General features: G+C 38.2%; 1 protein-coding gene across 2 annotated transcripts; it reads left to right on the top strand.

Moving 5' to 3' along the window:
* Positions 1-41,198: 41,198 nt before the first annotated feature.
* Positions 41,199-70,978, top strand: Upp2 (uridine phosphorylase 2). 2 transcript variants are annotated; one of them, XM_090342801.1, is made up of 7 exons: positions 41,199-41,411; positions 45,056-45,173; positions 51,933-52,091; positions 54,818-54,932; positions 58,078-58,287; positions 59,983-60,129; positions 69,820-70,978. In XM_090342801.1, the coding sequence occupies exons 1-7, from the start codon at positions 41,350-41,352 to the stop codon at positions 69,969-69,971; spliced, it is 963 nt and encodes a 320-aa protein (XP_090198927.1). In that variant the 5' UTR covers positions 41,199-41,349; the 3' UTR covers positions 69,972-70,978. The 2 variants fall into 2 exon arrangements, with proteins under 2 accessions (XP_090198927.1, XP_090198928.1); XM_090342802.1 differs by lacking the exon at positions 51,933-52,091.
* Positions 70,979-72,089: the final 1,111 nt, after the last annotated feature.

Here is a 72,089-nt window from a genome sequence, read left to right as displayed (position 1 = left end):
AAATGTGATTTGTCTTTATGTAGTGTTATCTATGTGTCAATTCACCTGGTCATCTGCTAAATTAGGATTCTGAGCCCCATACTACTGAATTCTGAGTGCCATTCTACTTCAGTAGGGCCTCATCTTAACAATTAATTATACCTGCAATTGCCCTATTTTCAAATCAGGTCACATACTGAGGTATTGTGGGTTAGGACTTTGATACTTTAAATATTGATAGTAGTTGTGGGGAATACAATTGAATCTGTAACAGAGGAGGAGAAACTGTTACGCAAAGGATGATACCAAATATGACAAACAACATCTTAGATAAGTAGTGATGGCATAGGGCTTAAAAAATTTTTTTTGCCAGTCCCAGGGCTTGAACTCAGAGCTTGAGCACAGTCCTTGAGCTTCTCAAGGCTAGAGCTCTACCACTTGAGCCACAACATCACTTCTCACTTTTTCTATGTATGTGGTACTGAGGAATCGAACCTAGGTCTTTGTGCATGCTAGGCAAGCACTCTACCATTAGGCTAAATTCCCAGTCCAGCTTATTTTTTCTTTTTTGCTAGACCTGGGGCTTGAACTCAGAGTCTGGGCACTGTTCTAGCATTCTACCACTTGAGCCATAGCACCACTTCTGACTTTTTCTGTTTATGTGGCACCCAGGGATCAAACCCAGGGCTTCATGTGTGCTACGCAAGTACTCTACTACTAAGCCACATTCCCAGACTGGCATCAGGCTTTTAAATAAAGGAAGGTATCTAAAAGTGAACCCACAGCACATAATGCTTTATCTTCCCACCTCAGCTTGAATTAGAATATCATTAGTCATCTAAGAAAAAAGGCTTTATATTCTGTCACAAAGCTGCAGAACCATCTTATTCTCAGGTTTTCAAGTCTGAAGCCACCCAAAACACAAAACTTCACATTTGTATTAACTATAGCACTTGTGCTTATTTTGTTCAGGTGTCTTCTCTTTCTTGGGCTTTCTACCAATCAAATTTTCAAAATGGTCGCACTACATGTGGAAACACACAAAAAAATTCCATTAGTGGGATGAGAGTCTTACTTGTTAAGAAGGATTGTGTCTTTAGAATAAGTGGATACATATACTGTTGATTTTAGAGAGCTGGATTGATAGTCCCATTTTGATTGTGCCAGTAATAAAGGCAACCACTATGGAGATTCTTTGCAATGTGTACTTGCCAGCATTTTTGTAATATTTTTACAGGGAAGAAACTGGAATGAAATATATTTTTTATTATGCAGCAGCAGTAGACAGACAGCTAATATTTTTCCAGTTCAGTTATTCATATCTCAGCACTACTGTGGAAAGGAGTCATTTCATTCTTTTTCATGTCAGAGAAAGGAAAGAGTTTGAGCTACTGTTCACCCTTGCACTAAAACAGCCCGTGGCTAATGCCCATTTACAAAATCACATCAGGAGAGAGTTTTTTTATTCTCTTTGCTTCCTGACCTCCCAGAAGACACACTGTCAAAGTGTGTTGAGGGAAGGAGAGAGGGGTGTGTGTGTCCAATGGTTGGAATAAAGATTTAACTTTATCCTTAGGGAATAGGATGTGAAGACTAGTGAGATGAGTAGAGCATACCACATGTTTCATTGGGTGTTCATAATTTTCTCCAGGGAGAAAACACTTTCTCTATGGAGAGCTGCAGGAACATCCAGTGCACTGAGGAGATTTAATCCACTTTGGCTGCTTGCACTCAGAAACTTTCTGTTCCCAATTAAGTCAATTATCTGGATAATCTTCATAATTCACAGTAGAAGGTCTGATCTGTCAGGAGTAGCTTTAGCAAAAATATTTGGGTGTGAGGTTTAAGTCAATGGCGCTCTTTCTGGATTTGATCCTGGGATGGGCATTGGGTATATACAGGGATCAGGTGCCCATTAATAATGGCCTATAACAAAGGGACAGTCATATGAGGGCTAGAAAGGGCTTTCCACCAGAAGTCAGGAGAGATGGTGTTTCTGCTCAACCTCTGCATTAGCAATGCTGTGTGTCACTCAGTGTTTCCCCTAACAATGACTTACTTAGCATGTTTTAAGCAAAGCAGAGAAGGTACAAGGTTTTCTTCAATATTGAAGTAAATGCTGCATATCAGTATTGCTGTAAACATTATTTCATTTATTCTTCATAACCAGACTTTCATGAAAACAAGGCATGAAGAAGTTAAATAAGTAGCCTCCCTCCACCACACACCAAAGTCACACAGCTAGTAATGTCCAAAAGTCAGAAAAATCTCTGAGCTCTTCCTGACAATAACTTTAGTAACAGTCACTAGTAATTGAGTAGAAAGTTTGGTGCACTCAGGCTTAGCATATATAGATTCTTGCTATCAAAGTCATGAACTAGTAGCATGGACATTGCTTAACATTTTTGGGAAATCTATGAACCTATGAATTAGAATTCGCATTCTTCTACTTCTTATGTGCATGTGTGTGCACGCATGCATGCACTCGCTCCCCCCATATTAGGACTTGAACTTAGAGCCTGGGCACTGTCTCTTAGCTTAGTTTTATCACTTAAGTCTAATTACTCTGTCACTTGAGACATACCTCCTCTTCCAGGGTTTTGGTAATTAGAGAGTCCTTCATTTGTATTAATTAGTATGTGTCTAGGATTTTCCTAGCAGAAGAGTGCAATAGTTGAAAAGCTATGTGCATATGGACATGTAGGAAGAGGCTGAGTAAAATAAACTCCAGGATAGGGAAACAAGAGATTTATCTTTGTATTGCCTTGTTCAACCACTATGGAAAGCAGTATGGCAGTTCCTCAAAAGACTAAACATAGAGCTCCCCTATGACCCAGCAATTCCACTACTTGGCATTTTACCCAATCATCCAGAAACAAGGACATACTAAATCCACCAGCACAACAATGTTCATTGCAGCACTATTTACCATAGCAAATATATGGAACCAACCTAGATGTCCCTCAGTTGATGAGTGGATCAACAAGATATGGTATTTGTACACAATGGAATTCTATGCTGCTGTCAGAAAGAATGACATTGCCCCATTTGTTAGGAAATGGAAAGACTTAGAAAAGATGATATTAAGTGAAGTAAACCAGACTCAAAGGAACTTAGGCTCAATGGTTTCCCTCATTTGTCATAATCAATAGAAACCTTGGGCTCTACTAGCAGAGATCTGCAATAGAGCAAAATCTTGATATATAAGGCCATATAGTATGAAGCTAATTGAAAGGATATAGAAACAAAAGCCATATAATAAATGATTGTTGTCCTTAATGTACTATGTTATCTCTCATCTCTTTTGCTGTCCCTTGGTTATCTCATATTGTTACAGTATCTCACTTTGTTACCTGATATATCGGATATATTTGTATTTGGTTATTTGAAATTGGATAGGGAAGGGGGGAAAACAAGATGAGGGGAGGGGGTGGGGGAGAGGGAAATGGGGACCAAGTCATGTGAAAGGGTATCAATGTATGGGAATTAATGCACCTTCCATCTGGCAAATATCATGTAAACCTTCTATTAATTACAATAAAAAATATATGAAAAAAAGAGATTTATCTTTGTGATGGTGGTTGTTTTTAATGTTCTATGTGAAAATATTTCTTTTTTCTTTTCTTCTTTTTTTTCTTTCCCTTATGGTTTATTTTTCATTGTTGCTGTATCTGACTTTGGTACCTGGTGCATTGAACATACATTTAATTGTTTATTTGAATCAGGGAATGGAAGGAGAAAAACACGATGATAAGTCAAAGGACAAAGGGTGAACCAGTTAACACTATGTTGGAAATGAACTCTACAACTTGGCAGGGGGTGGGGAAGGGAAAGTGGGAGAAAAACACGGGAAGGAGTAACAATGTTTAATAAGTAATGAGCTCACTATCATATGAAGGCAACTGTAACCTCTCTATACATCCCTCTGATAATTTAAAAAAAGAGAGATAGGAATCTCATGAACTTTCCTGCTTAGGCTGTCTTCAAATCATATCCACTGATATCAGTTTCCTGAGTAGCTAGGATAATAGGCATGAGCCACTAGTTCCCAGCATGGAATATTTGTAATTGGATTACAACATAATTAATATGCCTATAAAAGCCAACCAAGGGCTAGTCGAATCAGAACCTTGCAAGCCTTTTTCTTCTCATCTCTAGTAAGTTCTGAGGGTTACATGTTAGGGGTATTGTGCATTCATTTCATCTCTTATTTCTTACTCAAAGGTATAATCCTGGCTTTTAACTCCTCTTTTAAATGGAAGCCTCCAGTAGCTAGAAGTAGAGAAGTAGTTAAATGACTTATGTGGGCTGTCCAATGTAAATGGATTAATACATGTGCAGAATAAAATCACTTGTGTCCTTTTGCAGGCAGGAGAGTTTGCTGTTCTAACTCTCCCACTGGTTTCTTTCTTACTTAATGACTCCATAAAAAACTTTATATGGAAAGATAATTGGATTTCTAACTTTATTTGTTCAAAACCCACTTAATGTTATAATGGTTCTAGTTATATTGTTTCCATCAATTCATCAAAGATAAAGTGCCAATTTCTGGATTAATATCTATATTTCTATACTTAGACCTAGCATTCGTAAGACAGAAAGAAAAAAATCCAGAAATAGAAATCCATTAATATTCACAGATACAAATATACCTTGCTATTCTAGGCTTCAACGTACTTGAGAAGTTTAGGTTTTCCACATCTGATTGCTATTTTTGTGAGAGTTTAGGTTTTTCACATTCGAATGCTATTTTTGTGTTCACATGTGAATGCCATCTTGCCTTTTGTTGTGCTTTGTATTCAATCACTCTGGTCCTTTCAGCAAATGGGTCAGGATGAAGATATAGCTTACTGTACTCATGATACAATTTTACAAAATCTAGAATAAATAAAACATATTCTTTTATCAAACAGTATTCCTTGATTTCTCCCATTGAGGGATGCAACAGAATCCTGTTTCCTTAATATGCTATAGACCCCAGCCCTTCGCAGGGCATTTTTAGTGTTCATGATATTGGTTATATTATACTTTGCTATTTTTATCCATGAAGATCTCTGGTGGAGAAGACTTTGTCTGCTGATCTGAAAATATGGCTTCCAATATGACAAACATGACTATACACATGGCCAAAGGTCAGTCATGAATTGTTCTAGAGACATAACTTTCTTATTTTCAAACAACTTGCGTTGCTTAGGTTAGTGGAACTAATATTTATTAACTTCATAATGTTGTTCAAATCACCTCCCAGGGCTTCAATTTTCTTACCTGTTAAAGTGGTGATAATTGCTGATTAGTCTAACGGGGTGGCTATGAGTATTAACTGAAATAATACATTTCAAATGATGAAGAGCCACAGGTGGTTCTCATTACCCAAGGATAATTGCTATTTTACAAACTTAAAGGGAACTCACTTAAAACAAGAAGCCCAATTTTGAGCTGTATGTGTGGTCCAGTACTCAGGAGGCTGAGGCAGGAGGCACTGAAGCTTGAGGTCAGCAGAAGCTACATAATGGCAAGACCTTGCCTTAAAACAATAAATAAATAAGTAAATAAGTAAATAAAATTAACCAACTGAAAAAAAACCCTCAGGAAAACTTCATAATAAATGTCATTTAAAATACGTTGTTGTGTTTTTATTATGATGAAAACTATAACATAGTGTTTATGTTGTATTTCCAAGAAGCTCAGAATCATTTACTAACATCTAGAATTAGAAAATTGATCAAGTATTGACTTTACTTAATTTTGCTGATGAAATTCTATGGCCTACATTACTTCACTCGATCTTTGCTGCAAACATTGAGTTGGGTCATTGTTGGCAAAAATATTAAAAGCTTCACTCATGTTCCCATGGTTTTAAAAAATATGTTTTGATATTAAAATCACTCCTTTTGAAGCTCAAATAATATCCTTGCCCCAGTGGGCTGAAAGTCTGCATCCATTGCAGGGTATGCAATTTCACATGGTTACAATCAATTTGCATTTGACTGGGATTTACTAGTGCTCTCATGAGAGTATCCAACAAAGATCTTGTACAAGGGTAGTCACCAGCACACTTGGAAAGATTGGGAAATGGGAACTAATTACAAAAGTGGACAGTTAATTAATACATTTTTTTCCTGCCCTGAGAATTTTTCTTCCCCACTGAAAAATAATCATGAAGCTGTTAAGAGATGAAGTTAATACTTACTCCACTTGCATTAAAGCTGTGTACAGTCTAATTCCCAAGAAATTGACTTGGAACCAAATTCTCAAGAATCAGATCATATTTCATGGAAGGGAAATACTATTTTAAGGCATTCTTTGATGTTTTCAACCGAAATACAATACCTATCTAATCCCTGATTTAATCTTTTTTAAAATCTGGATTTCCAGTAATTACATTTTTTTAGAGTGAGGTACTGCTACATTTCTTCAGTGAGGTGCAGTCCGATGCTACCTTACACTGCTGCCCCCCCCTCTCTCTCTGTATATATATACATATATATATACATATATATATATTGCCAGGTTAAAGACCATTTTGAAGTAGGCTCATGTGGGCCAGGCATGGAAACAGATTCCTCTCTTTTTTCATATATTTTTTATTGTAATTAATAGAAGAGTTACATGATATTTGCCAAATGGAAGGTGCATTAATTCACATACATTGATACCCTTTCACATGTTTTGGTCCCCATTTCCCTCCCCCCCACCCCCACCCCTCATCTTGTTTTCCCCCCTTCCCTATCCAATGTCAAATAACCAAATACAAATATATCCAATATATCAGATAACAAAGTGAGATACTATAACAATATGAGATAGCCAAGGGACAGCAAAAGAGATGGGAGATAACATAGTACATTAAGGACAACAATCATTCATTATATGGCTTTTGTTTCTATATCCTAGAGATCCTTTCATTTAGCGTCATACTATATGGCCTTATGTATCAAGGTTTTGCTCTATTGCAAATCTCTGCTAGGAGAGCCCAAGGTTTCTACTGATTATGGCAAATGAGGGAAACCATTGAGCCTAAGTTCCTTTGAGTCTGGCTTCTTCACTTAATTAAAGCAGATTCCTCTCTTACAGGTAGAGTTACTCCTGCTCGTGAATTACCCCTCCCTTTTCTATTGTGCTGACTGAGTAGACCTATGCAGCTCTTTGAATTTTGTGCAGGTGGGAAAGGCTAGCAATGAAAGACATAGAAAGATGAGGAAAGAGCAACTGTTCTTTTCCTGAACACCTCCCATAACACATAACATCCCCTGACAGTCTGGAATGGGAAGCGTCTGCTCTTTGTCATGATTACAAAAGCTACCCTTTCCTAGTCTTGAAGCAACCTCCACTTTCCTGTCTTCTGGGATTAGCAACAAAGAAGGGCTGAGATCAAACAGGATTTCATGGTGTTTTTGTTAGGTTTTCTAAATCAGCGGCTGTGGGCAGAAATATGGATACACAGCAGGGATTTTCAGGAGGTCCTTAAATGAGGTTTATCATGTCAACACTGACCAACTTGCTTCCAGGTATAGTAGCCAATCCTTGGTATGTATTTTTTTTTCTCAAGGAAGCGAGTGGGTTGAAGATAGACACACAGACACACAGACATGCAGACAGAGACAGAGAGAAACAGAGATTCATAGATACAGACACAGACACAGATAGACCAGAGAGTTAGTTGTTCTGACCTAAGAGGAAGGAAGAAAGACGCCATACTGTGTATAGAGAGAAGACCTTTGGGAGAGATGAGTGATTTCCACAAATCCTTTCAAAACAAAGCATCTGTGCCACCTTTTTTTCTGCCTACTCTACACCCATAATGCTCCCAAACACCCTCCAGAAAGAGAGTCACCAAATGTTGACAGTCTCAAAGTCTCATTTCACCACATCTTAAGGCAGTCCTAAATGGTTGTAGCTTCTCATTTCACAACAGGAGGAGAAATCCCCTTGGGAAAATCCCCTTTGAAGGCATAAGCTCTAATGTTTAAAATCTATTTCCATGCTACACATTTCTCTTCTCTCACTGGGGCAGCTGGTTTCTGTCTAAATAAATCACAGGACTGAGGAGCATTCAGTGAAAGATCTTAGGGGTGTCCTTTCAACACCACACAAAAACCCTCTCAAGGGAGCTGGCCTGAAAAAGCCTCCTATATGCTGTAAATCTCCTTGGTACAAAACTGTGTAGCTGGGACCTTGTTAGAGATGGTCAGAGTCTCAGGCTATCTGTGTCAACCTAGGTGGATGGGTAGAAAGAGAGAAGTAAGATTGTAATTGAAGTTATGTAGAGTTCTCCTGCATTCAGTCAGTTGCACCTTAGCCTCTTACAGTTTCACAAAACATTCCTGAGGAACAGCCAGAAATTTCACAAAACGAATGTGAGAAAATTCATGTTGCTTTGTATCTGAGAAAATGATGTTTCCATGGGAAAGACCAGTTAGAGGGAGATCATTCAGGAGTCTATTACACACTTGCTTAGGAGCACACATAGAATATTAGTATCATGACATTCAGGTGAGAAGATAAAATACCAGATATGCTTTAGAAAGAGTAATCCTCTAGGGGGCACTATACCACATTAAGAGTCAGCATAGCCTCTGGAATATGATTTATTAGCATGGATGCTGTCTTTGTTCATATTCCACTGGGAACTCAGCGTTGTCTTTGGCAATGTGCACCTCATTGTATCTAACAGAGACAGAATGAAGATCAAATGAGGTAATCTAGTTAAACACATGACCTACTAAAAGTTACTAGAGCACAGGCATTATCTTCTGCTTCCTGTCTACCATTAGGCAAGCTGTTCTCCATCACCACACCCTCGCCACAATGATGGACTGAATCCCATGCTATCATGAGCCAGTTCTTTAGCTGGTGATGCCAGGAATTTTGTGTCAATAACAAAAAGCTAACATAGAAAATCCACACAAAAGAAGTGTCATTATTGCTGTATCTATATGAAAATATGGTTCAGAGCCTTTGGCACTGGCTCACAGGATGATTTTTGAAAGGGTTACTAGGTCTTTCTGATAGGATCTGAGAAGAAAACGGATTGTAATAGAGATAGGAAATATAATATTGGTGACATTTTGGATGCCAATGAAGATCCTACTGGAAATTGGACCAGAAACCATTCAATTACATGGTGACATAGGACTTGCCTACATTTTTTCCATACCTGAGACTGTATCTGAGCCAGAGCTGATGGACTAATTAATCCGGCAGAAGAAATTTCTTTTTGCTTAAAAATATCCTTAAGTAGTTGTACCAAGGGGTTTCAGTTCAGCAAGTCAGTTTGTGAGTACAGGGCATCTTGACCCATGTCACCCTTTTTATCATTCTTTGCCACCTCTCCCAAAATTGCTCATCTCCTTGGTTAACTTAGTTCCATCTATGCATCAAATACTATGACTGTGTTTACACACCCCTGCTCTCTATATTCATCTTTCACTTTTTGCTCTTTGGCCTTATCCCCAACAACATATGTTTTGGCTACCTGGTAATTATTTTGTGAAACTGTAAATTAGTTGTTCAAAGAAGTTATATCATGGGAATCCCCCTCCTGTCTATACCATACTCTAGTTAATATGTTTATGTATATATGGTGGAAGAAATTTTAAGGCAGCCCAATGTCACTCTCTGGCATATTGCTAACTACTTTTTTTTATTGTAATTAGTAAAAGGGTTATTGCTAACTACTTTTAGCCAGGTTTATAGAGAGAATTAGGAGCAAAAAGCAGGACAGAAAGATTTGAAAAGTTTGCTTGGCCAAAAAAGCGTGTGAGAAATTGAGATCAAGAAAAATATAGCCGACGAAAAAAATCAGAGCCAGTAACAGGGCCTCAAATGCTCTGCACAAGAATGATGGGAAAGATAGTTTGAGAGCATCTCCAAAAAGCAGCAGGAAGATCCCACTCATTATACCTCAAGGGTGTAAACATTTAAATACATTTGAAAACCTTTGTTTTAAGACCAGCTCAGATGCCCAACTTGCACCTACCTACCCATCTAGAAAATGACTCTGTTACCCCCCACATACTACATTCAGCTATCCAGGTACTAGAATGTGATATAACCATGGCCCAAAAGTATCTGAATATTTTTAAAACTGGAAGTACATCTCTTAGTGTTGTTCACATAATGTTGGCTTTGAAGATATGTGATATCTTCATGGAGATTGCCATCTAGATTTCAAAGGAAAATCTGGAAGACTAGGTAAAATCTGGAAGACTGGTCAGATTATTTGTAGGCAGCTCTTGTGAGAGGGTTATTTGTGATGCTGTGAGAGTGAAGCCAAAGCTGTGAGGGAGATCTTAGAACATAGACCACCTACTAAGGAAAGCTGCAGTCTGTGAAGAGCACAAGAGAGAGGCCAGAAGAGCTTCAGCCAGCAAGGTTGTAGGTGTGGAGCTAGTTGTATGCCACCAGTTCCCTGGTTACTGGACACAGAGATATAGGATTTAATGTTTGCCTTGCTGAATTTTGGTTTTATACTGTCCTTCCTCTCCATACCCCACATCTCCATTTTGGAATGGAAATGTTTATGTTATATAGAATGTATATTACTTATATTTTATTTTTACAGGGGATCACAGCTAGGAGCAATACTGGAACATTTGAGACTTTGGGGAAAGGCATTAGTAGCACATTTTCTGTTTGTCACACCATCATTACATTCTGTTAGATGAAATTGTGGCCTAGTCTGTTTTTATTTTAAGATAAAGTATAGTTTAAAAAGATGTATCTGTAATCAGTAGAAACCTTGGGCAGAGATTTGCAATAGAGCAAAACCTAGATACATAAGGCCATATAGTAAGAGCTAAATGAAAGGACCTCTAGGATATAGAAACAAAAGCCATATAATGAGTGGTTGTTGTCCTTAATGTACTATGTTATCTCTCATCTCTTTTGCTGTCCCTTGGTTATCTCATATTGTTATAGTATCTCACTTTGTTATCTGATATATTGGATATATTTGTATTTGGTTATTTGAAATTGGATAGGGAAGGGGGGAAAACAAGATGAAGGGTGGGAGTGGGGAGGAGGGAAATGGGGACCAAGACATGAGAACGGGTATCAATGTATGTGAATTAATGCACCTTCTATCTGGTGAATATAATGTAACCCTTCTATTATTAACAATAAAAATTATATGAAAAAAATAAAAAGATGTATCTGGGTGTTAAGGTCGACAAGGGGTGAAATTGTAATAGCTAATCTTGATTGCCAACTCGACTGGGTTGAGAAATTCCTAAGAGACTAGTAAAACACACATACACAATTGTGCACGTGTGTGTGTGTGTGTGTGTGTGTGTGTGTGTGTGTGTGTGTGTATGCGCGCACACACACATGCGGTCATATTGGAGGAGTTTTAAGAGAGAATTAACTAAGGAAGAATAAAACTAGCTTAAGGTGATAGCACATTCCCATAAGATGGGGGTTATAATGAGATAAAAGTGGGGGAAAGACATTAAAATAGGCATTCTCCTTCTCTCTGCTTCCTGACTACTATGGCTGAACCACACTTCTACACAATGTTCTCTTTGTCATGATCGATTTAGACAAAATAGATCTTTCCCCACTGAAATGAAAGAAGTACACTAGAATCAAGAGATAACCCCCAAATGGGAGAATACTTTGCCAGATATTGAACAGATAGAGTATTAATCTAGAAAATGTGATGTGCTCAAAAAAAACAAACAAAAAGTGTACAAATACATTTTTCTTTGTTGCTATTTTGTTTTGTTTTTCCTTTGCCAGTCCTGAGGCTTGAACTGAGGACCCGAGCAATATCCTTGGGCTTTCTCAAGGCTAGTGCTTTACCTTTGGAGCCACTGTTGGCTTTTTCTGTGTATAGGGTACCAAAGAATGGAACCCAGGGCTTCATGCATGCCAGGCAGGCACTGTACCACTAGGCCACACTTGAGGCCCTATCTCCTTTTCTTTCTTTCTTTTTTGTTTTCTTTTCTTTTTGTCTCATTTGTCTTTGGAAGGATAAGTTGGGGACACAGAAATGGTGAGACAAAGGGTGAACAAATGCAGCAGTGCTACTTGATACTATATTGAAAATGAACTGTACAACTTGTGGGTGGAGATGGGAGAGAGCAAGGGTAGTGGTGACACAATTTAAAAAGAAATGTACTCTACATTATTGGGAGGGGACAGGAGGAGGGAGACGGGGACAAAAACATGAAAAGGAGTATCAATGTGTGAGAAGTAATGCAACTACTACAATAACAATAAAGGTACATAAACAGTACAAATAATCCAATTAATAAATGGACAATGAACGGAACAGGAAATTTTCAGAAACCCGTTTGTACAATTAATTTATTCTGGTAAAAATTAAAAGAGAAAAGAAGTTGTCAAAAAATCTTGGCAATTGATATTATCCATGATTTAAAATAGAATATTCTTTATCATTGAAGTAGTGTGACAAGACTCTGAACTGAATAACTGGTCATTCAGAGAAAGAAAAATAAGTTGGATTGAGGTGGACTTGCAAAAATTGGTTAGATTTAATCAGTAGTGGGTGGGGCAAAAATACTTCAGAGAAAATACACACAGTGTCACTGTGTCACTCACTATTCATAGGCCCTTTGACTATCAGCTTGCCTAGAAGAGGTGTCTGGGGAGCATAGTAGGAAAGTGGATTGGATTAGATAAAGGGTTAAAATCTGAAAATGGCACTTATGCAAACTTGACTCTCTAGAGAAGCCAGAAAGGAACAGCAGATCAATCTCTGAGCAGGAGAGGATGTAGTAAACATGGAGCTTCAGAAGAACAAAGAGTTCAGCTACAGTAACAGAGGTAAAGCTTTACCTCTGTTGTCATTCCTGTATATGATCTTTCATTATTTGATTTAGCTAACATTCTTTCCTGCTCGTTAAGCCCAAATACTGATTGAACATGAAATGAAGGCCTGGTTTGGACGGGGGAGACAATAACTAAAGTCTTCTAACACACAGGAGTCTACAAGGATGCTTCTGCATTTCACTGTAATATTCCATGAGTCACAATCTTGATGCAGCTCCATATGTCTGCATCTGGTCTTCTCCCTCTGATCATTCTTTTTTAATGGAATTTTTAAATTAGACATGAGAAAGGGTATCAATGTATGTGAATTAATGCACCTTCTATCTGGCAAATATAATGTAACCCTTTTATTAATTACTTCACAAACACTGTTATCCCTTCTCATGTTTTTGTCCCAATTACCCTCCCCCACACCTCCCCTCATCTTGTTTTCCCCCCTTCTCTTTCCTATTTCAAATAAACAAACACATATATAATATACCCTCTGGTCATTCTTATCCTCTTTGTAAACATACATTTTATTCTCTATAACATCATAATAATACTTTGCAAATATTCAATTTACCTATTTTCTTGCCTCTCTTAAGCCATATTCTTTATACTTTACACCGCTGAGACTTTCTACCTCTAAACTTTGAAATTTCTTATCCTGTGAGAAAATGGTGGGCTTAAAAATCAGGCTGGAAAGACATGAGAAAGGTTTCAATGTATGTGAAGTAATGCACCTTCTATCCGGTGAACATGATGTAACCCTTCTATTAACTACAATAAAAATATATGAAAAAAATATTAGGCTGGAGTTAGCCTTAATGCACATGTGCAATAAGGCAGAGGCAGAAGGAAAGCAAGTTCAAGGTCAGCTTGGGCTCTATCATGAGACCTTTTCATGAAAGAACAAGCAAATCAAACTTGGAGGAGAGGAGGATTTTCTAAATCCACTTTAGAGGGACTAACATGAATGAATCAAATGATAGATTTCTCTCTGGAGTGCAGAGATGTGGCCCATTCTATATAATATGACTAAGTCCCAAAGTTGAACTTAATAATGGTAAAGGAAACCTGTGGGACTGTACATAAAATGAGAGGCAGACACAGAAGGAATCTTATTCTCTTATCTCCCATGGTTACCTCAAGATCAAACCTAAAGAGAAATGGTAAGCTTTAGGAACAGTCAGGTAATGTGAAGATTTTGCTGCACTCTAAACCTGGGACATCAGACTGCAGCCATGACCCTTCCTGCCCTCATCAGCTGTGGTATAATTTCACCAAAGTAACCCTAGCAGTGCTGTGTAGTAGAAAAGGATGAGCTTCCCAATGCTATCTTTTTTAAAAAAAATGTTTTTGGTGTTCCAGTAGATGTGACTCAAGTGTAGATGAGACTGAGAGAACTCAATGTAGATGAGAGCTCTGTTTCTTAGGAAAGGGGCTTGATGTTACAAATGAAAGGAAGCCCTAGACTCGGGGGAGAGCTAAAGAATCAAGCAAATATAATGAGTGATTGTTGTCCTTAATGGACTGTGTAATCTCTCATCTGTTTTGCTGTCCCATGTTTATCTCATATTGTTACAGTTTTTCACCTTGTTATCTGATATATATATATATATATATATGTATTTGGTTATTTGAAATCGGATAGGGAAGGGGGGAAAACAAGATGAGGGGTGGGGGTGGGGGGAGGGAAATGGGGACCAAGACATGAGAAAGGGTGTCAATGTATGTGAAGTAATGTACTTTCTATCTGGTGAATATAATGTAACCCTTCTACTAATTACAATAAAAATATATGGAAAACAAATGTTAGCATTCTATCACATGAGCCACAGGTCCACTTTTGGCATCTGTCTATCTATCTATCTATCTATCTATCTATCTATCTATCTATCTATTTATCAGTCATCTATCTATCTATCTATGGAAAAAAAAGAATCAGGCAAATGGACATTGGCTGTGTGAGCTAAGGAGAGCCATCAGTCACTGTCCAATCTGAAAGAGGCAGATCAAATGTCACCAACTGCTGATTGCAGCAGTGAGGATCAGCAGAGCCAGCTGTGACCACGGTCATAGCTGTGGAGATGAGAAGAGACAAAGATGTCTACAGTGTGGGACCTGTTTTCTCTCAAAGTCACATGGTCATATAAGCTTCATTTTCCCCAATGTCCCAGCTGCCATGTTAACCAGGGAAGGAAAAGAAATGAAATTCTACAAACTCACTAATCCATCATACCCAATGGAATGTCAAAATTATTTCTTTAAACTAAGCACTGGACTTTTTATTTTTTTATTACTTGGTGGGTGGGGACAAGAAGAAGAGCAATTTAAATATGAGTCAAATAAAGAATCTATATTTTCCCTTCAATGTAAAATTGTAGGGTTTTTTTGTTTTTTTGTTCTTTTTTTTTTTTGCCGGTCCTGGGCTTGAGCTCAGGGCCTGAGCACTGTCCTTGGACTTTCTCAAGGCTAGAGCTCTACCACTTGAGCCTCAGCACCACTTCAGGCTTTTTTTTCTATGTATGTGGTACCGAGGAATCGAACCCGGGTCTTCATGCATGCTAGACAAGCACTTTAACCACTAGGCCAAACTCCCGGCCCCATAAAATTGTAGTTTAATTAGTCTTTTTTTGTCCAGTCCTGGGGCTTGAACTCTGGGCCTGGGCACTGTCCCTGAGATTCTTTTTTGCTCACAGTTAGTGCTCTACCACTTCAGCCACAGCTTCACTTCCAGTGTTTTGAGATGAGTCTTTCAGACTTTCCTGCCCAGTCTGGCTTTGAACCCTGATCTTCATATCTTAGTTTCTTGAATAGCTAGAATAACACTGTGGTTGGCTTAGTATAATTAATTGTTTAATCTCACTTTAATAGTGTCTACTTATTCATACTTTCTCTAATAACCTCATATGAATATGATCCATCACGACTTCCCAGCCAACTTCCCAATTGCTCTTTAAATCTTCTACAATGTCACTTGTCATTGTTAAGTACCTGACTTTCTCACTATTTGTTAGGTCAAGAACTCCCTTGTCAGATAATCTGCTTGCCATAAACTCCTATTTTCTTTTTTGCCAAATTGTAAGAAGTGAGATTAGACCTTAGTGTTAAAAAATAAGAGACAGAGTTATATACGGGGGAATTTTTATGAAAGTGTCTAAGCTGGATATATTAATAGAATAATTAGCTATTTGATAATTCACCTATGCTATGTCCAAAGTCATGAATAAAAGTGAGCTGGAATTAATTGTATTGGTTTATAAGCCTAGAGATTCAGGAGGATAATAATGGGAGGAACCAAGTTCATGATCAATCCAGACAAATATTTAGTGAGACTCTGCCTCAACCAATTAAAAAGTTGGTTCAGAGGGATGCTTCTATTATTACAGGAAAGTGTAAATAGGAGGATAGTGATGCAGGACCAATCTGAGTAAGAAAAAAAATTCTATAAGACTGTAGTAAAATGAATAAAGTAAGCTAGGTGCCAGTTTCCCAGATACCTAAGAAGCAGGATCTAAAGATCAAGGTTCAAAGCCAGCCTGGGTAGCAAAATCTATTAGACTTCATCTCCAAATAACTAGCAGAATGCTGGCTGGAAGCATTGCTTACATGGTAGAGTGTCAGCTATGAGAAAGCAAGCAGAGTAAGAATATGAGGCTCCCAAGCCAAAGCCCTAGTCACAGAAAAAGAGAGAAAGAAAGAAAGAAAAAAGAAAGAAAGGAAGAAAGAAAGAAAGAAAGAAAGAAAGAAAGAAAGAAAGAAAGAAAAAAGAAAAGGGATGAGACATAGTTAAGTGGCAGTGCACTTGGCTAGCAAGTATGTGGTCCTGTGTTCAGATCTCAGTACTGTCATATAAAATGTTGTTATAAAATACATTGTTACAGTATTTTACCTTGTTATCTGATATATTGTATGTATATTTGGTTGTTTGAAATTGGATAGGGAAGGGAGGAAAACAAGATGAGGGGCGTGGGTTTGGGGAGGGAAATGGGGACCAAGACATGAGAAAGGGTATCAATGCATGTGAAGTAATGCACCTTCTATCTGGTGAATATAATGTAACCCTTCTATTAAATTCAATAAAAATATATGAAAAAATACATATCATATAAATGTATATTGCAAAAAGTATATTGTATAAAATATTCAGTTATAACATTTTCCTTGCCTATAAGTCTCTCTAATAGGCTTGTAATTAACTGTTTTCACCATCAGAATGAGCTGGAGGCTTGTGCAAGTTTGATCTTCTTTTCCCATATCAGAGAATCAGGAGTGAATCAATTCTTTTGTTCAAACCTTTATTTATATGTTGTTGCTACATAGATATTATAGTTAATAAAATGACATATATTATAAACACATATGATTTTGAAAGAATTCAGATATATAAAATGATAGCAACTAAAATCAGTGTTTGTGTTTGAAGATAATTCCAAGTATTTTGAAGATACATTAGTAATTTGTAGCCTTTCTGAGCTGCAATTATGAAAAACAGTTATCATTGAGTGTGCGTGTGTGTGTGTGTGTGTGTGTGTGTGTGTGTGAGAGAGAGAGAGAGAGAGAGAGAGAGAGAGAGAGAGAGAGAGAGAGAGAGAGAGAGAGAGAGAGAGAGAGAGAGCACTCTGGGGCTTGATCTCAGGGCTCACTGTTCCTGAGCTTTTCCTTGCTCAAAGCTAGTACTCTACCACTTGAACCACAGTTTTGTAGTACTTAATTGGCGATAAGGGTCTCACTGACATTCCTGCTTCTCTGGCTTCAGACAACTAATTCTCAGATCTCAGCCTCTTGAGTTGATAGAATTACAGCTGTATGCCACCAATGCACAGCCAGAGATTTTTTTTTTCTGTGACAGTTTTTGCTAATACTCTAAGTTGGTCTATAATGCATATCTCATGCTGTACTTATTCCAAGTTATATTAGACCCCAAAGCAGCTTAGGGTGTCCTGTGATGTGCTTCCTACCTCATAAATATTCTCAGCAGGATAATGCTATATGCTTCATGCAGCAGGAGTGTTGAGGTTCATTTAAGTAGAACCAATTGTAAGGTTCATCGCAGATGATCTACACTTTTGCATGAGAAATAGAGATGATTAGTTTATCTAATCATTTACCATAACATGAATCTAAACCTTCTTTTCTCAAGCTTGTATATCAGTGTACAAGGAGCATGCTGCTATGGGAATGTTGTTGTAGACATCCATTTTAAATTCAAGAATTATTTTCTTCTCTGAAATATCATATGTTTTGTCCCCAAGGCCCCAGAGACCAGTGGAAAAGGGCACAGAACTCCTCTCACTTCATTTTCAAGGCCTTTATTAGCAGGTTCTTGCAGACTGTTGATATTATTGTTGTTATTATTATTATTATTATTAATTTTGATTGTTATAAAGGTGATGTCCAGAACGGTTAGTTTCCTAAATCAGGTAATGTGTCCATTTCTTTTTGGATAATGTCACCCCTTTCTTTGCACTAAAAAAAATCAAGTGACAAATTTTTGGTTAAGAATGAAAATGGAGCTGGTGACAGTGGCTCCTGCCACCTGTGATACAATTGGACATTATTCAACCATAAAGAAGAATAAAATTATATTATTTGCAAGGACATGGATGGAACTGGAGATGACGATGTTAAGTGCAGTAAATCTGGTTGTTAAGGACAATGATTATGTGACTTATTTTATATATGGATACTATACTGAAAAAATGAACATATATTCAAGTAACTATTGGTTCATGATCATATATGCACACACATATTATATATATATATATATATATATATAGTTTGTAATTTTGTAACTTTGTGGAGATGAGGAGAATGTTAGAGGGGTAACCGTGCCACAATCCTTTGCATCTGTGAATGTGGACTGAAAGCTGTTGAGTAAAAGATATTGGGAATAGGGAAGGTAAGAGTAAAGGAAAGGATGATCTGATTAAAATATTACACATGTATGTGTAAAATAGCATGGTGAGACATTAAGAAATGAATGACAGGAATACAAAACAGGCCCTCTCTGGTGGAGGTATAGTAGGAGGGGAGGAGTGAATAGAGAGTGTTAAAGAGGGTGAATGTGGTTAAAATGCTTTACATACATGTGTGGAAATAGAAATTGAAGCTTGCTGACATTGATTTGGAAAGAAGGAAAGTGAGTATGGGAAGCAGGAGAGAGAGGCAAGTCTTATTAAATGGACATGTCAAAATGAAGCCTTCTTGTACAATTACTCGATGCTATAAATATAAATTAAAAGCAAAGCTTGAGAGATGGGTAGTTTACTTCAGAGATGAGCACCACTTATGGTAGGGTCTAAGACAGATGGAGAGAGATCTGGGAGTTTGTTATCAGTCAGTGGCATTCCTAAAGCTACAGCACCTTGGGGGGGTGGGCGGGGTTAAAAATTTCCCATTCATGACACAGTCTTCATTTAATCTCATCATTTTTTCCAGGCATAATTTAAGCCAGGAAACAGGCCTTCTTTTCTCATCGTTTGTAAACTTCTTCATCTGTTTATGTCCCAGCATTTATTAGCAGGAGGGGATTGTTCTTTTAGTCTTTCTTTTGAAGGAGTGATTCATTAGTGAGCAGTTTTTTCTTCTATTGTGAACAACAGGTGCATGGAAATCATATTTGAGAAGAACAGGCTGTAGCAATCAGACTAACATTCTCTGTGGGCAGGAGGAATGCCAGGCAGTTAATTGACTCATGCATTTGGGATTTTAAAGACCATTCTAAAGACCTTAGTTTGTAGCAGAACAGTGTGTTAGTTTTCATTTGGGATTCTAAGATGAGCAGGGGAATATTACTTGGGGAAATGAATTTTGCAAATGTTCTACATTAGTTTCTTATGATTACACATTAAAATTTAGATTCAATATTTGTTTAAAGGCCTAAATCCTGTTGACAGTTTTTACTTGAGTAAAATGACTTGTATGTGATTTTTATTCACCGAACAAACAGGCCCCATTGTAATTGGAAATAAAAATCCCCTTGGCTCTAAGCTTTGTTCTTTACTCTGGTGATTCATTTTTTACTTTTATTAGTTAATCTCTTTGGTTTCTGAAGTTTTATTTTCCTTCCCACCAAAAATATTAAGAATCACAGTCAACAATACAAATTGAAGGGTTTTGTGCTTGGTTTCCATTACAGGAATTTAGCATAGAATTTAGTGAAGGAAATTTGAGGTTTTCTATGTGGATACTCTGACATACTCACCTCTGGAGACAGTAAACAGAGCACTGTGTCCTTTCTGCAGTGTACGGAACAACATTTTTCTAAGGGCATCAACAAAGAGTGCAAGTGAAGACAGAATAAACCATTTGACTCCAACGTATTTACAATCATTGTTTGGCTTTGTTTTTTTGTCATGTTGTTCTCCTTCTCAAATAAGGCAGGAGATAAAAAACTGCACAACTTGCTGAGGTGGACAAAGAGGGCAAGAAATTGATTCTTCAAGGAATTTTTTAAGGATATAAAATGTGACTGTGGGCTTCAAAAGAAGATAGAAATTGCAAGTGGATAATACAAATGATGTTGAATTAAGATTCACTAAAGAGAAAGCTAGGGAGATGGGTATAAAATATTCTTCATTTTATTGTGGCCTGATCTATTGAATTTGAATTTGTTTCCTCCATGGAATTAATAAACCAAGAGAGGATTTTTTGTACATTTTCTGATTAAATTAACAGTGCTATGTTGAATGTTTGTTGAAGAATAGCTACTCTTTTGTATTTGAAATACTGGAGGGCATAGCTAAGATGAATGAACAAATTTTCTTGGAAAGAAACAACAAAGCTATACTAAACTTTGCTAACCCCAAGGATACTTTACATTTAACTTAGTAGGCACAAAATCTTCACAGCCAGGTACTACTATTTCTATTTCTTAGAAGTAAGATGGAGTAGGGGCAATGCCCAGTGAGTCTGGCACATATATCCTCTTAGGATTAATTCTGTGCATTCCTCTCTAATTTCTCCACTGAGGCTATTTCAGCAAGTTGCAGAAATGTAGGTTAGGAGAAAGATTGCCAGAATTAGCAAAAGAAAGAAAGAAAGCAAGAAAGCAAGAAAGCAAGAAAGAAAGGAAGAAAGGACACCCTGTAATTTTAAAAAATGGACACCTTATATACATCTCAAATATTATGTAAGGTCTATTTATTTGAAACTCATGTATTATTTATCTAAAATTAAGACAATTCAGATTTTATTTAGAAGAGAGGTGACTAAAGAAAATATCAAGGAATAAATTGGAAGTCAGCCATTCCTGGTTTTCCAATAATGAGCCAATGACTCTTTCTCCAGTGAGAAGTGATCTTGTGTTACTTTTTCTTCTCTTTTTGCCCCATGGAATCATATTAGAAAATGTGATAATAGAGATTTCAAGGTGCAGGCAGACCAGGAGGACATAGACTTGCAACCTTTCAATGAACAGTGTTGAGAGTTACTTTGACCTATAACGGACTGGTTTAAAAAAGTAAATTATGTCCTTAATGGCTGGTGCACTGGACACGCATAGAACCTCTAATTATGTAGGCATTAAATGACTGAATTAACAGAACAGACTGTGGAATCCTATTAGTTATCATGCCACGAACCAAATCTTGTATTAGACTTGACTTACTGCCTCTCAGAGTTACTGTTCTCAATAATTGGCCACCATGGTATAGTTCACAAGTGTTATTATTATTATCAGCAATGCTGAAGCTTGAACCCAGGCCTCATGCAAGCAAGGCGAACATTCTACCAACTGAGCAACTTGCCTGCTGTTCCTCATCATTGCTCTCAGCCTCACGTGGAGTGTGCACTCAGAAGTATGCTCTGTAAGCTCCCAGTACTAAGTACTGTAGGTTGTGGGATCCATTATATCTTTGAGCACTCAATTGTACTGAAAAATCATCAATAAATAATATGTATAGGAATGGGTGTAACTATGTTCTAATAAAATTTTAACTTATTAAAAATGGCAGGAGAGGACAAGGGGAAGGGTGACATTGTCCAAAAAAATATATTCTTTATCTAACTTATGTAACAGTAACCCATCTATAACCTTCATAATAACAGTAAAAAATTTAAAAACTGGAAAGTGTTTCTATGCTTCCACTGTGACAGACAGCAAAATCTTAGTAAATGTGAGTATCTGTATAAATCTGATGCTGTCCAATTCTTCCTTTTCATGAACTACTAAAACAGAATTTTTTGTGGGCTGCTGGCAACTCACCCCTGTAATCTTGGGTACTCAGGAGACTGAGATTTGAAAATGTTAACTTGAAACCAAATGGTACTTGGCAAATGAACCTATCAAAACTGATAAAGGTCAGGTGAGGTTATAAGGGTATGGCCTTAACTTGACAAAAATGTGTTATGTGAGGAAAATATAAGAGCATTTCTCCTCCATTTGTCTTTCCAGATATTTCAGATTCTTCCATATCTGTCAGAGTTTACAATCCCAATGTTTGACCCAGGGGTAGGATGCAAACAACAAACCTTGTAACATGTTTTTTTTTTCTTTTGCCACAATCCCTTAGGTCGGTTTGGGCAGGCATCCCCTCTTTTCTTGTGTAGCTGAGTCTTTTCTCATTCCTTGAAATAACATCAATTCTTTTCTCTTCTGAAGATGATCTGATGGATGAGATGCAGAGATAGAAACCAGCTTAACTATAAGGGAAGTCCATCATACTGGCATTTCAAAATACTGTTCTTGATAGAATTGGAACATTAACTAGATTTATGTGTAGCTAAAAGCTTGACTTTACTCAGCTTCAACACATTTGTTAAGCACCAGGTATGTTTCAAGTGCTCATCCATTGTTAGAAAGACTCCAATCTGCTCCTCCTCCACTTTTGGTTTCTCTTTACCCTCAAGGTGGCAGATGCAATTTCACAATCATACCTTAGAATTTGCTTGCAGCTGTGTTGGAGGAAATGCTTGCAAAATAAGCATCGGTCTTTCTCAAACACTTCACATGTTCTGTGCACAATTGGGTCCTCTGGAAAGCCTTTCTGATGCTCTCCTGTAGACATGCATCACGCACCACATGTGGCATCTCCCATCCAGCTTCATGTCTCCAAAGTGTTTACGATAGAATAAGCTCAATGATTACTTGATTAACTTGTTTTCTGTTCCCTTAGCAATCCTTGCTACTCAAGAGCAGCAAGTTTATTTCTTTGTTGGGTTCTTAGTATAGCAAAGATTGCTTAAGAGAATGTAGGTACTCAAATATTTTTGAATGCACATGAGAATTGGGATAGTATCACATAGTACAACTTTGATGCTTAAAAAGAAACATGCATCTTTTCCCTATCAGGTCTGAAAACAGAGAAAGACAAATAAAACAAAGAGAATAGGTGTCCCTCTACCTACCTTTATAGGACAATAAAAGAGATAGAATTCCACCTGTACCATGCACTGGCACCCCACATTTTGAGAAGTTGAAGATGACCCATTGCTACAGATGTTATTTCCCCAAATTCCAAACTGCTGTTGATTTTCCAGGCAGAATTCCACTCTGTTGTCTAGGCCAGCCTTAAAGTCTTAGGCTCAAGTGATATTCCTACCCTCAGGAAAACACTACCATGTTCTACATACCATACTCATATTTTTTACTTGATTACAAATCCTGTGGGCCAGGTTATTTTCTGAAACTTACAGATTTCAGTAGTTATCAAGTTCTGTAAATGCATTTTACCTTATTCTTGTATCTATTATTATTTGTTTGTTCTTCCCTCCTATTTTTATTAGCACCAATTAATTACAAAAGAGGTGTTCATTTTGACATGTCCATACATATATAAATATATCTTGGTTATCTGTTTCATTACATTCCTTCATTCTCTCCTTCCACTTTCCAAACCTGTTTCAACAAGTCTTTTCTTCCCATTGTCATACATACCAGTAAGATTTTTCTTTGATTCTTAAATAAAATATTTAATCTTGCATTTGTATTCACAACTAGCTACAATGTTTTCAAGTCCTCTTTCACCTTAGTGTCTTTAAATTGAAATCTCAAATTAGAAAATAAAAGGAGCTAGCATAACATTTCTGATGATTTGTTTTCTCTGAACTAATATATATAAGCATCTCATAAATTCTAGCACACTCTGCATTTCTAAAGCACTGCTAACACCACCATTATCAGCAGTCCTGCAACAATGCTGAAATAAAAGTTTTCTTTCTCACTTTGCCAAGAGTGTGAAATTGTTTAAGAATCAGAAATGGCCTAACATTTAGTTACTTAATGAAAATAGCATAGATTTCCCATTCTGGTACAGCAATAGAAATCTCTACAACCTCATCAGATGGCAAGTAATGGTTTTGAAACTGCAAGTGAAGGGAGAAAAGGTGAATCAATCGAAGTGTTGTTGCAGTAGTAATTACAGATTGTGAGGGACTGGTGGTCGTTAAGAGATTTTTGAATGGAAGTTTTCATGAGGGCATACTTAATACCAAGGTAGTTAACCCAAGGATTAGCAAGTCCTCACAAAGTCCTCATTATTTTCTCACCACAGAGAATTATCTGAACATACCTTTCCCGATAATTTTCTGATTTTATGCAAAGAGTGAAATCTCTGCAAAAAAAATCACAGCCCAAATTCAAAGCAAAATTTCGAGAGAAACCAGCATCCAAGATAGTGCTATTAACTCCACCTTGTATTTTGTTCAAATATGACAGAGAAGGGAGTAAGCCCAGGAGATGGTGCCAATCGAAGCCTATCTTAGTTTCATCTCTTGTAAACATATAACAGATTGATGGTTGAGAATCACAAATACAGATGTGAATATGTGTTTGTATAAAGCTCACCTACTGGGGAGGACAGTGGCAAACTAGGACACACCTGGCCTTCCTTATGCTACTCACAGTCAAAGTTTTACAGGTCTTTGCTGTTGGTGGGGCCTGGTTTGGACAGCAGCTGTTGGATCCCAGTCTCTGGAATTTAAAACTGTAATAAATTTTACAATCCTCTATTACAATGAATCCCTTTAGACAACATTATACCATACCAGTAGGGGGTGGTAGAGAGACACTATAGGGGAAAGGGTTTGCTTTCTGCATTTGTTTTGCTCAGCAATGACTCCTCTAGCCCAGCAAGCTCCCTTAGCAGGCTTCCAAACTAGGAACAACTTTTCTAGGGTTCAGCTTTTACACAGGGACCTAGGTCCTTAAATGCATACACAGTTCCTCCAGTATTCGGCTCTCACAGTGTATTGTTGGCCAGTGGCTTTCCCCAGAATGCTTGGTAAATTTCCATAACCAAACCTTAATACTGAGACACCATCCTTTGGTCAATGTCTCCTGATAGCTTAGAAGGAGAATTTTCACCAAGTCCCACTGGTGTGGCATCAGTGACTTCTTTGCAGATCTACAAGTTGGAGTCAGGCCCTTCTATAATGGTTCTGTCAGCGTGTGTTGTTGTAATGAAGGGCACTGGGTAGCTTTTAATCAACAGAAATTACTTTCTCATGGTTCTAGAGTGTGGAAATCTGAGATCATGATTTGAGTATGATTAGGTCCTGGTGAGGGCCTTCCTCCACATTGCATAATTCTGTCTTCTACCTGGTATGGCAGAAAGACAGCAGGAGAATTCTTTGAGGTTCCTTTCATAAGAGTATTAATTCCAGTCCTGATGGCTTCACTCTTTATGGCCTAAGACTATGTCAAACAAGGTCTGACGCTCTGGGCTGGGTGCAAGAAGCTCTATTGAAGTCGTTCTATCTCAGGCCAAGTCTTGGTGTCTGAGCCATACAGTGGCTATTTCTAGGCACTTCAGCCATACTTTGTGTGTATCTGCTTTTTTTTTTTTTTTTTTGCCAGTCCTGGGCTTGAGCTCAGGGCCTGAGCACTGTCCTTGGACTTTCTCAAGGCTAGAGCTCTACCACTTGAGCCTCAGCACCACTTATGGCTTTTTTCTATGTATGTGGTACCGAGGAATCGAACCCGGGTCTTCATGCATGCTAGGCAAGCACTTTAACCACTAGGCCAAACTCCCGGCCCCTGTATCTGCTTTTTCTAGATTTAGTTCTCTCCATTTCTTTTCAGCCAATTCTTGTTACTATAATTTCTTTTTCTTTTTGGTTAACATCTCTTTACATTAAACTTCTCATTCTAATTACTGCTTAGATGAGATCTTTGGAAACATGAAAAGGTTTCATGAGATGGTTTCCTCATGATTGAACAGCCTGTTAAACATGGAGTTGGGATCAAAGCCTGCTATCCTTACTTCTAATCCAGTGCTTTTTCCTCTCTGTCACATTGTTACTATTCACTTAAAAATTAGGTAACTATTTGCATGTGGCCTTATAAGATACTTAGTCCTTGTAATGTTTACTTTGGTAAAGGTTGAGGAAAGTGTGATTTTTTTTTCTTGCCAGTCTTGGGCTTGAGCTCAGGGCCTGAGCACTGTCCTTGAACTATCTCAAGGCTAGAGCTCTACCACTTGAGCCTCAGTACCACTTCCAGCTTTTTTCTATGTAAGTGGTGCTGAGGAATTGAACCATGGTCTTTGTGCAAGCACTCTACCACTAGGCCAAACTCCCGGCCCAAAAATGTGATTTTTTAAATTTTTTTTGGGGGGGGGCGGGGGGAAGTCATGGGGCTTGAACTCTGGGCACAGTTTCTGAGCTCTTCAGCTCTAGGCTACAACCCTATCCCTGAAGCCACAGCCCCACTTCCTATTTTCTAGTGATTAATTGGAGATAAGAGTTTCATTTCTTTTGTGTCCAGGCTGGCTTTAAACCATGATCCTCAGATCTCAACCTCCGGAGTAGCTAGGATTACAGGTGTGAGCCACCACACCTGGCTAATTCTTTATTTTTTCTAATCTAAGATAATGAGTACATTTCTTGTTGAACCTTGTTATGCCCTATCCAAGCTGTAAAGTTCATTTTCAACATATTGTCTTGTGAGTATCGCTGTTGCCTTGCTTTGCCCTTTGTCCTTTGTCTCACCTTTTTGTTGTTCCCCTTCCCTTCGCTAATTCAAATAAACAAATATACAATACACAGGGTACCAAAATCAAATATAGTGACAATAGGGGATAAACCATAGGGGAGAAAATGAAAGAAAAAAGAAATAGCTTCTCATTGTATATTAAAAAGACAACCACAAAGAAAAATCTCTTGTTTCCATATATTGGAGTTCATTTTGCTTAGCATGATTTTATATAGTCATATGTACATAACTATTGAGCAACTGTAATCCTCTGCTAGGACTATCCAAGATATTTACTAATTATTACCAAGAAAAACCATGGAGTTAAATTTCTTTGGTTTCTGGCTTATGTCACTTACTATGATTTTTTTCCATTTCCTTACAAATGGGGCAATATCATTCTTTCTGATCGCAGAATAAAATTCCATTGTGTATTCCCTCTTCCCTTTCCTATTTCAAATAAACAAACATATATATATATATATATCAGATAACAAGGTAAAATACTGTAACAATATGAGAATAACCAAGGAAAGGCTGGGGAGAGGGAAATGGGGACAAAAACATGAGAAGCCGTATCAATGTGTGTGAAGTAATGCACCCTCTATCTGGCAAATATAATTGTAAACCTTCTATTAATTACAATTAAAATTTTTTTAAATTTTAAAAAAATTTAAATTCTATTGTGTATACATACACCACATTTTGAAAATGTGGACCTTAATAGAAGCTAAATTGTAAGTAAGCCAGACTCAAAGGAACTTAGGCTCAATGGTTTCCCTCATTTGGCATAATCAGTAGAAACCTGGGGCTCTCCTAGCAGAGATTTGCAATAGAGCAAAACCTAGATACATAAGGCCATATAATAGGATGCTAAATGAAAGGATCTCTAGGATATAGAAACATAAGCCATATAATGAATGATTGTTGTCCTTAAGGTACTATGTTATCTCTCATCTCTTTTGCTGTCCCTTGGTTATCTCATATTGTTATAGTATCTCACTTTGTTACCTGATATATCGGATATATTTGTATTTGGTTATTTGAAATTGGATAGGGAACGGGGGAAAACAAGATGAAGGGTGGGGGGAGGGGGGAGGGAAGTGGGGACCAAGACATGTGAAAGGGTATCAATGTATGCCATCTGTCTGGCAAATATCATGTAACCCTTCTATTAATTACAATAAAATATATGAAAAAATAGAAGCTAAATTGGACTGTTTACCACCTGGAGTGGACTGACATTGTAGCATAAAGACATTTACATTGTTGTGTTATTGTAAAGAGGAAATAAGCTCAAATTTACAAAATCCCTATCATCAAAGGGAAACAAATCAAGTAAAAAGTGAATAAATTACCACAAACCAGCCAAGTATGGAGGTATATGTGTGTATTCCCAGCAATCAGAAGGCTGAAAAAGGAAGATCAAGAGTTCAAGGTCAGCCTGGGTTATAATGTGAATTTCATGCCAGCCTAAGACACATAGTGAGACCCTGTCTGAGGAAAAAAAGAGAAAGAAAAAAAAAAAGAACTCATCACAAATCCTTTCCATTTCACTCAATTATCTTTCCTATTCACAAGAAAAAATGTTTTAAGAAGATCTGTCACCTGTTTCTGCTGTCCAACAATGAGTTTGTATCATGCACAATAATGTACAAGGAGGTACAGAAAACTGGTCATTAAGAGATGGCTGAGCACCATGCCACCACATCCACAGTCTCTTCATGAAGCCAGGGTGGATAGCAGGAAAGCTAGCTGCCCTCAGAGAAAGCACAAGAGTCACATTCCTGTCTCCTAGGCATCGTGTGAGCACAGACACCCCAGCTGTTCTGAAGGTTCATCCTCTGTGACTGAAGTGTGACTCTGCAGCGAGGTCCACACAACCATACCAGCTTCCCTTGCTTATCCTCTTAGCTCCTCAGGAACTGTTTGGTTATGGTGCCCTTTTATTTCAGTAAGATGTTTGGATTCCAGGAATGACATGGCATTTTGCATTTCATTATTGTCAAATTCCATAATCTTAATGAACATATTGAGATAATAAATGATATGGATGCAATCATTGTCATTTTTCATTGCATGTTTATAAATTAGGTTGAGATATGTTTTTCTCATTTTTATCTTTCCATCAGATAATTGCTATTATTTCCAAGAAGAAACACCCAAATAGACAAAATGTGGAAATATGATCATCCAATAATGCCAGGTCCATTGGATTTAAGAAGAATTATCTATTCAGTCCACCCACTGTCTCTCTTTATGTTTCCTTTTATTTCCTTGCAGACCTTTCATCAAGATATCAGGTGCTCTACCACTTGATCTCTGCTCCTAACCCCACATTGTGTCTTTAGGTATAATTTGTTATAGTCTACTGTCCTAAAATAGAGCAGCATGCTTATTCTGTTACAAAATGGTTCTTGCTGCCTCCCACTGCTCCAAGAGCAGGAAGATGGCCTTTCTCTGAATATAATTACTTTCCATTTATCCACACTCTGATTACACTCAAGGACAATGCATCATTTGCTCTATTGTTGGCCTGTTTTCATGTCTTGATGCTCTACTCCCTTCAAACCTATTAAAGCCATAGTTCTCTTTCCCAGCTAGCTCAGCTAAAATCAGAACTGGTTAAACTTTTGAAATCCTTTTTCTGCCTTGACACAGAATTATGGCTTTTCCCAGAAGGCCTGACTCTTATACTTTGTTCCCAAGGCAGTAGCCTCATTAGTGGGGAATGAAGAAAGGATTATGGCAACAGAGAGGATTAGAATTAGTGTGGAACATCTCTGCTCCTTGTTACTCTGACCCTTCTTTCACCCAGTAGGCTCTGAAGAGAGGAAAGAAAAGATCTCCAAAATGTCACTGTCAAAAAATCATATCTTGTAGCATTTGAAAAGAACGAGTCAAAAGACATTTGTTTGAAAATATTTTAAAATCAGGTTTAATGTTTAAAGTATATAGTGTGCCACACTTGTAGCTTATTTTAAGGGTTGATTTACAGTGTTTTTTGCACCTTACATGAGTGACAGACATAAGATTCAAAAGTAACTAAAAAATTAAGGGATTTATTCTCATAAGTGAAGACTCTAGCAGAACTTTGTGAAATGTGGACTTGGAAAACAACACAGTCTTAAGTCCCTCAAACTGCTTCTGTTGATTCTTTTGTATTTAACAAAGATTGCAGCTATTTGAAATGATTAACAGAAATCAAGACTGTGTATTTTCTTTTCTGCTATGGTTTTTTTTTTCGTTTTTCTTAGGACCAAGTCAGTTCAAAACATATTTTCTGTCTAATGTTTTGGCAGTAATTATATTTTTTGTTTGTTAAATAAAGCATGTGCTAGCAACCTGGTACAGTGAGCCCCATGGACAGCTTTCTTTAAACACAAGGAGCATTGAATAAAGACTCACATGAGTGAGCTTTAAGGAGGGAAAGACAGAACCCCTAGTTTCAGGATGAAAGACTGGAACCTCAGGAGCCAACATGATTATGAGCCAGTGAGAATTGAATAGACAAGGAATATGCCTTCATAGAGGGCCCTTGAGATTTTCTGAAATGTGGATACATAGTTCTGGCCTGCAGGAGGTTGTGGTAGAACTTGAAACCTGCTTTAATCTGAGACCTGGAAAATTCTGTTCCTTTAGTGATGGTGATTAGCCATCTCAATGACCAGTCTCAGAATGCAAGGAAAATTTGTTTTTATCAGCACATGTAAGTATTAAAAACAGTCTTTAATGAGTAAGATATAGTGTCATGTGTGACTGCAGAGTGACAATTTACCCTACTTGTGTAGTGTAGTACAGACGTTTTCATAGTAGGACATCAATGCAAAACTGGTCCTAGACTGGTGGTATAGTTGGAGCCTCAGCAAGGGCAAATTCAAAACTAATAGCGAGGGACATTATTTTCCTTCGCCAGTCCTGGGGCTTCACCTCGGGGTCTAGACACTGTCCCTGAGCTTCTTTTATTCAAGACAAGTACTCTACCACTTAAGCCACAGAGCCACTTCTGGCTTTATCTGTTTATGTGGTACTAAAGAATCAAACCCAGGGCTTCAAGCATGCTAGGCAAGCACTCTACCTCTAAGTCACATTCCCATCAAGGTACATTTTTATAAGCCAAGGTGTACTAGAGTCCCACAGTAAAAGTAGCATAGCTCACAAATTGAAATTATACAAAAATGAGGAAGCAATCTCTAATGAGAAAAATCAGAATAAATGAACAGAAAGATTAGCACCCTAATAAATGCTTGAAATAATTAAGCAATGTAAAATTAAGTAAACTGGAAGTAAGTAAAAAATATACTAGTAGTCACTTTTTTGGTCTGTATTGGAGATAGAGCATTGGTATGTAGTTCTGGCTGAACTCAAACTTGATATCCTCCTGTTTCAACCTTCAGATAGATGGAATTACAGATTAAACCACCATATCCAGCATCACAAAATTATTAATACTATCACTGTCATCATCATCATCATCACTATTATTTTTTTTGGTGCCCATCCTGAGGCTTGAACTCAGGGACTGTGTGTTATCCCTGAGCTTTTCTTTGTTCAAGGCTAGTGTTCTACCACTTGATCCAAAGCTCCACTCCCGGCTCTTTAGTGATCAATTGAAGATAAGAGTCTCATGGACTCTCCTGCCCAGGTTGGCTTCAAACTGTGATCTTCAAATATCAATCTCCTGAGTAGCTAGGATTACAGGTGTGAACCACCAGTGCCTGGCTATTTTTTCATGTATTAGCTTTAGATAAGAGATTGCATTTTGAAAATCATATTTTTAACCAGCTAGACTCATAATTAATAATGGAAGTAAAGAATGACACATGCAACTAATAAATAATTAGTATCCAGAATATATAAAAACTGCGAATCAGGTGGATTAAGATGAAAAACCTGGAATAAGAATAAATAACAGAAAATGAAAAAAAAAAGAAAATGAACCGGGTGCAGTGGCTCATACCTGTAATCAAGGATGAGGACCTGGGTTCAATTCCTTAGTACTACATACATAGAAAAAAAAAGCCAGAAATGGAGCTGTGGCTCAAGTGGTAGAGCTCTAGCCTTGAGAAAGCCCAAGGCCAGTGGTCAGGCCCTGAGCTCAAGGCTCAGGACTGGCAAAAAAAAATTAAATGTCACTAGTATTCAGAAAAATGTAGAATAAAGCAAAGACATTTTTACAATGGGCACATTGGTGAAATAATTATATGGGTAAAGTTACCAAATATATTGGCAAGGGGGAAATGGTATATCATGAACCATGCAACATTGTAACTTACTAAATTATACATTTACAGCCTGCTTATAATCAAATTGGGTACATAGGACTATACAACAGAGACATTCTCAGGAGCATATACAAGGAGCAGTACCTGCGCCAATTTGTAGGAAAAAGAGAACATAAAAGGCAAATTGTAGAACACACTCACACACACACACACACACACACACACACACACACACACACGCACCACAATCATCTCTGATAAAAAACCTGAATTCTGACATGCCCCAAAACTTGATACTTTCTGAGTGCTAACAGAGAAGTCTACAAATGAAAATTTTCAGATCTGACTTCTAATGGTTTAAAGTACAAATACTTTATTTCATGAAAAACATTATTTAAAATGTTGCCTAAATTTACCTTCAGGTAAGGTGTGGAGGAAATATAAATAAGGTTTGTGTTTAAAGTTGGATCTTACAATGAAGATAGTTCATTTGTACAAACATTCCTCAAAAAAGCCAGGTTTTATGACACTTCTTGCCTAATCATTTGGATAAAGGGTCCTCAACCTGTGGTAACAACAGCATGTTATAATTAAAATTATATTTGTGTCATATGCGATATATATCATGTAATATCACATATAATGTATGTGAGATGTTATATTTAATTAAATCTGCTCATGAAGTTACAAGAGATACTTATATATACACATTTCTAAGTGCTAGAAAAATATCTGCCAACTTTCCCTTTTTAAAGCAGTAATTCCTTTAGGAAAAAGGATGATATTGGATAAAAAAAACCCAAAAATCAAAAAAAGTAGATAGGACATTAATGAAATATTTCCTACAAAAAAAACCTTGAACTATAGAATAATGTAAAAAAGCACCCATTTGTGTGTTAACTACACAGACATCTATTATGTCTACATACTTCTTTACCATTAAAAGGTTTCATGGGTGAAAAACATAACTAATACAGGGACAGCAAGACATGTATTCAAAGAAATAGCATAAAGTGCAAAGTCAAGGTGAGTGTTGAAAAGAATCACACTCTTGAGAAGTCATGACCTAACTAAGGTGAAGTATTAACAGAAATGGGAATGTGACCAGGATTGAATAACCAAAGGTTGCTACATTTTTAGCAAAGGATTAATATTTAACTCATATGTTGCTGCACTCCACAATGTGGAGAGTGGCATGAAACATATTGTTCTCTTTTGTTCAATTGTAACCAAGTTGGGACCAATCAGCTTTGCAATTTCATGACTTATTTGCTGTATGATGCCATCCAGGTCCTCTCGGACCACAGCAGTAATATTCTGAGTTGTTGCTTAGAGATGAAATGGAACCTTCCCTGAGTTCTAAGAAATGTTGTCTCCTTTTCTTCCAGTGTGGAGTTTGTGTAACTCTCAGGGCTGCTGCCCAACGCAAAGGCTGGTTTCCCAGGGCACTACACAGCGGACCTTCACCTGGTGTTGAAACAGAGGCCTCTAACGTTCACCTCCAAGGTCCAGGTCAAAGGAAGGGTGAGCACCAAACAGTTCGAGCTGGGTGAGGAGGCCACAGACACTTTTCAGGGACTGTTCAGAGAGGGACAGAAGGTGCTGGAACAGGCTCAGCACTTTTGGTTAAGTAATAAAGAAGTGGTAATCTTGTGAGAGATATATTTTAGAGGTCAAACTCTGACAACGAGATGATTTTGAAATCAGCTTTAGTAGTGGGCATTCAGAGACACATCACCCATACCTAGGGCCTTGCCTGTTTTCCCATAAATGAGTTAAGTCAACAATGTTCATGAACTCTACAGTGAAATGTTACGAGCATGGTCCCTAGATCTTTCAGCTTTAAGATCCAGATCCAATTCCCTTCTCTTGATATCATTCTATTTGGATTCTGTTTGTTAATAAACTTTAATATTTCCTAGAAATGGTGATATGGGATAGTTTGCATGGCTCTGTACTAGACACTCCTGGATCTGAATTCTAGTTTCTTTCTATTTTTTAATTTTATTTTATCGTTGGAGTGATGTACAGAGGAGTTACCATTACAGAATTCCCGTTTCTATTTCCTCATTCTGGGTACCTCATCTATCCTCTTTAGCTTTCAATGACCTTATCTGGAAATTGGGAAAATTAAAAATGTTCATCTCACAGTGTGGTTGGTAGGATTAAATGAGACACAGCACTGGGGCTGCTTAGCTTGAGCCTGGCCCAGAGAATCTAATTATCACTGACGTTACTAACCACCATCCACAAATTCCTCCTCCTCCCTCTCCCTTTCCCACTCTCCTTCCTTCCCTTCCACTTCCTTTTTTTTCTTTTTCTTTTGTTCTTCCGCCTCTTCCCCCTTCTTCCTACTTCTCCTCCTTCCCCTCCTTCTTACTTCTCCTCCTCCCCTCTCCTCTCCTCTCTTCTTCTTTCTTCCCCTCCCACCCTCCCATCTCCCCCCCACCTCCACCTCCTCCTCCTTCATTGGAGAATAGGAAATTAAAAGTTTTGACACAGTGTGAAGACATATTACCAGTAAGAGAAGCCACAGATAAACCAAGGCATTGCAAGTTGTGTTCTTTTGCTTTGAATACTGCCAGAAGAACATAATTTGATGTCATTACTCACCCCCTAGCACTAGTACACTTAGTACATATTTGGTCCTCAGTGATAATCACGTCGAGTAACTTGTAAGCCACTTCCCAGGTATAATCTCCAAATACTTAGAAAAAGATTCCTCTAAAATAGTTGCCAGTGGTCAATTCCTTGTTTTTGTCTGCCTTTATTTTTTTCTAATTACCCTATTGTTGTTTTAGAAGGGATATATCGTGGGACTACCTTTACATATCTGTCATCTATTCCCACATTCTCTTCCATTCCCTTCTTCCTGTCTCCACCTATTCTATTTATAGAAATTGACAATGGTCAATTTCAATAAATAACCACACAGTTTGAAACTTGCTCTTTGATTCATTATTTTCGATCATAGTCCAGACAGAAATCCTTGCAAATCTATTCTGTAAATATTAGGAAATATAATCCTGGAAAAACTACATAAAGGTTTGTCAGTTAAGAAGCTATTCTCCTCATACTTTTTCCACTTTCATTGTAAAGGTTGTCATTCTTATTTTTAGTTGGAGAAAGACATGAAGCAATCATGTGTTTATCATAAAACACAATCTCATACAAGATCAGCTGGTCAGGAAACAAAAGCCTACTTTATAAAGTTTCCAGATGCTGGTGCTTTGTGGGTTCTGGAAAATATGGTATTATTTCGTATTTCTGCATCTCTAGAACAACCATGAAGTGACTCTCTGATACTGAAAACAAGAGGCTGCAGTTCTGGGCAAAGACTGGATTACCTAGAATCCTCTAAGTGACTCAGGCAGGTGTCAATTGCAGGGACATCCTCAAAGGAACCTCCTAGAGAGAAAATGTGTACCTGCTACCCTCTGAGCCCTTTACATGGCCCTGTTCAGGAGCCTGACACAAACAGAGCATTGCATTTAACAAAACTGCAGGGGGTAAACAACACATTTCCTGCAGTGTGTCACATTTGTGCTAGGGTTACACCTTTTATTGCCTATATATAGTAATTATAATAAATGTACTGCTTTGGCATCATATTACTAAGGTCTTTTTTTTTTCTTTTGAAGTGCATGGTCTTTTTCATAATACATGTCCCTATCCATTTTTAGCCTAGCAAAGTTGAGTCCCTGCTGAGGTAATATTAGGGGAAAAAAACCAAAGATTTCAAACCTGAGCATCCAATAACACATCAAAACAAGTCCTGATGGATTTAAACACAGAAATTGCTAGAAGTCAGAGAGAATGCTGGAGAGAATATGGGAATGTCACATAGGTACAAAGAAAAAAATATATATAATATACATATAGATGATTTTCTTTATACATATTTATATATAAGACCATAGATATTTATATATAAATATATATATTATATATGGCTACATCTAGTCTGAGAGTGAGAAGGCAGAAGTAGTGATAGAAATAGACTGGGGTCTTTGATTACCTTTCACCTTTCTGGAGGAAATTTAATATATCCAGCCAGACATGGCTCAGGCTGAGACCCTGGAGCTTAGGGCCTGCATTTTTCCTGGGTCCTGGAGAGGTGTGAGTGTGAGAGAAGCTGTGTGTTCAGCCCTTGTCTATGGTCAGGAGGGTGTCAGTGTCATGTCCATTCTGGCCTCTATGGACCTGCTTGTATCACGGAACCCATAGATGACACCCAAAACTGCTCCAAATCTCTCACAAAAACTGCAGACAGTACCTCACAGCAAAGGCAAAAGATAATACAAGGAACACAGGGCCCCGGAAAACCTACCCTTCCTCACTGCCCACATATCACAAAAAACCTTGGCCTGACCACCCACTCAATGCTTGTCACTTCAGACAGAAGCACGTCCAGTGGAGGAAATTGGGTACACAAACAATTGGTCTAGTGAGACTATGAATCAAAGACACAAAGATGCTGATACCTAGCAAGTTTAAATTCACCATCCGCTGTCCCAGCTTCTGGGTGGGTAGGGTAATAAGGAACATTCCATAGGTAATAGAAGACAGGTACATTTTCTAGGCACATGTATTTAATCATGTTAAAATGCAGCACATCTACACTGTAAGGAAACAAGTTGGTGTGTGCATGTGTTTAAAAAACATTCCTGCCTTTTATAAAGATTTTGTAGCAGCTACAATAAATGTATTGGAAAAAATAAAATTAACACTTAAGGAAAGATCTTTTGATCTTTTGAGCCCAGAAACTTTACTGTTTGACCAGGAGGGACTGTTGAAGACACTTAGCATGAGTTGAATAGGGCACATTAGCCTGGGAGGTGGGTAATTGTGTCTTCTCTATTAATGGATGCCAATATTTTGCAGAAGAAATCAGAATAACAAGAACTGTCTTCCTCATTTCTTTATCTCTGGCTTTTCCTGCATTTCTTGGAGCATTGTGCCATACACTCAGTATATATTGATGGAATAAATGAAAAAACACCAAAATGCATACTTTAAGTCTCTTTCTGAAAATCCTTCATAATACCTTGGGCAGAATAACAAAGTCAGGCAGAAATAATAGGTAGTAAAGCCAGCAGGATCTGGAAGAGGTACAACCTTCATTAGCCCATTCCTGCACTGGGACTGTCAAAGGAGGGAAAAGAGCAGAATTCTGTGTCTTGCCAGTCTATAGACTGTGAGGTTGATGTGTGTATGTGTGTGTGTATGTGCATGGATGCATGTAAGGAACACTGCTTCCAGGGCTGTACTTTCTGTAGTTCCAGGTGACCTCATATACCTTCTGGACATTCTATGGAGAGTCGACCTGATGGCTGCCACTTTCAGGGTTGGCGTTGATTCTTCTGAAAAAAAAAATCCTAATGCCTCAAAGAAATAAGCCTACCTCAGGGGTTAGGGGACTTGATTGTTGGCTTGTTTATTATTTTTGCTGATACTTATAGTTTGAACTCAGGGCCTTGCATTTGCTAGAACCATGACCATAGTTTGGGGGGGGGAAGGGGGAAGAGGGGTTGATCCTGGGGCTTGACCTCAGGGCCTAAAATCTTTCTCTGGGTGTTTTTGCTCAAGGCTAACACATCTACCACTTGAACCATAGAGCACTGATAGCTTTTTGGTGACTAATTGGAGATAAGAGTCTTGCAGACTTTCCTGCCTAGGCTGGCTCTGAACCTCAAACCTCAGATCTCAGCCTCCTGAGTAGTTAGGATTACATTTGTGAGCCACCAGCACTTAGTCACATTGTTTTTTGTTGGTTTGTTTTAGTTATTTTTCAGTCTTACACATTTTACCTAGTTTAAAACCATGATCCTCTTACCAGTATCTCCCACATAGCCAGGATAACAGAAGTAAACCATTATCACAGTGCCTCAGTAACTTTATTTTCCTGGGTTGGCCTTAAACTGTGATTTTCCTGTCTCAGCCTCCCAAGTAGTTGTGGGTAGCTATCATTTGCAAGTGACCAGCATCTGGCATATATGCGTATACTCATTGATTGAGCTAAAATATGGGGAAGAAAATTAAGGTGCCTTTAAACTTGTGTTTACTGTGTGATTTTTTTAATCAATCCAGCAATGTCTTGTGCATAGCAAAGTTACATTATTAAACTAGTTCAGAGATAAATTATTTAAGTGTAAATGCACTTTACCTGTATTATAATCAGTGAACCCTATTTGGGCCTTTTATTTTTTTTAAGTGGCAGAAATTTCAAAAACTAAAAGCCACCTGGGCTTGTGATGTTCTAATGGAAACACTTGGGAATAGAAACCACAGAGAGCTACCCACTAGTGGCTCTCTAACTGTGACAATGCTTTCTATTATCTCTCTATTTTCCTCAGTGTTCCCTGTGCCAGTGCAGAGTTCCTCATAGTTGCCCCACCCTTCTGCTAGGATGTAGAAGCAGGAAAACTCAGAATTTGAGGTCAGCCAGAGATAGTTTAGCAAGATCTTATCCCAAAAACAAAATAAGGTGAAAACAAAAGGACTGGTGCATGTCTTGTCTAGCAAGTGGCCTAGGGTCAACCCTCAGTACAACCAAAGAAGGAGAAGAAGGGGTGAAGGAGTGAGAGGAGGGGGAGGGGGAAGGGGAAGGAGGAGAAAGTGGAAGGGAGGAGGAGGATCAGAAAGGAGAAGAGGGGACAGAGGAAGAGGAGGAGGATAAACAGCAGTAGCAGCTGCTACCCACAGCATCACATCTCCAAGAAACTTCCTGCACCCCACATCTGGCTTTGGTATCTCTCCTTTTCACTTTCCCAGTGGCTGTCCTCCATCATTCACCCTGACCCCTTTCCCAGTGGAGTATAAGATTCGTTAGGGCAGACATCATCGCCTTTCCCTCTATAGTCTCCAGGTTAAGCCGTGTCTAGCACAGATGGATGTCTGGGCCCTTGTGTAAGGTGCTGGGTGCTCTGAGCTCCTAGCTGTGTCACTCCCTGCTTCTGGGGGTGGCTGCTGCCCTTAGTCCACACATTGATGGCTCACATCCTCAGCAGACATTGTGGTAACTGGGAGAAGCCTAATGTCCTCCAGCTGCAGTAGAGAGGCAGAGGCTGGCTTAAGGGAGATAGTAAACTGCCATGGGAGCAAGAATAAGAAAATGAGGAAACTGATGGGCAGTGAGGCATTTTTTCACTGACCTGGGAAGTGTGTATCCTGCAGATCCTTGAGCGAGGGATGGCGCTGGCACGGGTCCTCATCTCATACCACTGGCTGTGTTGTGTCACAGGGCTCTGCTGGCACCCAGCCCTTGTTGACAAAATACTCAGCCCAGAACCTGAGTTGCCCTTGGGCACTCCTGCATGCATGCTTGTAAAAAACAAAATGGTTTTCCTAATTTTTGGTAGGGGGACTGGCCTTTTGTAATACATATAATCTACAAACAAAAATAAAACTTGCAAACAACAACAAACAAGTAAATCCAAAAAAAGCAATGAACTATAAGAGTAGGATGGAGTCTTCAGAAGACTAGAACACTGGGTAGACTGCTTGGAAGACAGGAATGAGTACTCTACACTCATAGATTCTACAACACAAGTCCACATTTCTCCCAAATGTGGATGGCACGCTCCATGAGGGGCATGTGGTGTGAAGTCCAGACATCATAGTGGCTCTTACCCCACACCATTAGTGACCAAAGTCATTGGAGACAGAATCTGTATTAAAAGCAGGCATGCTAATTAGTCTAATTAAATCATTAGATTTATTAATTACCTAACACTTACCCAATTAGCTAACACTTTCATCTGTCAGAGGCAGTACTAAATGCCAAATTGGAATTTGGTGGTCTTCCTCATTACTCCCTACAGATAAATGGAGACATGTGCATGAAATGTCAAATAGAAGCAGGATGAGCCCAGGGGCCAGTAGGCATGGGAATTTGAAAATGCCAGTGATTATTGGAAAAGGGCAGCAGGTAAACCAGCTAGAAGGTGTCAAGAAATGAAAAGACATCCGTATTATTATTAACAACAAACAAGAACCACTGTCCCGATACGCAAAGGCAGCATGCACATTCAGGCTTATCTGGCCTCCAGGTTTTCCAGTATACGTTTTGTCCATGATCTTTGATATCTTGGGCAGCGGTAAGATTCATTCTACACTCATTCCCAACATAGGCTTCCCTATTTTCTTTCCTTCCCATTCCGAAAACTGCTGTCTAGACATAGCGGATTAAAAGATGCCAGAGTCAAATTTGTGGAGATTTCCAAGAATAATTGCCACTGAAAGAGAATCAACCTAGAACAGAGGACCTCTAGAAGAAATGAGCAGGTGTTTGCTGACTGTTAAGCAAAATCTTTTCTTGTGGGTATAATGGGACTTAAACTTAGGGCCTGAGTGTTTTCACTTGGCATTTTCACTTAAGGCTAACACTTGAGCCACAAATGTCTTTTTGCTAGCTAAATGGAGATAAGTCTCTCATATTTGTTTGTCTGTGCTGGATTTGAACCAAATTTCTTAGATCTCAGCCTCCTGAATAGCTGGGATCACAGGTACTGGCCACCAGTGCCTAGCTTGTTATGCACATTCTTAAAGAAAAATTCATGCCCAGTAAAATGTCTTCTATTTGTTTCTATTTGGCCCTTGTGAACATTTTAGCTTCAAATTTTCTTGAAAGTCATAATACCAAGTTCATGAAGTTTTCACTAGCATAAAACTTGAGTTGTTTACCACAGAGGCCAAGAGAAAAAAGGATGAGGATGAAGGTCTTCTAGTGTCTTCCATATTCATCTCCACTACATGAAAAGTGAAAGAAAAACTGCAGATCTCTTCACATAGACTTTTTCTGAAAATAGCAGGTTAACACTCCAGCACACAGGTTAGTCGATTTAAGAGGCAATCCAGCATTTAACTACCTTAATAGACCCTGGAAAACAAGCTTTGTTTAGCTATCACACCATGTTTGTGAACTGGAATGGGCAAAGTTCAGATGAAGGGGCACTGTGAGGGCCTGAGCTTGGCTGTTTCGCTTATTTGTGATGACAAAAAGAGCGAGAAAGAAATCAAGTGGACAGAGGTGGAAAGGGATGTGAAAATGAAGTGTTTGAGAACAGAAAGTTCTCACATGTCCTGGACACATTTTGGGAGATATTTTGATGAGGCCGGTGTGAATAATGACAAAGGGCATTGCCCACACCAAAGGCAGATGGAAGGGGAAAGTGCTCTTATAAACTATTAACAAGTTAACCAACCTGGTAGAGAGATAGGGTGCCACACCTTCACAGAGAAGGTGGGGAATGATGCTTAAAGAGGTACACGTAGTATAAAAGGACATACGAGGAACAATATTTTAAATGACCAGAACTCTTGCAAACAATTTCAGAAGAAAATACAAATCTTAAAGGAGGGTACAATTCTAACATTATTGTGACTCCAACTATAATTAGATAGTAAATTCCAATATTTCACTTTCCTAATAGTATACTTCAAAGTATGGCTTCCATTTTACCTGCCTCCAATAGATCCATGATACCTGACAAGAATGCATACAACGGGTGAGTAACTTTGATTTTGGGCTTTCTTTCCTGTTACATCTTTATTTTTTTTTATCAGAGGGAAGTTTTCTTGGATTTTATGTGAGATACTCATATAGTAACACAAATTTCTTAGGCTTACTCATAATATCCTTGAAATAAGTTCAAAATACAAATGAAAGCAAAATTCAAAACTGCTTTCCAATAACATTTTCAGTCCTTAGTTCTTGATTTGGTATGGTATTGAGGAGAGGATTCATTTAAGGAAATGGGGCAAAAGAAGTTACCAAAAATATGCAAAAGTTTAGCCGACCTGCAGGAGTGAGCACAAAGTCAAAGTTCAGCTTGAATTAACTATGGAGTACTGTTGGGAGCCAGAGTGGAATCAAACTGTACCTTGACTTGCATCAGATGATGGCTATATTGTCTTATTGCTTTCTGGCCCTATTCTATGTAAATGACCTGAGAATTACCATATGAATGTAACACCTGGAGGTTCCCTGGGAGAGGAGGAGGGAAGAAGGGGGAGTGGAAAATAAACGCGGCAGTCTCGGCAGTCTTTGCCTGGACTGCGGACATCCCGGACCCGGTGTGTCTGTCTCTCTTCTTTTTCTTCCTAGTCCTTGTCCCCTATTTCAGGAACCCCAATCTGCGAACTCTGGTTTGCTGCGGGTTGGCCTCGGCAGAGTACAACCTTTTAATTCCATGTCTATGGGCTATTTCTGAGGAATAATTAAAGAGGCTTCTCTGCCCCAGGCAGACTCAGTTGTGTTGTAGAGTATTATGAAATGATTTCATATGCTTTGTAATGGACTTTACATAGAATTCACTTCTGAAATACTGTGGGTGTTATTCATCTCTGGGGTAGACATAAATCTGCTGAAGCTGCCTGCGCATTTAGCTCCAATTCCTGCCTCAGGTTAGCAGAACATAATAGAGCATTAATCTTTATGAGGCTTTAAGGATTTTCTTTGAGGTCCCCCGATTTGCTGAGTGTTATGTGAAATGTCTTGCCACCATGTCAGCATTTTACAAAATTCTCCATTTATCCAAGCCAAACAGTTACTATGAAGTGGTAAATCACTGAAACTTACTCCTCCAATCTGATGAGATTTGGTTGCTTCTACTAGGTATCTTCCCTTTGTCCCTCCCACAACTCTTAGCCTCTGGCAATCACCATTCTCCTCTGTTTCTTCTCCCCCATCCCATATATAAGAGAAAGCACAGATTATTTGTCATTCTTTCCTGGAATATTGTACTTAGCATACTTTCTTCTAGTTCCATTCATGTTGTTATCTATGGCCAAATTTCCTTTTTTAAAAAGCAATGAGTAGTATTCCTTTCATTAAAATACCACATTTTCTATATTTATCCATTTAAGTATACTCAGGTTAATTTTAAGTTATACTGAATAATGCAGAAATGAGCATAGTAATGCAAAGATATCTTTCATATGTTAATTTTAATTCCCTTTGATATACACTAAGATAGTTCTACTTTAATTTTTTTTATTTTTTATTGTAATTAATAAAAGGGTTACATGATATTTGTCAGATAGAAGGTGCATTAATTCACATACATTGATACCCTTTCACATGTCTTGGTACCCGTTACCCTCCCCTCCACCCCCTACTTTAGTTTTTTTTTTTTTTTTTTTTGCCAGTCCTGGGCTTGAGCTCAGGGCCTGAGCACTGTCCTTGGACTTTCTCAAGGCTAGAGCTCTACCACTTGCGCCTCAGCACCACTTCCGGCTTTTTTCTATGTATGTGGTACCGAGGAATCGAACCCGGGTCTTCATGCATGCTAGGCAAGCACTTTAACCACTAGGCCAAACTCCCGGCCCCTACTTTAGTTTTTTTAAGGAGTATTTGTACTATTTTCCATAATACACATTTATATTTAAGATATATATATACTTATATTCACTTATCTGAATCAATACAAGAGAATATAACCAACAACCATATTGGTTTGAGTGTAGGCACAGGACTATCTTAATATGAGCTTTCTCTAAAAGCCTAACTCTGAGAATCTAAGAATGTATTCACTAAGACTTTGAGTAAGAATCTTTTATACCTATTTTTGAGGAAGAAATTAATAGTATTTTTCTGTACTTTGAGCAGTTAAACCTAACTTAACAAATGGGATTTGTTTAAAATTTAGGGATTAAAGAAAATTATGAGACAGCTTGTGTAGGGAATTTAGAATCTTTCTGGGAAGACAGAAATTAGCTATGATAATGTGAAATGTTATTTAATGGCACTGATATAAAACAAATTCTTTAGAAACATAGTAAGGGGAAAATAACATTGAATTCAGAGGGAATATTCTCTTTTTTTAGTAAATACTGAAGAGTAGTCTATTAATTATATATATACACACCATATTTTCTATTTTCTCCCATTTAAGTGTACTTAAGTTGACTGTATATTTTGTATATTTTGCATACATATTGTATATTTTGTATATATCTTGGAAAAGTCCTCAGGGAAGAGGTGATAACTTGAAGTGGACTTTGAAGAATGAGCAGGAACTTGATAAGTAAAAAATGGGAGGAAAAGAGTGAAGAAGTTCCAGATTATTCTTAGCACAGATGTATTGACTCACTGTGGTACAGGGCAGATAATTCGTTATGACTAAAAATTAAGTGGTGAAGAGGTATTACACAAGGCCTGTGTATATATTGCAAAGTCTGTACCACTGAGTGATAATCAGCCTTTACAAATTCTAATTCATGACTCAGAATCAAAATTATTCACTATACCCATTTCACAGATGAGCAAATGAAAAAAATAACAAAGATAATGTACCCATGGTTGTACATTAGTATATTTCTTTAAACTGGTAACAAAACCCAGGTGGTTTTACTCTGGAATCCAGTACATTATATTACGCATCCTGCTATTCAGAGAAAGACCTCTAGGGATACTATGAAGCTAATTGGGAGGACTGTAAATTTTCTGGAAGCATGATATAGCAAGATTTCTGTAAGTCTTGGCTTCTCACTTTAAATCAGGTGACTGATATCACTTTTGTAACAGAGTGTTTATGAGATCAAATGAGTTGAAGTATTTATTTTATGGAGTTTTCATGAAATGTATAGATTTTTTTATTTTTGTATTTTTTATTGTAATTAATAAAAGGGTTACATGATATTTGCCAGATAGAAGGTGCATTAATTCACATACATTGATACCCTTTCACATGTCTTGGTACCCATTACCCTCCCCTCCACCCCCATCTTGGTTTTTCCGCCCTTTCCTATCAAATTTCAAATAACCAAATAAAAATAAATTCAATATATCAGATAACAAAGTGAGATACTATACCAATATGAGATAACCAAGGGACAGCAAAGGAGATGAGAGATAACATAGTACATTGAGGACAACAGTCATTCGTTATATGGCTTTTGTTTCAATATCCTGGAGGTCCTTTCAATTAGCTTCATACTATATGGCTGAGTTCTATGCCTGGCACATGGTTAGAACACAGCAAATGTTAGCTACTTATTATCATTATTGTACTGCATTTAATAATATAAGAAGTTTTATGCTTAATATTTTGGCCAGCAGTAGGAACAGATGTAATCCAATACCCCTTACCTTCTGTGTACTTTCTTTCCAAATTCTTTACTCCCTATGTATGTGTTCGTGTTTCCCCAGGAAAAGGTTTGTACATGTTAAAAATCCTCACCTGGATACTATGGATGAAGATGTTCTCTATCACCTGGACTTAGGAACAAAAACACACAACCTACCAGCAATGTTTGGAGATGTAAAGGTAAAACTACTTGTAAAGTCAAGAAAAGTAATTGTTTTCCCTCAGTTAATTTTTCTTCATTTTTGCAAACAAGTTTACTACTGTGTCTAGAGAAATGTCAGAGACCCCAATAAAAGCCAAAGTCTCACAGTTTAGGGCACAACCATCAAGACCAATGACTTCTACCCCAACGAAACAGAAAGGCACCCAAGCTAGATCCAATACAAACAGGATTACTTGCCTGCTCTGGTTCCTGGAGATAAATACAATTTTATTGACAGTGTTACTTGGCATTCAGAATTCCTGATGCCTTAGTAGATTCAATTTACAACTTAATATCTTCCTTTTTTGCTGGACCTCACTAATTCTCATTTTATTAAATCATAGAAGAATTCAATAAGACTAACAATATACTTCCACTTCTTGAAAATAACCACTGCATAATATTTCTTCTTACTAAAAATTTGGGGATTGGGAGTTTAGCCTAGTGGTAAGGACGTGGATTTGATTCCTTGGTACCACATAGATAGAAAAAAGTCAGAAGTGGTGCTGTGGCTCAAGTAGTAGAGCTCTAGCCTTGAGAAAGCCCAAGGACAGTGCTCTGACCCTGAGTCAAGCTCCATGACTGGCATAAATAAATAAATTAATTAATACATTAATAAATTTGGCTGGGCATGATGGATCATGCCTGTAATCCTTGCTACTCAGGAGGTTGAGATCTGAGGATCATGGCTCAAAGCCAGCCTTGGCACTAAAGACAGTAAGATTTTTTTTTGTATTTTCAGGATAATATGTAGAGGGGTTATAGTTACATTCATCAGGTAGTAGGTGCATTACTTCTTGCACATTGATACTCCTTCTCATGTTCTTGTCCCATTTCCTTCCCTCCAGCCCTTTCCAATCATCTTGTTTCCCTCCCTTCCCTTTCCTATTTCAAATAAACAAATAAATGTATATACAATGTACCAAGTAACAGTCAGTTACGGTAACAACATGGGATTAACCATAAGAGCAAAAAAAGAGAAAAGAAATAGCATAGTACATTTAGAATAACAATCACACAAGATAAAACCTCTTGTTTCATATCCTAGAGTTCATTTCATTGAGTCTCATCCTATATGACCTTAGGTGCACAGCTTTTGAGCTATTGTGATCCTCAGCTAGGAAAGTCCTATGTATGCTAATTATTACAAATGAGGGAAACCATTGAGTCTATGTTCATTTGGGCTTGGCTTACTTCACTTAATATGATTTTGTTTAGAATAATTTATAGAAATGGCCAAAAGGAATGAATTGGGAAGGGTCAAAGGAAGCTTAAAATTGTACTCGAATGGCAGAGCTGGATCTAAGTCCAAATCCCAATTTTCTTTTTCATTTTGCCAGGTGGACTCTGAGTGGCAGGAAGTCCAAATAGTATATTAATTGCAACAGGGGAGGTAAACAAAGAGGGTGATGAAGAAGTGGAAATAGGCTAGAAGGAAGGACAATGAATAATAGGATGAAGATAGGTGAAAGTCTAGAAAGGAAGGGGGAAGGAGGAAGAGAAGAAGGAAGGAGGGAGGGAGAGAGGAAGGAAGAAAGCAGGAAGGAAACAGGTGAACGATGTCCACTATCAGTAAGTGATAAAATTGTTCCTCCTTACTTCTCTCCGAGGAGCAAGCTATGAGGGGTGTTCAGATTTGTTGGCAGCAGCACAACCTACCATTTCTCCGCTCACCACTACACCACTGTTCCTTGCCTCTGCTTCATCTTTTTAGTATAGCATGTCTCTTTTCTATTGTTTCTGAAGTTTATATTCAGAGCCAGTGATCAAGGTTGTCTTTGATGCACATTAGTTGGGTTTTACATGGATTCAAGTGTTAGGTTTGGGGTTCATACCTCACAATGATTTTCCTAGCCTTTCCTAGGAAAGACTCTGATGAGTGGAAAGCTTAGTATAATTAAAAATCTAAGGTAAACATCTAGTTAATAAATTTTAAAAATAGAATATATTTTTTAAACAGAGAATGATGTTACCTGCATGACCGAGTGAGTGTTTCTTCTCTACCACTATACAGGGCAATCTGTTATTATTATTTTATTATTTTTCTTTGCTAGTTTGGTGCTTGAACTCAGAGCATGGGAGCTATTTCTGAGCTGTTTTGCCCAAGGGTAATATTCTACTACACAGCTCCACTTCTGATTTTTGTTTGTTGGTGATTAACTGGAGATAAGAGTCTCACAGACTTTCCTGCCTAGATTGGCTTCAAACAGCTATCTTCAGATCTCAGACTCCTGCGTAGCTAGGATTACAGGCGTGAACCCCCAGCACCCAGCATAGGGATAGTCTTTCTTTTTCTGAATAAGAAGATTCTAGGTTCAATTTCTTGATCTCTTAAATCTCAGGGCAGCAATTTTCACTAATAAGAAGGAACACAACTGGTCATTACCAAAAACTCAGTCTTGTCTTCATAGAGATCATGATCATTATTCACAACATTATTGACAATGTTTAATATTCTTGGAGGAAAAGAGAAGTCTAGCAGTACAAAGGTTAAAATGGAAAAATTCAGGCAACAGATCATTTCCTTCCTATTACTATATATATTTTTAAAGGTTTTGCTCTCCAATACTGCAAAATCTCAGTGGATTAACACCATGCAAATTTACTGCTTACATTAAGCACACAGAAAATGTTCCTGGTTGATGGGTGACATTCCTCAAACTTAATACTCAAGGAGCTGCAGTGTCACCTTCAAGGAGTGGCTTGCAGTTTCCCTGGATGTCAACCCTCATCCAGAGGTGAATGAAGACGTATGTAGAGTCATAACATAGCATCCATTCCTATGAGTTAGGGCCACTTCACTTCTGCTCACGTGCAAGTGGCAGGAACACAGGCATCTGACCTCATCTAAGTGGAAAGGACCCTGAGAAGTGAAGATTTATCAGTGAGCTCAGAAAGGAGAAACCACTGTGATAAATAGCACATCAGAGTCTGCCACTCTCGCTGTAGAAAAGGAACCAATTCAGAAGTGTGGTGGATGATCTGTAGAAGTTAGTTTTCAAAGTCAACATCAAAACGTATCTTTTGTAATGTCTTCTACAACTAAACACAAAGCCCCGTGTTTGATTCCTTGGTACTACATACACAGAAAAGAAAAAAAAAGCCAGGGAGTGGCTCTGTGACTCTAGCCTTGAGAAAGCTCAAGGATAGTGTCTGGGCCCTGAGTTCAAGCCCCAGGACTGGGAAAAAAAGTTAAAGCAAAAAAAGAAGGGGGGGCGGGGGCAGGAATGTATTGGTGGAGCACTTACCTACCATGCACGAAGCCCTGGCTTTGATTCCTCAGTATCACATATACAGAGAAAGCCAGAAGTGGTGCTGTGGCTCAAGTGGAAGAGTGCTAGCCTTCAGAAAGCTCAAGGACAGTGCCCATGCCCTGAGTTCAAACCCTAGGACTGGCATAAAAATGACTAACTTGCATCTTCCAATCTATTTCAAGAAATTTCATGTAACACAGAAAGTGATTATTTTATGACTATTTTAGGCATTAGTTTTATATTTATTTATGTATTTATTTATGTATTTATGTGTGTATTTATTTATTTATTTATTCATTCATATCAGTCAAGGGGCTTGTCCCTGAGCTCTGAGCATAGCCTGACTGCTACCCTGCAGTCTACACTTTGAACTGCAGTGCCATTTCTGGCTTTTGAGTGATTTTGGGGGGGATAAGACTCATGGACTTTCCTACCTGGGCTGGCTTCGAACCAGTAACCTCTAATCTAACTTCCTGAATAGCTAGGATTACTACTAGCATCTGGCCTTGAACTCCATTGTTAACATACAAAAAACATAAACTGCTTTTATATACTTGATTAATACAATGTGGCAAAGTTAGATCTGCTGAGATATTCAGAGTATTTGGAAGTGAGTTTATTCTGACAGTTGGCAAAGTCCTTCAAGTATTTTGTAATGCTTCTGACACCCTCCCAATGTATTTTTTCCAATGTATTTTTATCTTCTTTGATGAAACCAGGACAATAATTTTCTCATTTGGAACCTAAATTAGAGGCACTGAAGTTCAATGTTGGTTGGTGGTCTTCAGCTTTATTTTACTTCTCTTTAAAGTAGCCAAATTGCAAATCATGTCTAGAGACGATGTTTAGGAACTCTCATTTAGGAGTCAAGGTTTCAGGAAACTAAGCTGCTTCTGTCCATGCATATCATCTTTATGTCTCCAGAAATATGCAGAAATTCCTGGTGATTACAGCAATATCTATACTTCAAAGAAGAGTTCAACCCTCAAGCTATTCCAGCATCTGTTTTGGTTTTATGGTCAATCTGAACAGTTGTAATTTACATTCACTGGTACTACACAGTGAAGTTATTTTCAAACTACTGAAGGCTTTTTTAAGTTATATTTTATTGTCAGGGTAATGTCTAGAGGGGCTACAGTTACAGTCATCTAAGGTAGGTTTTTTTAAGGCTCTTTTCATACATAGATCTTGAGCCAAGTTTCAATTTTCCATACCTGTAAAGGAGAAAGTTCCTTCAGTAGTTGATAACAATTTTTAATTCATCTTAAACCACGGTCTTATCATCTTTGCTACCCAATATTTGTGGTTGATTCCGATTGAAGCTCATTACTAGCTCAAGACTCCACCAGTGAAATGTCTAACAAGCCACAGAAAAGACAATAATAAGGGAAGATGAGAATCAGAAGGCTTAGATAAAAGGATAATTCCACCCCATCATTGAGAATGAGAGCATGTGACACAGGAGTTATTGCTAAATCATAGAATCAGACCACCCAACACAGTCAATCCTTTGTGAATGGAGTACACGCTCTCCAACCTCAGCTCCTTATTGTTTCCTTAGATCTCCTTTATCCATGGAAGGCACAGGGCCAGCACTCTTTCTGATGGCCTGCCCAATGCTGCCCACATCAGTCAGAAAACACAAACTGTCTTTTCTTTCCTAGAAGACTTGAATCAGCTTCATTGGTGAAAATTCTACAAGACAGAAACTGTATGTAAGCTCAAAAGATGGACCAGGAAATTATTACACAATATGGGCAATAATAGTCACTATTTGTGGACACTGAGTAGGTGGCTGGATCTATACAGTGTTCTTTGTCATTTGTAATCTCATTTCATCCTGACAAAAGTCTCTGGGGCCTTCTGGGCTTTCTTATTTTGGTCTGAGATGTATAGAGAGTTTGAGCCAGTTACTTAATCAGAAATGGGTTGGGGTTCAAAGCCAGGCGTGCCTCAGCTCAAAGTACAGGCCAATAACAGTCTGTCTGCTGTGGAGATTTTGTTTTTCAATGTATGTACCACTCTGCTTGGCTTAGATTACTTGGTGGCCTTTTTTTCCTGATCCCTTCTATGGGCTCTGTGTCCTTCTCGCTCTGCGACTCTCTGTGGCTGACCCCTAGTGGTACTCACTCAGCTGGCTGTCCATCTGTTCCACCAGTAGTCCACACTGATTCTCTTCCTGGCATTCACCTCTCTATCCCTAACATGAGGTTGCAGAGGAACATGAAAATTTTTATTACTGTATTTCCTTAGATGCAACACAATGACTCTAACACCCACTCTAACTTCATGGAGGCTGGACTGTGAATAAAAGAAAAACATAATCAGATTATTGGGAGAGATGAAGGTCTATAATGATTGGAATTTTTTTTGTGTGGGTCATGGGGGTCGAACTCAGTCTCTCTACCCTTAAGCCAAGCCCCACTTCCCGTTTTCTAGAGGTTAATTGGAGATAAGAGTCTCAGGTCTTTTTGTGCCCGGGCTGGCTTTGAATCTTGATTCTCAGATCTCAGCCTCCTGAATAGCTAGGATTACAGGCATGAGCCACTACAACGAACCAAGACTGGAAATTTCCAACAGTAATATCTGTTCCATAAGAATTTTTTTCTCAATAAGAAGTCAGAAGTCTTGACATAATTCCTTTACATCTTAAGTTATCATAGTACATTAGTAACAGAATCAGATGATTTGGGTGGGGGCATCAGAGAACACAGGTAAAACTGGGCATTCTCCCTTTACCCTCATCGCACTTCATTCTATGTGCTCCATTCTTACATGTGAAATATCTATCCAGTTAAAGCACAACCCTAGAATGTTTATACAAATTTAAGAAGCTAATTGATCTTTCTTTTCTTTTCTTCTTTCTTTTCTTCTTTCTTTCTTTCTTTTCTTCTTTCTTTTCTTCTTTCTTTTCTTCTTTCTTTCTTTCTTTCTTTCCTTCTTTCTTTCTTTCTTTCTTTCTTTCTTTCTTTCTTTCTTTCTTTCTTTCTTTCTTTCTTTCTTTCTTTCTTTCTTTCTTGCCAGTTCTGGGCTTGAGCTCAGGGCCTGGGCACTGTGCTTGGGTTTTCTCATGGCTAGAGCTCTACCACTTGAGCCACAGCACCACTTTTGACTTTTTGTATGTGTGTGGTACTGAAGAATTAAACCCGAGTCTCCATGCATGCTAGGCAAACACTCTACCTCTAGGCCAAACTCCCAGCCCTGATTGATATTACTTTAAACAAACCACCAAGAAACATCTCCTTGAATCACTTACTAAGATTTTGTGATTTTCTTTCTTAATTTAGTATATAAAATTGCATCTGGTAGCTTCCCTTTAGGAAGTAATGGTGGAAATGTGTTCACTCCCCCCACCATTATCCATGATATCTACACATAGTCTTAAGTAAATTAACTAAACAAGAAAATAGAAGCAGGAGAGTTGAAAGCAAAAGGTCTGTTCATGTCCCAGCAACTACAGCAGGTACTTTTTTGTGTTGACAGTTTGTCTGTGTTGGGGGAAGTCCCAACAGAATGAAAGCATTTGCACTGTTTATGCACAAAGAGCTTGGGTTGACTGGAAGTGGAGATGACATTCAAGACATCTGTGCTGGAACAGATAGATATTGCATGTTCAAAACCGGCCCGGTACTCTCCATCAGTGTAAGTATGCAATGCTGTATGTCAGTCAGACTTCACAGGCTAAAGACAAAAATGGAAAGTTGTTCCTAGTTCTTTCCCCTCTCTGCTTTGCCTTCTTGTACAATTAAACCAAGTGTTCAGGTATGGCACTCGTTACTGAGAAGGTTCCTCAGGGCAGAACCTAGCAGGTAGACTTGGTTAACTTGCTTACTGGCACGGTGTAGCGATTCAAGTTAAAGAAAACACCCAAATGCTCCCTCCCTCTTTACGTTTTATAACTGATGAACAGCCTCCCCTCCCAGCCATTTTCTCTCCTCTGTCCCTCATATGGCATTGAGAATGCCAAGCTTCTAGTGTGTAGGGGACAATTTTCAGAATTGCTAAATGGGGTGTTTTAACACTAGGAGAAGCTTGCTACATAGCTGCTAATGTGTTGCCACAGGATTCTTGTAAATTGCTCTTCCTCACCTAGACCATGTCAGCTTTTATGGACATGTATTATGTCCTAAGACAAAATGGAAGTGAATTATCCACAGTTGTCAGGAATGTACAGACTATCACCCATACATGATATGTGTTTAGGAGGGTGTCTGCACTGCACACAGGTACCCAGTGTGTCTTTCTCAGCTTGTCTTCTGCATAGGGCTGTATTGTGAAGCAACAGACTGAACACTGCACCTCCCATAAAGGCGCATAAGCAGGCATGCCAGAGGATGGGGGAAAATCTTGCAGAGGTGTGACAACGCTGAAGATCTGAGTGGCAAATGGCTTCTACACTAGGGGACAGTTACCACTCACTGATTGCTAAGATCATTGGTAGCACTCCGAGGTGGAGTGCAGGTGACCGTGGCTAAAGTCTAGGTTAAATGAAGGAAAACGTATTCAATGCTAATGTGGAAGCCATGTTGATCTCCTTTGAGCCCAAGAGTACCTAAAAACTTACTTTGGACTCAGATGGCAAAAACCATTCCTGTATTCGTTCAATTGTTTCATAAACAATGATAAAATATCTATATTAGAAGGGATCTGAATATCCTCTGATTCTGGAAAATCTTTTCTTGCTAACTATCATGGGTCATTTAGACTATAATTGGACTTTTGCATATTAGATAAGGAAAGACAAAAAAAGTAATTTTATTAAAAAGTAAAAGTACCATTGTGAGCAGTAAAATTTCAGTACTATGTATAGCAGGAAACTGGTCCAGCTGGACTGTGAAGGAGTCATTTTTTTAATCTCAGTGTCTGTGGTTAGTAAATTAGAAGTAGTGCTTACCAGAAACTGAGGTAATGGATCCAGTTGGGGGAATGGAAGAGGATGATGAAAGGGCTGACACCGATCAAGATGCATTATACTCGTAAGCTGAAGTGTGAAATAAAAACATGTACAATTTTTTTTAATTAAAAAGAAAAAAAAATAGGCATTACCAGCGAGCAAGGCATTCCCATTAGGCACTCCTTTAAAACATTTCCAGAGTTGCTGGTGTGTGTGTGTGTGTGTGTGTGTGTGTGTGTGTGTGTGTGTGTGTGAATGTGCTATCTCTGTGTGTGTGTGTTTGTGCTGTTGGTGTGTGTGTGTGTTTGTGAGAGAGTACAACTTAAGCAAAAATACATCATTTTGTTGTCATTCACCATCAAATGGTGAAATAAATGATAATCATAAACTTACCAACTAGCTGACTACGAAGGAACCTAACATCTCAAACAACAATTTGTCCTCTTAATTCACAGTAGGAAAAAGTAATAGCTTATTCATTAGGTGCAAAGCTAGTCCAAAGCTTCAGCCTTTCTAATCTGAAACAAACAAATCAATATGGATTTCACTCTTGGATCTAAGAGGCTTCCAATGTGGTCAGAATTCAGGAACCAAAAATGCTGAGCAGAAGATTCGAAGTTTCTGAGTTTAATAACCTTGTTGCAAAGGAAGGTTGTCATGTATAAACATTAGAACCCTGGCTCCAGTGATAGGAGGTCAGTGTTTGTGCTCAAGTGTAGAATATTCAGAGGAACAGCTTTGACTCTCTCCTACTATGTTAGGAATGAAGCAGACATGGATATGAATCTCAGTTCAAGTTTCTACAAATGACAGCAGAATTATTAGAATGTGGTATAATCATCAGGAGTTACTAAATCTAGCCAATGTTGACCTCTTTTCTGGTGAAATCAATTCTACTGCTGAAATTCTAACTGTTGAAGAAAAGACTAGCATTGGTATCAATTTAAAGTCACCTACCTGTTTAACCTGAGCTTCACATTTTGGGTAGAAATTGAGTTCACATTTCTCCCCTAAATCTCTTCAGAGTTCACCAGAGTTAAGCAAACAATCAAGCCTACATGAGAACAACGAAAGGGATTTACAAGTTCACTTAGTAGGGCGGAGAAGGACTGCTGATATGTCAGCCAAAACTATGCTTCCTTAACAAGGCAATTATGCAACAAGTTCTTTATGTAGGCTCATTGTAAAGAGCCTTATAGCACCACCCTGCCACACCTGGACACTAACATCCTGCCAGTTCTGCTCTTGAAGATGCAGTGAGATGCTCTCTCTGGTCCTCACAGATGGATACATCCATCAGCATGTCATGTAGGCGTCACTTAGAGATGACTTATGTTTTCCTCAGCATTGGCAAAGTCTTAATGATTATGTAAATTTATCTGAGGGCTGTTAACTTGTGATGAAGGAAGGAAATACGTCCTGTTTATGCACCCATTTGTGAGAAGTATAATGACTTTCTCTTTTCTCTCAACAGCATGGCATGGGCATCCCCTCCATTTCCATTATGCTTCATGAACTCATCAAATTACTCCACCATGCACGATGCTGTGATGTTACCATTATCAGAATGGGTACATCAGGAGGAATCGGTGAGATGGCTTGATTTCTACCATTTAGAACACAGTGATTCTTATGTGCAAACTTATGTGCATCCAAAGTGCTCCAACATACTCGAGGCAAACAGAAATCCAGCTGGAGGTTGAACTTGAGGAAATTTTAAGGAAATACATTCATATTCTCATTTTCTTCTTCTTTTGTTTCTCTATGTAAACCTAATTAGAAATATTCATATGCTGAAGAGTAAAATGACTAGAAATGTGTTTTGAGGGTCATAATTTTTTCCCTTCTTTTTCCCTTCCCCTGTTTTCCCTTCTTTTTTGTCCCATTTCCCTTCCACTTTTCTTTTGACTTGAACATATTATGGTAGCTCACTATGACAATGAATTAGTGATCACCCTGTCTCAGCCTCTCAAGTGCTAGGACTATAAACAGTGCTGGGACTATAAGCCACCATTCTTAGCGAGGAGAGAGTTTTGAGTACTAGAAACTTTGTAAGTGATAGAAGTTAAGTGTATTCAAGTAAAAAGATTGCAATGATGGTCTTTTTTATTAATTAGCCAAATAAGTAGGCCTCATAGTTCTTAAGAAAATAGTACATCTGGCTCATCTCCACAAGTACATCTCTTTTCTTGTCTTTCTCACTCGTCTCCCAGATAGCAGTTAACTAGGCTTTTAGAGAAGGTCAACTGATGCCTCCTAAAGTTGTCCTAGAGCCCATTCACTTTTCTTCTTTCTTGTCTGGTCAGGCCAACTATAAAAGGGCCTGCTTTTGGGTTACAGACTGTGCTAAGGTAAATCTTTAAAGAAACCTCTTTATTCTACCTTTTCTCAAGGAACAGATATGACAAAGTCTTGTCAGGGCGTGCTTTCTTTGTACTACTATCACATGAAAACTCAGACAGGACATTTCAGAACATTGCACACAGAAAGTTTTGATTGACAGAGTGGTAAGATTGAATGGGCACTATAAAAAGGAATGGCAATTTTGGACTAGGTCTTTGGATCAGACAAGGAAGAATTCTGGAACAAGGCTAGACCTTAAAAACTCCTCCAAGAATTAGAGAAATGGCATATGTAATATCACAGCCACAGATGGCTAAGCCATACTTCATTAAAAGCAGGCAGATTCAAAACATTGTGGCCTTTCCACAGCTGTGATCCAGAAACAAAGTCCAGTCAGGGCCCTTCACACAAGGGAGACGGGACGTTTGTGGATGTCCAAACAAATGAAAAAGGAGAATGTAAGCTGTTTAAGTTACATTACAACTCCTTCCAGATTATAATTTGTCAAATAATATTCCCAGTAACACGTAAGTGGGTAGCCACACACTGGTAACCGCACATTGATATTAATGTTGCTCATGATTCTTGGGCTGTGAGATATGTGGGGCGGTGTACTTAGCTCACTCCTATGGACTGCATCATTCTGGCTGTAGAAGTTGCCACTTCATATTCCTACGTGCCCAGCCAGGACAAGACACTCTAGCAACCACTCAACTCATTTGTTTCTTGGCAATAAGATATATATATATATATATTATATAGTGACCAAATGGCATCAAAATCACAATGAAAATCTATGAATGATGGTGTGAATACCTTACAGCCCAATTAAGAACTCTAAGCTTATAAATAAGATGGGCTTACTTATTTATTTATAGACATAATTGTCTCTTAAACGAATAAACATCTTGATAAGAAGAAAAGTATTGGAGTGAATATATGTTGCTTTGGAGAAACTAAAGCCAATATCATTTTGGTTGCACCTGTGTTCAACTTCACTCTCAATTGCTTTCATTGTAAGTCACTGAAGAAGCCACTTGCTTAGACTATATACAAAGTATCTAACCATCAAAGCTCTGTCTTCAGAGGCCATCATGGGTCTTGAGCAGCATCTTCTATAGTGTTCTGTAATTAATTCTACCTTGATCAATACACCCAGAATAAGGCAAAGCTATATAGCAGAGACTGGTAAATTTACTCATGAAGTGCTAGACAATAAAAACTATTTAGGGCTTTGCAGATGATGTGTTTTGTGTTGAAACTTCTAAACTCTGCACCATGACTCAGAACTAGCAAAGACAGTATATAAATGAAGGCACATGATTATGTTGTAATAAAACTTCATCAACTTTATTTACTGAGACAGGTGGGCTGTTGCCTGTGGAGTATAGTTTGCAGACACATTCTGGATGGTGTCTTTACTGAAACATTTACTTATTCAGAAGATTTTATTGAATGTCATACTATATGATGTGAGACCTGGGGAGAGAGCAGTGAGCAAATACTGTCTTGCTTTCACAGAGGTTCTGTTCTATCAGAAAAAAAAAACAGATAAACATGCTGTAAAAAGTATGAGTGTTAGGATGTAGAGAGTCTAGGGCAATATTAGGGCATATCATCTTTGTGCTCTCAATAGAAATCAAGGCCGAGTCTGGGGCAACTGAGTAAAATGGATCCAGGTTGCTTTTTATGTATTTGTGTTTACTCTTTTGTTCTTTCTCCATGAATTCATACCTCCTTCAGGGAAGGACATCAGCAGACACCTGACTGTCAGAAATTGGAGAGGAGGAAAACACATTACAGGAAGGGAGAATAAGAATTAGCAGAAATTGGCTGCTCAAGTGAGCGGGAGTCCCTTGAGCAAGCCAGATTTTATAGCAATGGAAGGTCAGATGAGAGGCTTAATTTACATGGAGTCAGGGAAGAGAGGGAGCAAATGTGATGAGAATCTGAAGGAAGAGAGGAGGGAACTGCCAAGAAATTATAGTAATCAAGGAGTTGCAGAGAAGATTAACTATCAAGTAGTCACATCACTTTATGAAAGCTACTTGCTGGCAGGCTCATTTAGTTTATTCCTGACCTAATTTATTCAAAAACGAGCCTGAAGCCTGCTACTAATTTGCATGTCCAAGAGTCATGTTTGTCTTGAAAGCTAAACCCCATCAGGTTGTAAATGTGAATCTGGAAAGACAGCAAATGGAAATGCCTGTTCTGGATGTTATTTAATTGCGTTTGGAAAAGAAAATAATTTTAAAGATGAAAACACAGAGAGTCCTTAGCAGCTAGCATTAATTAATGTTGGCAGAATAAGTTACAAACTATGTATCACTCTACATAAGGGAACTCTAAGTGATGGTTTTCCGTGATGACTGATGTACTCATGATTTTCAGGGATTGCACCAGGCTCAGTTGTAATAACAGATACGGCTGTAGACTCCTTCTTCAAGCCCCAGTTTGAGCAGGTAATTCTGGACAACATTGTCACCCGCAGTACGGAACTTGACAAGGAACTGGCAGAAGAGCTATTCAACTGTAGCAAAGAAATTCCCACCTTTCCAACCCTCATCGGCCATACCATGTGTACCTATGATTTTTATGAAGGTGAGAATAATTTCTAACGTGTGAAAACAACAGAAAAATGCCAGTAACTCTTTGTGATGCAAATCCATAATTTATATTAAAATTCTGCTTTAGGAAATTAATACTTGTGGATTAAAAAAAAGAAATGGAAAAGCTTTTTAACATACTAAACCACAGACATACAAGGGTCTAACAGGCATCAGAGAAACATGCAGAATGAATTTAGATTGAAAGTGGGTTTAATCCTCCAGGAACAAATTGAATACTGAAATGCAATTAGCAATGTTGACAAAATTTTATCTCTGTTCATGCCTTTAACTCAAATTAGTGACTCTAAAAGAGGAGAAGTTTGCTGGTTCTGTAACTCTGCTGTTCACTGATAGCCCAGATAAGAGTGGGGGCTAGGAAGCAGAAAGAAATGCTTCTGTGAATCAGTCCCACAGAAGGAGGGTGGTCTCAAAGTGGAGCATTCATTTCTCAGTTCCTAATTTCCTCTACTTAGAGACAAACTGAAGGTCAATATGAAGTAACCGCTCTTGCTTTAAGGGGTGGGGGGCAAGGCAAAACACCCTCCAAATACAGACCGTGCTCATTCCAGGAGAAAGAATCTACAAGGACTTGGTATCCTGTCAAAAAGGACATTCAAGGAATTCTGCAAATAGTTTGTGTTCATAGTAAAATTATATTAGAATCATTATAAATGACTTAAACAAGTCATTCCTATGTTTCAAACTTCAGTTATAATATTGATAGGCTATACTATCTATGTGTAAACTGAGGTAAGTCAGGATGTTTAACACTGTGTATGTTATAAAATAGGAGGGGATTTGCATCTGGCATGGTTTATATATACCACAGGCCACTGGTTTGCAATTTCTTGATCTAGAGACTCACTCAGCATAAGTTTAAGACCAGCCTTGCAAACAGAAGCCTATTAGAGTCTGTTTTTTTGGTCTGTGAGGTGTCTTTTAAATGGAAATTATTTTGATATTTGTAATTTCTAGAGATTTCATAAACATCCAGATATGAAGCTTTTTGAAACAGCACAAGATAATATTGAACTATAAAATAATATCTATAATGGCAGCTCTGGCTTGCGTCAGAGTTCATATGCCCTGGAGTAGATGGGAGCAGACTCCCTTCAATCTAGGCAGATTCTGTTGACATTATCTGCTTAGCTTTGGGGACATCTAAGTTCAAATCAGCTCAAGGTGTTGGCAGGTAGTGCTGAAAAGAAGAGAAAGAAGGGGGAAAAGTTGATAGAGTGGAAACAAGCTGAAAGGGACAGGAGACAGGCAGAAAAAAGAGGAAAGGGAACCCAAAATGACCGTGTAAACAGTGGCTGGTGATGGTGTCACTTCACTCAGCATCCTCATGGGGAGTGAGCTTGGGTGGATGGACACTAGTATCAGGCTTTTCTGCATTTCCATCTGTCCCTACAAGTGGACTCGGGTAAAATAAAGGGATCCACAAACACTGGGGCAATCTAGTAGGAAGGCATGAGTCCAAAGGCGCAGCATGCAGCCTGGGCACGGGGGTGAGGGAGGAAGGGGACATTTATCAATTGCCTGCATCTGGCTGCCTCTGTCACAGTGGCCACTTGGAGCACTAAAGTGTACAATCTCAGCCCCAGCACTTCTGTCTGCAGCATCTCCCCAGCCATTAGGGAAACCTAAAGTGGAACATAGGTCAGTAATGTTCTTCATCCTCTTTCAGGACAAGGTCGATTAGATGGAGCACTGTGTTCTTTTTCTAGAGAAAAAAAGCTAGATTACTTGAAGAGAGCTTACAAAGCTGGCGTCAGGAATATCGAAATGGAATCTACGGTGTTTGCAGCTATGTGTGGACTCTGTGGACTAAAAGGTAAGTTGCCCATGCATCTAGGCCCATGCTTCAGAAGAAGAGAAAGGGGTCAGCTATTTCTTACTTTGGGATGACGCCTACCTTATAATTGTTTGCAAGCCAGAAGGCCTCATAATGATTTCTTGTGAGTGGACAGGACATTACTCCCACTGTGCATGTAGGGAAATGAAGCATTGGGGTCAAGAACAAGGTGCTGAGGGGAACCATCTGGATGGAAATGTAGCTAAGACTCAAAAGCAAATTCCAGTTTCTTCATCTTGATAGTAGCTGTGATTTTCTATTACAATCAAATTATTGAGACAAGATGCAAATGGGAGATTCCTGAAATAGTCTGCCAATCACAATTTTAATTAGCATGATCAGGAAAGGGTGAGGGAGAAAGTGTCATTTGAGAAAAGGCAACATGGAAAGCACATTCTGGTAGATGTACATGTAAGGGCAGAGGTATCAGCAGGCAGATGTGTTAGAGGGGCAGGGCAGAGACCAGAACATACAGAGAGGGTGAGAGCAATGGAGAATGAGGGGGGCGGGGTGCAGAGTTTGTGGGACATGTGAGAACTGTGATTTTTCTCTGAGTAAACAAGATTTTATTGGAAAGCTCTGAATAGAAAAGTGACTGGATTTGATGTGTTTTATCTCAGTCATACTGTTTGTTAGGTTGGAAGAAGCTAATGGGGTTGGAGCCAGAAGCAGGAAGAGGAAAGAGAAGGCTTGTACAAAAGTCTAGCGAGAAACAATGGTCAGGTTGACATCAGTGAAAGTCAGGGGACCTGGTCAGGTTCTGGAAACATTGCAAAGACAAAGCCAACAAGGCTAGTTGACAATGTGGTGTGAATTTGGGGAAAGAAGCAGGAGATAAGAATGACACCCTGCTTTACGGCTACTTAGGGAGTAAAGCACCTTCTATCTGGTGAATATACTGTAACCCCTCCATACATGAAAAGTTTTAAAAATGAAGAAAAAATGGGAAAAAATTTAGATGAGGATTCGAAGGTGGTAACATCCAAATAGAAGGTAACACCACAGGAGGACTTGGAGTTCAGCGAGAGGCTTGACTGGGGGAGTAAAATTGTAAAATTAAATGTGGACATATATGAGGTTCACATTCAAAGCTGGAAGACACTAAAGAGGAGTGATCAGGAATATTGGGAGTGAACCAATAGAGTGTAACACTGCTTTCCAGAGAGGTAAAGCTTCATAGACAAAATACTCAGTTGCAATTCAGACCCATATGTTTGCTGGCAGAGCTGAAAACCCAGCTACCTGCAAAAGGAGAATAGATAGGAGGATTGTAGACTTAGAATAGGAAGAAAAAAATTGTAGCACTCTGAAAACAAATAAAATAGAAAAGAAAGATCTGGGGGAGAGGGGAGTGGCTCAGCAAGAGCGCGCATGCTTTATAAGCACAAGACCTAGAATTCAAACTTCAGTACTTCCAGGAATATATAAAAGTACAGCTCTATAACACTTTATATTATTAACACAATCAGAATTTGAATGCTAGTATTTTCTTTATAGTCAGTCAATTTTGATCTATACACTAAGAACGTATGTGGCAACAGTTTTTGGAGGTACTGAGGTCTGTCCTTGGGGTTCTTGTCAGCTGAGTCACACCTTGAGCCCCTTTTTGAGCTAATTGTTTCATGATCCACACATGTTAAGCTTTTTTCATAGCAGGGATAACAGTGACGTCTTATCATGCCCAACTCTTACCAGGCTGGCTTGAAACTACAATCCTCCTGATCTTAGCCTCACACATAGCATGGCAAGTGTGAACTACCAGTGCCACATTCATGTGGCTACAATTTCTAAGAATATATTGGAAAATGGAGCTACAGCTCATAAGAAGAGATAAATTTTAGAAGTATTACATTTACTCTTGATATCTTAGACTATACATACAGGCAAATCCCTGACTATATGGGATCACTTTTATGCTGTTTAGAAGATCATGCTTAATGTCCCCTTTAATAACAATGTTTGCTTTATCCCATGAGGGTGGGATAGGCAGTTTGATTTTGCTCAAGCAACAGTCCAATGAACACATGACTTGCAGGGATTTCTTTATCGCTTGTTTCTGTACAAGAGATCATTTCATCCACTGCTCCAACCAGTAGAGAATCAGGTAAACATAAACATAAACATAAAAGTATGAGTTACCCACATGCTGCCCAGATGTAAGTATGGTGACTGCCAGCTGTTTCCTATCGGCAGCTAGGGAGTTCTAGGCTTTGAAACCTTGATTCAAAGTCTTTCTCATTAGGGTGTGTTGGGATCTGAGAGAAGCTATTCTGTTATAAAAGTATTTCTGACCTTGCTACAATTCCCATGACCTTGTGGTCTCTTGATACCCACAGGTTTTCTTATGGTTTTCTGATGGCTTTTCTCTATCATTCTGTAGTTCCAGATCCTGCTGGTCACTAATTCCAGCCTGTAAGCAGCTATTTTCCCAATATACTCTTCCTGCTTTTTCATGGAACAGACCTTTTTGGGCAACTGAAGCGCACACTAAAGGATTCATCTAAAACTCTGACTCATTTGATAATCCTTAGGAATATTCCTGTTCAAATTTCTTCATGATGCCTGGGCCCCTTATCTCTTACAGAGACCACTTTTTAGAATAGAATGCTGGTGTGCTGTCCCTGGAAGAGCAGGCACCTTTTGATTTTAACAATTTAAAAACCACTCTGAGCTGCTTTAAGGGAGGTCCCTCTGACTCTTGTTGCTTGGTAGTTGCACAAGCTACCTGCAATAGCAGCATCCATAAATCACTGACATTCTACTTATCTCATTATCCAGAACAAGAGAATTAAGCATCCAATGCTGTTTTAACAAAGATAGAGAGAAAGTAAAATAGTGGAATTTACCAAATAATTGTACATCTAAAAGCTAAACCTTTTAATAGTACAAAACTATAACATAGTGGAAACATGGTATAGTGGTGAATGAGTGCATTTGTCTATCATTTTTTAATATGCACCAACTGTCCCTCTCTTAAAGCAAAAATGTCTTTAATTAAACTCCTATCATTCTGGCTAAAGATGATAATCCACTTGCGCTGTGAACTTGTGATTAATATATTCATCTTTATCTAGGGTTTTAGAGCCAAATGCTGCCTTTTGAGAAGTGCTTTCCTGGCAATGTATGAAACCTAATATTTATCTAAAATTAAGTTCTGCTTAAATCTTTTTCAATGTCTTTAGTTGTTTGCAACATACAGTGGCTTTTCTTTAGGGAGAAGGAAGAATTCAGTGTTATTTCTTTTGACAGATACATGTAACTTTGGGGATATATTTGGTCTTCATAATATTACTTTATAAACTGTTCAATAAAAGGGAACAAAAGTTGACTTTAGTGCTATTTTACATTCTTTTGCTGTTCCTACTCATGGTAATCATCAGACCCTGGCACCTGCCCAGTGACCAGTGAGAGGACCCAAAAGATATTACAGATATTACAGATTAGAGTTGGTTTGGAGCTAGAATATTTCTTAAGCCTATAATAGAGATAAATGGGCATTTTGAAACCTTATTTTTAAAAGGTAGGAGGCAACCAGATGTAATTCTGTTCACCCACTCATGAGAAAAAGAAACTGTGTCTCAGAGAGGTTAAGTAACTTCCTTGCCTTCTCAGTGCAAGGGTGAGGGGGAAGGAATTTGAATTGGCTGTGTATGCATGGCTGTGTATGCATGTGCTGTGTATGCATGGTCTGTTTTGCATCTTGTCTGGAACCTCCCTATGGTCATGGACAGCACAATGTCTGTGGTCTCTGGACAGAAGTACCAAAGTACACATCATGAAAACAGTCAACGCCTTTCTGCTTTAAATATTCTGAATAGGTAGTCGTGCTACTCCATCCAGCTGAACTTATCCCAAGAGTTGGCACTGAAATCAAATAGAATGTCAAGCAGATACTTAGCACCGTGAATGGCTGTTATTTTGTCACAGAATTGTCCCTCAAGTGCAATGAAAAGTAGTTCATTTCTTACTTTGTTTTCAGAGATAGGGTCTTCCACTATATTTGGACTTGAAATAAACCTGTTTAGCCTTCTGAGTTAGTGGGATTACAGGTGTGCATCAGCTTGCCAGACAACTCAGTGTTTTAAAAATTGACATATGATAATTATAGAAAAATTATGGGTACAGTTTGATGTTTCAAGATATGAACAGCTTGTATAGTTATCATATGAGGGAATTAGCACACCTATTGCCTTAAACATTTATCATTTGTGGTAAAGTATTCAAAATATGGACTTAGACAGCACCACCTGCTGCTTTTTCTGTGTATGTGGCCCCAAGGAATTGAATCCAGGGCTTCATGCATGCTAGGCAAGCTGTCTACTACTAAGCCACACTCCTGACTCACTCCTTTTTCTTTCTTTCTTTCTTTCTTTCTTTCTTTCTTTCTTTCTTTCTTTCTTTCTCTCTCTCTCTCTCTCTCTCTCTCTCTCTCTCTCTCTCTCTCTCTCTCTCTCTCTCTCTCTCTCTCTCTCTCTCTCTCTTTCTTTCTTCTTTCTCTTTATGTTTTTGCAGTCCTGGGGCTTGAACTCAAGGCCTGAGTACTGTCCTTGGACTTTTCCTCAAGGCTAGCACTTTACTACTTGAGCCACAGCACCACTTCCAGCTTTTTCTTATGCATGTGGTACCGAGGAATCGAACCAGGGCTTTTTGTGCATGTTAGGCAAGCACTCTAATGCTAGGCCAAATTCACGGCCCCTTATTTATTTTTTAAAAGCAGTTTGTTTCTTCTTGTTTTGTAAGATTTTTATATTTTTAGTCAAAGTCCTCCCTCTATCTCTTGACCATCAATCCTTCACTGTTCTATGGTGTTAACTGCAGCATTTTTTTTTTTACTAAGAGATGACTTGTTCTCAGCACTATTTTACAAAGTGCAAGTGGCAGCTATTAGGTAAAGAGGAATGTATTTAAGATATTTATTTAAGAGAGTAGGTGAAGAGATCTCAGTATCAAAGAAGCTATCTGGAAATACATTCCTAAATCTAAAAATTTAAATTCAATTCCGAGTTTCTCAGAGACCATAGTAAAAGGAAAAAAATTTGAGATATTTGGCCCTTACTGTATAATGAAAGAAAGAATTTGAGAATTTTCACGAAGATTTTATCCAGACGTTAAACTTTATCCAAATCTTAGACAAATGAAATTATCAGCTACATTATAACATGCAACATGTAAGGCCTTTAATCACACTTTTATAAAAAGATATAGGACAATTCCTCAAAAGGAGGAAAAGTTGCTTCCAGCAACTCATTTAGCATTTCACTGGGGACAGAAATAGTTAGGGTCTAGCTGTGTACATTTACAATAATTTGATTTAAACCGGTAACAGATTTTTAAGCTCTTTAAAGTAGCAATTTTTTTTAAAAAAATGACCACTCAAATACTTTATTCTATCACCTTCACTCTTTACCCCATTCTGGTTTCATTTGTCTGAGATGGAATTGAAAAGACAGAATTATTAACCATCTCTGGTTCTGATTCTGGTGACAGTGCGCTACATTCTAAGAAACACCTACAGAGGAGAACAAATTGTTTATATGTTCCTAGGCTTGATCAGCTTCTTTTAATACAAATTGTCTTCACCTTAGTTGCAAGCAGCCTGAGATTAATGTCTTAGGGGAACAAAGGAAATGAAAAGGCTCTGGGTTGTTGATTATTTTCTATCCTTTACTTATTAGGCAGTAATGAATGAGTGCTCACATTATAAACTACTGCACTGGAGAAGCAAGGGATGTGTGGGTAATATAAACAGAGTCATAAAGAGGCAGAAGAAGAGGAGTGGTTAGAAAAGCCAGGTCAGGAGCCACAGTGTCAATCTGTCATATTCACATTTTCCAAGGGCCAGCCTCTTTGGTAGTAAGCATGGATATTATGGTCCAGCTGCAATATCTGTATCCAGTGCAAGAGAAAACCTTTCCAGTAAGTGGTTCTAGAGAAATGGTGTTAAAGTAGTGGTCCTCAGGGCTCCGTGGAGTCCTAAACTTTGATACATGGGCTTTGGGGACTGGACTTTGTGAAAGTGAGCAAAATCATTTGGTATGTAGAGGCAATATGATATTTGTGTGAAAGGGTTTCAAATGACAACTTTCATTAGTTTCTCAAAGAATCCATGAATGATGCCAAAGGGCTGAGAATCTCTAAATATTCATTCCAGGTACAGCTGTGGGTACAGTAAGCCCTGTACTCTGATCTCTGGTTCTCATTACATTCCATCCTCAGCTCAGTTAGCTGACAACCTCCTTAGTGACAGCTAGGTCACTAAGTGTCCCTCCTTCCCCAGGAGCCAGCCTCCATGCCTAATCTGAGGATTATGGTAGCAAAGCTGTCAGGCTTAATTTTGACAAATTGTTTTGGGTAATTAGTGCCTTTTAATTGGTCATGGAAATAGTAATTTTCAGAGACAAGATTATTATATGCTGTTTGTTAATGGACTCTTCAGGGTCAAGAAAACACACTGAGATTGCTATTACCATTTTTAATACTACCCTTGAATTCTAGAAGAGACTTTTAGCAAAGCCAACTCCTACTCTGGGCATGGTACAGAACATTCTTTCATAGTTCTGCCAAAGGATTAGAAAAGTACTTTCAACTTTTTCTAGCTATTGTCAGTCTCTGACAGGCCTCATGGGCTTGCTGATCATTAACTAGAAATGCTGGGGAGGGGGGTTTCTAGATCTTCCATTTGTTCCTTTACCTGTTCTTCCAAGTAGTTTTACAGTACACAGGGTCCTGCGTGATGAAATATTTGATTCAGCTGATATTGAATACTTTCCCATCTGTTCACGTCACTGAACATGCAAGGTCAGTTTGGTCAATAGGTCAGGGCAGCAGTGCATACAATCAAATGGCTCAGGAGAAGAGGGATGCAAGAGAGAACTCAACAGTTTAGGAAGCTGGAGATTCATTGGCTACTTATTTACCAGTTGCATCAAAATGGGCCATCTGTTTGACCTTCCTAGACCTTCATTTCATAATCTGTCAAAACAGAGCAAAAATACCAGCTCATGCCTTATCTATACAAATAAGATATCATAAATATATGGCACATAGCAGGAATAAAACAAAGAGAAAAGGTATACAACTGAGAGAAAAAAAACTTGTAAACTCCATACTTCAGATAAATATATAAGGAAGTCATGCAATTTAAAATGAAGAAAACAAATGGCCTGATTTAATAAAACAGACAACAGACCTTCATAGACCTTGTACACAACAATATACAAATGCCCAACAGATGCTCAACATCACTGGTCTTCGAGGAAATGCAAATTAAAACTACAATGTGAGAAATAAGGAGATAGTAGAGAAAGAGGACAGCAATTTAATTTGATGGACATTTTCTACATATTCTTTTTCTGCCAGTCCTGGGGCTTGAGTTCAGAGCCTCGGCACTGTCCTTGAGCTTTCTCAAGGCTATAGCTCTACCGTTTGAGCCACAGCACCACTTCTAGCTTTTCTGTGTATGTAGCAAGGAGGAATTGAACCCAGGGCTTCATGCATGCTAGGTGAGCACTCTACCACTAGGCCAAACTCCTGGCCTGTATTGGTATTTTTTATTCAACATGGTGACAATAGCTATAAAATCTCTTATATCATAACTCCTGAAAATGGGGATTTTTTTAATCTAAAAAGGTAAGCATCGAATGCATCATCTAGCTGGCAAATACCATGTAACCCTTCTATTAACTACAATAAAAAAATATATGAAAAAAGCAAAAAAAAAGGTAAGCATCTGAGGTAAATGATATGTTAGTTTTCTATTATTTTCACATGTCAAAATATCAAATTGTATCCTTTCAATATATATATATGATTATTATTGGTCAATTAAAAGTAAAAATCAAAGATACCATGTGCTATTATGTTTACAGTACACTCATAAAATACTAATCTTCCAAGGAAGTCTGAAATAGTAGAAGGTCAAGAAACAGCTGCTACATTGATACCTAACTTTATTTTATGCCTTCAGAGTTTGTTAATACAGACGCATTTAATTCTACTTGCATTGACTTTCTCCCAAAAAACATTTCAGGGGCAGATGTAGAGTACTGTATTGCAATCAATTTAAAGTGCTTGCCACCAGTTCCAATGCAGGTAGCCACACTCTGTGGCTCAAAGGCTTGATGTGAAATGTACAGTAAAGAATTTGTATGGTAGACAATTTTTCTTTTGAATTTTCCTGATGTAATCAACCAAAGATTATGTTGTTATGGTAGCTTCAAAAGTAAGAATTGTGAAGAGATTTTCGTCCTCTTCCCTCCTTTCTTACCTTGCATCCTCTATTATTTTTTATAACTATGTTTATTCTTCAATAAAACTGATTTATATGTTGGTACATTACCTTTCAGATCTTTCTTTTCAAATTTCATGGTCAATATTTAACTTGATTGGTATTCCCTGGGTAAACATTCCACATTTCTTCTTTGTTTATGTTACTGTTAAATAGGTCTTGCAGTAGGTAAGTTCAAGCACTTCACCAAGGACTAAAATGCTACCTCAGAAATAAGGCTAGATGCCTATGTAGACTCTCATATAGTAGAGGAACCTTCTCCAAGAGCTAAAACTGGACTGCAACCTGGAGCTTGGGTCTCTCCTTGTTCTTATGTTGAATGCAGTGCTTGCCTGAAGCCTGAATCTAGGCAAGTGTGCAGAAGAGAGAGAAAGGGGGGTGATCATGATCTTCTTGTCATAATCTAATATCAACAAAATGTTTGGTACCATTCCATAGAAATATGCATATGCATTATATACACACTGGTTGTCCTTTGACTCATCATCTTGTTTTTCCCCTTCTCTTCCCTGATTCAAAGAAGCAAGTTTTATACATATATATGTATATAAATATATATGCATATAAATATATGTATATAAATATATATGCATATAAATATATATGTATATAAATATATATAAAATTTGCTTCTTTGAATAGGGAAGAGAAGGGGATAAACAAGATGATGAGCCAAAGGACAACAAGTGTAACAGTGACACTCACAAGACAATATGTTGGAAATGAATGCTACAACTTGGGAGGGGAGGAAGGAAAGTAGGAGAAAACATGGGAAGGAATAACAATGTTCAAGAAGTAATGTACCCATCACTGTATGAATGTAACTGTAACCCCTCTATACATCACTATAATAATAAAAAATAAATTAAAAAAGAAAGAAAGAAAGAAAACAAATATGTAGCCTGTAATCCTAGTTCATGCCTGTGCTGAGATCTGAGAATTGTGGTTCAAAGCCAGCCCTGGCACTAAAGACCATGAGATTCTTATCTCCAATTAACCATTAGAAAACCAGAAGTGGTGCTGTGGCTCAAGGAGTACAGCAGTAGCCTTGAGCTGAAGAGCTCAGGGACAACACCCAGGCTCAGAGTCCAAGCCCCATAACTGGAAAGAAAGAAAGAAAGAAAGAAAGAAAGAAAGAAAGAAAGAAAGAAAGAAAGAAAGAAAGAAAGAAAGAAAGGAAAGAAAGAAAGAAAGAAAGAAAGAAAGAAAGAAAGAAAGAAAGAAAGAGAAATTAAAGAAATATGCATGTTATAGATGGCCAGGGACTGTGAAGGTTGTACATTAGAGGGAAAATAGGTCAAAATGTGTGTGCTACACATATGGGTACTTTAAGCTAATATTCCTGTGATTTGCTTCAATAATCCTGTTACTTGCTCTACCAGCTGCTGTGGTCTGTGTGACACTTCTTGACAGACTCCACTCTGACCAGATCAACCTGTCCCATGATGTATTGGTGGAATACCAGCAACGGCCTCAGCTCCTAATCTCCAATTTCATCAAAAAGCAGCTTGGACTTCATGACCAGATGTCTTAACTTGGCAGCCCATCTCTCCCCAGCAAGTTGGTAGATGAACTTGTGATGTTGAGAGTATTTGCAGCATTTTCATATCATTGTCAGTCACTTGCTAAAATCATAATGGAGCTATTTCAAGTAGTTTCTTCATCCTAAAAATGAACTTATTGTAAGAGACTTTACTATCCAAATTAAATTTGAATTCCATTTTAAAATAATTAGCTAGATAATTAAAATTTAAAACTCCTGGATTGTGACATTTGGAGTTTCAAATGTAGCATTAATTAAGCTCACATCAAAATAGATCATGTGCAGATAGAGATACCCATTGCTCTGCTTCTGAAATGGGTCCAGGAATTCATGTTAGGATATTGTCATGCATTCTGAGGTGCTGGACAAATGGCAGAAATGGATTATGCACATTCAAAGTATTTACAGAAAAAGTGTTAGAAAAAATGGAGGTCTAAATAGGAGAGTTATTCTTAGGAACGTATGACCATACTTTTATGGCCACACACAATTTAAGTGCAGCAGAGTAAGACTCCAGGTTTATAAGGGCCTCTATTTTTTATTTTATCACAAACCATAACAATTCTGGATTACACTTTGGTTAATTTTTTGCCAGTCTAGGCTTGAGCTTAGGGTCTGAACACTGTCCTTGGGTTTTCTCAAGGCTAGATCTTACCACCTGAGCCACCGCACCACGTTTGGCTTTTTCTATATATGTGGTACCAAGGAATCAAACTCAGCTCTTTGTGTATGCTGAGCAAGCACTCTACCACTAGGCCAAACTCCTGGCCCCGATTAAACATTGATTGTGAAATGAAAACTCCTGGAAATTTGAAGATAGATCTTTCAGAAACCACAGTGTGACTAAATTGCTTTCTACTAATCTCGTTTTATGGAAATGTGTTTTTAGGAGGATATATATTTATATATATTATATGTATATTATTTCAATGTTAAATAAATAGGCTAAGGAATTAGTAACAACTGAATTTGTCCAAACTCTAAATACATCATTCACCACTCAGCCCTCAGTCACCCTATACTCTCTGTGAGCTGACCTTACCTTGGGAAGTCTTGTGAAATTGACACACTGAGGAAAGAATAGATGGGGGCAGGAGTAGAACATTTCAAAGTTGTATAATATGTAATATTGTGTACATATATTTATATAGATGAAGTTCAAATAAAATTCAGTTCCAACCGTGACACAGATATTTTTGCTCCTGGAACTTTTTATTGTTTCACTGTTGTGTGTGGCAAACTATGGACACAAGGCCAAATCCCTGAGGATGGTCAACAGACTCTAGGCTGGTGGAATCTGACATTCCATCAGGAGAATTTTTTTTTCTCTTAAATAGCAGCTTTGGTTTATGAACTTCTTCTGGCAATGGAGATGCCTGGAGTTCAATTTTCCAGATATTCTAATAATTGCCCATCCAGTACAAAGGTCTAAAAATCAGAGTTAATTGGGAGTGGGGAGGGAAAGGGGGACAAAAACATGAGAAGGTATCAACGTGTGAGAAGTAATGGCACCTACTACCTGGCGAATGTAACTCTAACACCTCTATGCATACCCAGACAATAAAAAATAGTAATACAGGATTAGCATCATAATTTCTAGTAGATGGTTTCTTTCATTCTTATTTTTTAAGACAAAATGGAAACAAGGATGATTTCCAAAAGTCTTCAGGTTGAACATTTTTATTTGCTGCTGGAAAATCTTTATTTTCCATTTTCCTGGAAGAAAAAAAAATAGTCACACCAAATCCTTCTCTATCCCTCAATTATGTGTGTATTTTTATCTCAGTAAATGGCCTCAGTTGCATAAGTGAGAGAAAACCTGGGAAACTCCTTTATTTCTATTTAAAACAAATTATATTTAAGTAGTTGGACAAAAGATTTCAATTCAACATGTCAGTTTATGAACTCAATGCATCTTGATCACTCTTACCCGCTTTTAACATTCTCCTCTCCCTACCCTGTCCATTCCCTCTTTTCTGGCTTCATGTTTAAATGTTCAAATGACTATAATGACTTCATTCTTCTTGGAAAATTCCTTTGATGGTATTTTTTTTTCTTAACTAACTCTCACATCCAATCATTTGCTGAGATTGATTCTCCAAAGCATCC

Source organism: Megascapheus bottae, chromosome 12, assembly GCF_031878675.1.
Source record: "Megascapheus bottae isolate mThoBot1 chromosome 12, mThoBot2.hap1, whole genome shotgun sequence".
In the NCBI taxonomy this organism is placed as follows: domain Eukaryota; kingdom Metazoa; phylum Chordata; class Mammalia; order Rodentia; family Geomyidae; genus Megascapheus; species Megascapheus bottae.
Note: the sequence above shows the minus strand (reverse complement) of the source record. Positions and strands in the feature narration are given on the sequence as shown.

Bases quoted from the DNA above. Each gene is read 5' to 3' on its own strand.
- Upp2 (XM_090342801.1), top strand. From the start codon at position 41,350: ATGGCTTCCATTTTACCTGCCTCCAATAGATCCATGATACCTGACAAG. The intron at 52,092-54,817 runs GTAAGTATGCAA...TTCTCTCAACAG, and splicing joins GCCCGGTACTCTCCATCAGT to CATGGCATGGGCATCCCCTC. The intron at 60,130-69,819 runs GTAAGTTGCCCA...TTGCTCTACCAG, and splicing joins TGGACTCTGTGGACTAAAAG to CTGCTGTGGTCTGTGTGACA.